Source organism: Dermacentor silvarum, chromosome 4, assembly GCF_013339745.2.
Source record: "Dermacentor silvarum isolate Dsil-2018 chromosome 4, BIME_Dsil_1.4, whole genome shotgun sequence".
Taxonomy (NCBI): Eukaryota; Metazoa; Arthropoda; class Arachnida; order Ixodida; family Ixodidae; genus Dermacentor; species Dermacentor silvarum.
In genome coordinates this window covers 222,779,568-222,851,656 of record NC_051157.2, presented here as the reverse complement: position 1 = coordinate 222,851,656, position 72,089 = coordinate 222,779,568, and the positions used below count along the sequence as shown (strand labels likewise).

The following is a 72,089-nucleotide window of genomic DNA, read 5'->3' as shown; positions in this document are numbered from 1 at the left end:
AGTGCCTTTTCATTATCTATTAAAGCCATATATAGAGGTTGATTATACTCCGTAGATTTCTCGATTACCTGATTGATGACATGGATATGATCCATTGCAGAATATCCCGTCCTGAAGCCAGCCTGTTGTCTTGGTTGACTAAAGTGAAATGTTACCCTGATTCTATTGGAAATTATCTTAGTAAATATTTTATACAATAACGAAAGCAAGCTAGTGAGTCTATAATTGTTCAATTGTTTAACGTCTCCCTTCTTATGGAATAATATATTCTGGCGTTCTTCCAGCTCTCTGGTATACTTGAAGTCGTGAGGCATTGTGTATAAAGGGCCGCCAGCTTTTCAAGCAAGATATCTACTCCATTTTTGATTAAATCGTCCATCTTCTCCAGCAGCTTTTCCTGTGGTCATGTCTTACAAGGCCCTTCTAACTGCATCGACAGTTATAGAAGGAGCCCCTGTATCCCCTTCATCACTACTTCGAATGCAAGTAACTTGGGTGCTCTGCGTAGAGTTCATGGTTCTTCGGTCATTCTTCCACTGTTTTTACTATGTCATCCAAGTTGGTGATGATATCAAAGACGACAGTCTTTATTGGGCTACCTAAAAGCGAAAAACTGTATGTCTGTCTGTCAACCACCCCGCCAAAACCAAGCATGAGTAGCGGAGGTGCAGAGACAGAAAGAGGGACAGACAGGGCGCGACAATAATAAATAAATAAATGAACTTTCTTGGCGAGGCGGGCTTCGAACCCGGGTACCCACGGTCCCAAGGCGAGCGTCATAACTACTTGACTATACACCCACGTCCTCTGCTACAGATGTCTTCCAGATAAGAGAAAATCTGGGTAGCATTTCTAGTCCATAAGGGCATAGCGGGCAACATTGATTAATTCTACAGCCCTAATTAGAGGGTAGGAATAGTGGTAATAAAGCTGATTAGGCGGTACAGAATGAAGGTAGTACAAGCCTATGCCTCAACGTCCAGTCCCGATAATGAAGAAATATAACAGTCTTATGAAGATGTTGAATTAGCGATGATAAAGGTGCAAACTCATTATAGTGTAGTCAAGAGCGACTTCAGTACAAAAGTGGGGAAAAAGCAGGCTGGCGAGCAAGTAATTGGCAACTAGGGCAATAATTTTGGGAACACTAGAGGAGACATGTTGATAGAATTCGCAGAAAGGAATAGGCTCCGAATAATGAATACCTTCTTCAGGAAACGTAGCAACAGGAAGTGGACCTGGAAAAGCCCTAATGGAGAAACAAGGAACGAAATAGGTTTCATACTCTCTGCTGACCCCACCATAGTGCACCATAGTGCAGGAAGGGTAAAGTGCAGTGACCATAAGTTAGTGACGTCTAGGATTTCTCTCAATTTGAAGAGAGAAAGAATAAAATTAGTCAAGAAGAAACAGGCCAACCTAGACACAATAAGGGTAAAAGCAGACCAATTCAGGCTGGTGCACGCAAACAAATATGGAGCTTTAGAACAGGAAAACGAAGACAGCATAAACGTAATGAATCAAACCGCAACTAGGCTGATCTCAGAAGGAACAGTTGAAGTGGGAGATAAGGCACCAAGGGCAACCAATAGGTAAGCTCTCCCAAGTAATAAAGGATCTAATAAACAAACGACAAAACATGAAAGTGTCAAACTCGAGAGATCAGATAGAATTTGCTGTACTGTCAAAACTGATGAACATGAAGAAAGTAAGGGATATTCGAAATTATAACGTGGAAACGATTGAGGAAGCAGTAAAATATGGACGCAGCATAAAATCAGTGAGAAGCAAACTTGGCATAGCATAAGGCAAGATGTATGCAGCGAAAGGTAAGCAGCGTAATATCAGCATTTTCGATTACATTGTAAAAGCAGCGGAAGAATGTTATACTGAGCTGTACTCTACGCAGAGCAGCCGAGCTGCTTTCATTCGAAGTAGTGGTGAACAGGATACAGAGGCTCCTTCAATAACTAGCGATGAAGTTATAAAGGCCTTGCAAGCAAGACAAGACCAGGGGTGTTACGTATCCGGGGTGGCGGAAGACTCTCGTCTTCCCACGTCATTTGCAGCGAAGAAGCAGATATGTGGCCAATTTTTACGCTACTTATCTTTCAGTTAATACATCTTGCCTTGTCCTATTCCAAGTTTTCTTCTGACTGATTTCCTGCTGCGTCCATATTTTAAGGCTTCCTCAATCTTTCCCACATTATAATTTCGAATATCCCTTTCTTCTTCTTGATCAGTTTTGACAGTTGAGCGAACTCCACCTGATCTCTTGAGTTTGACAATTTCGCGCTTTGTAGTTTTTTTATTGGGTCCTTTGTTACGGTGAATTCCTCGCTGGCGTAACTCCTCGCCCGTACTCCTCCTCTTTCCTTTTCCGCCCCCTGTACCCTCCACCGCCGAGGCGCGGGGTATCTGAGGCCAACACGCGCGGCTCTCATTGGCGTCCCAAAACGACGGTGGTAGAATAGGAGAGGCGGCCAATCGGCGCGGCTCAGCCAATGCCCCACGCATGACGCGACGGCTCTCGAGTTACCGCCGCTTTGGGTAAGGTGGCAGCCGGGGTAGTCTGGGCTCATTTCACTGCTGCGCCGTAGTTGAAAATACGTATAGCCGGCGGGTGTCACGAGCATTCAAGTTGTATTTTTACGTCTCTGACTTTTGAGAAAGTGTTTGGCATCGTAGTGCCGTACACCAGAGAGGTCTTCAATAACACTCAATAGTTATCGTTGCTTAGAATGGAGTTTTCGCGCAGATTTACGCTTGCAACGGGACTTCAGACGCATCGTTTAATCCTTGTTTAATTGATTGCTTTATTTCTTTATGTCGCTGGATACAGATTGGTTCTGAGAACTATACGGTGACTAACGCGTCATTGCCAAATGAACCACGTTTGAAACGAATATATTTTGGATATGTTCACGATCAAGTACACCTGTTTCTTCTTCCTCATTACAATAATAATCCTTAATTGGCATGTACGACTATGCAGAAACAGTATCTACTGTTCCCCCTCCCCCCAAAAAATATATATATATATATATCGTTACTAGTATTAATAATGAAAAACGTTAGGGTCGAGAAATCGTCAGTTGCAAAGCACGTTATTGAAAGATTAAATCACTGGGAGGACTGGCTTGGTATAAAAAGCAACGTTCATCGACGCTTTCTCCAACACCGTTATACGCATTGTACAAGCTTCAGTGTGCGCGATATGTTTGCAGTGTGCATCCCAATGTGAAGTCCACTGCGCCGCGTTTGCAGCGGTCACCGTGGCTTCACTTACTGCGTGTTTCACGCCGTTTCTGTTCGTTGCTACTCAGAGTGGTTGGCCGTGAGCACGAAGGCGCGGCGGCGCCACTGTGTCAAAACAGAACGACGTCTACTGCTGTTGTTTGCAGTCTCCAACATTTTGTAGGCACATGCACGTTCGCACTTGCCATGTGACGCTACTACCGTAGGCCCCTGAATGGAGCTGAACAGTAATTAAACAATTGGTGACAGCGGAACAGTAAAATTTTGTTACAGCCAGGCAATCATAGATCCACTACGTCCATATAAGCTCAAAGAAAATCACAATGACGTGAAAACCAAATATTTTTTACGCTGTACACTCGCCGGTAAGAATTTTCACGCTTCCAGAGAATACACGCGCGTCCCTTGTGATCGGCGCGTAGTGTCAGTCTTGTCGAGATTACACAATTTTTCAGCTCCATAGAGCCTGGCACCCTTCTTTTTTTTAGGGCAAGCCGGCAGACAGCCTCTACAGGCAAATAAAAACATAAACATAGTTTTACAGCCACAAAAGTTGCGATAAACACCGACCTTTTACAGCACAGTGCAAGCTTGCGATGCGCGTCTTTGAGCCCATACAACCCCTTGGCGACTGCTGTAGAAACTCGAGAGGCGCTGCGAGGCTCGTTTCGCCACTTCTCCCGGCGCCTCGGCGGTGGAGGGTACAGGAGAAGGAAAAGAGAGTACGGGCGAGGAGAAATAGCTTACGCCAGCGAGGAATTTACCCTTTTTGGGAGAGCTTACCTACTGGTTGCCCTGGTGCCTTACCTCAATTGCTGCTTCTGAGATAAGCCGAGTTGGTGTTTCATTATTTAGTAATAATAATAGCTTTATACATGAAATAATACCTGTATTAATTACCTCTGTTGACACGTAATACACGTTTATCTTTCACCGGTGGCCGCTTTCCACCGGCTAACAAATGTTAAACGTTATCGCTAGGCGCAGGACGCGCCTGTATCGGAAGTTTCTAGAAGGTTATCGATGCTTCTTTCCGTTGCCTATTTCACTGACGCTTATGTTATCTGATTGTATGACCGACGCGAATTGCCTAGAACTTTCTGGAAGACCCGCGGGCATTAGGGATTAATCTGGAACCTTCGATGACTCAGGTATAAAAGCCGACGCGTTTCGGCGCAGGGGGGATTTTCGACGATCGCCGACTGTGTTCGCCGCTATTGTTGTGCTTTGAGTGTAGCTTGCATTTGTGGGCACAGGTTCGCGCAATAAACCAGTTTTGTCATACACAGTTTTACGACTGTTTACTTCAGCGTCACTACTACGTGACATCTGGTGGAGGTGCTTCTGTGTTCATGCACCGAACTCCCCCGCAAAGCCGCGACCCAAGCCCAAAACCGGAGGACGAGACCAACGTCGCCAAAGACCAGCGAGCTAGCCGTAGGCAGCAAGGACTTTTGCCAGAATACGGACTACTTCCCGAGAAGACCACAGCGATCAAGGCCAAGTCAACGACCCCAATGGCAGCCCCAGCGTCCCCCATCCTGCTGCAGCAACTTCGGGAGCCACCGACCTTCCGTGGATCATCAGCTGAAGACCCTGAAACGTGGCTGGAGACGTACGAGAGGACCGCGACATTCAACAAATGGAGCGACGATGACAAGCTGCGCCATGTCTATTTTTCGTTGGATGACGCTGCTCGGACATGGTTTGAGAACAGAGACTTGGGACCTATTTCGCGAGAACTTCGTGAGGACCTTCACGAGTGTCGTCCGAAAAGAAAGGGCTGAAGTTCTCCTGGAAACCAGAGTTCAATTACCGAACGAGAGCATCGCGATCTTCACGGAGGAGATGACTCGCCTCTTCCGCCACGCCGACCCCGACATGTCTGAAGAAAAGAAAGTTAGGTTCTTGATGCCGGGCCTCAAAGAGCATCTATTCACCGGATTGATGCGCAACCCGCCCAAGACTGTGGCAGAATTTGTTTCGGAGGCGACAACGATCGAGAAGACGCTTGAAATGCGAGCCAGACAATACAACCGCCGTGCGCTGAATAACTACACCGAAGCTCAAGCTCTAGGCGCCGACGACCTGCACGAGACAATCAGAGCGGTTGTACGGGAAGAGCTACAGAAATTATTCCCAAGATCGCAGCATCAGGTGGCTTCAATCGCTGACATAGTTAAAGAAGAGGTTCAGCGATCACTGGAAGTGCCAGAAGTTCCGGCATCGCCTCAACCACAGCCGCAAGCGATGACCTACGCCGCCGTCGTCCGTCGTCAAGGCCCCCCTCCACGCTCTCGCCAGGGCCCCGTAACCTCACAGTTCCGTCGTCCACCGCCGCCGCCGCCACCACGCCCGCCCATCGCCCAGCGCAGCTACCAGAGGAAGACGGACATTTGGCGTGCCCCCGACCACCGCCCGATCTGCTATCACTGCGGGGAAGCCCGCCATGTCTACCGCGGATGCCCATACCGCGAGATGGGCCTACGAGGGTTCGCCGTCAATACGCCACGTCCACAGCTTGGCGAGCGACCACGCGACATCGCCGACTACCTCGCCGGAGCCCAGTGGCAACCACGACGACCCTCATGCTCGCCGTCACCAGGACGTTACCTGTCACCACAGCGCCGACCATACACTGGCCCAGCCCGGGGCCGGTCCGTGAGCCCCTATCCGGGAAACTAAAAGCAGCAACCGATGGAGGTGCGGTTGCTGTACGACGCAATACCGAACATCCTCCGCCGCCTACGACGACGATTCGCGCATCATCACAACGAGGTACCAGCACACCGCCTAGCAAGAGCCTTGACGACAACACTTCGCCGCCGAAAGAAGACCTACCGACGCGACGTAGCAGCAGCGAAGCAAGCCGACGTAGCCGTGATCCGACGCCACGACTTAACCGCAACGCCAGACGATGGTCTACCGACTTAGACATGCTAATCGATGGTCCTAGCGTCACCGCTCTCGTCGACACTGGAGCTGACTATTCCGTCTTCAGTGGCCCGTTCGCCGCCAAGTTGAAGAAGGTGAGGACGGCCTGGCAAGGACCCGATATCCGGATAGCGGGAGGCCACCTAATAACGCCGGCTGGAATCTGCACAGCGCGAGTAACGGTTAACAATCGCACTTACCGGGCGAGCTTCGTAATCATGCAGCACTGCTCCAGGGACGTCATCCTAGGCATGGACTTTTTAAACCAACATGGTGGAGTCATCGATTTAAGGTCCAAGTCAACGCACAACGCTTTCAACGCACAACGCGATACCAACATCAGTTACCATGCCTTGAATGTGCTAGAAGAACAAGTCACCGTTCCGCCTCGCTCCAGCGTAATGGTTTCCGTCGGTACCGAAGTGCCTGCAGACATGGAAGGCGTCATCGAGGGCGATCATCACTTACTGCTTGATCGGGAAATTTGCGTCGCTAGAGGCATAGCTGAGCTACGTGAAGGGAAAGTAAGAGTGATGCTTACGAACTTCAGCCACGAATACAAGCACATTAACAAAGGCACCACGGTCGCCTACATCGACGAAATAGTACAAGCCAGCAGTGCTTTCGCCTTCACGGATTCTAGTGCACCTGCAACGACGACTGTAGTATCTGAACCAACTTTCGACGTCAATCAGAACCTTGCCTGGCATAAGAAAGAACAGCTAAAAGATCTGCTCCTGCAATACAAGGACTGCTTCTCGTCGTCGTCAAAAGCTCGACAAACCCCTGTCGCCTAGCACCACATCATAACCGACGAATACGTCCGCCCACTCCGTCAGAGCCCGTACCGAGTTCCGGCGCGCGAACGCGAGGCCATAAGGCAACAAGACGACGAAATGCTACGCGACGACATCATGCAGCCGTTCAAGAGTACGTGGGCATCCCCTGTGGTGTTAGTGAAGAAGAAGGATGGAACCCTACGTTTCTGCGTCGATTATCGTCGCCTCAACAAAATGACGAAGAAGGACGTATACCCTTTCCCACGGATTGACGACGCATTGGATCGACTCTACAACGCAAAGTATTTTTCGTCGATGGACCTCAAAACCGGCTACTGGCAAATCGAAGTCGACGAGAGGGACCGGGAGAAGACTGCCTTTATAACACCAGACGGACTGTTCGAGTTCAAAGTCATGCCGTTTGGTCTTTGCTCAGCACCTGCGACTTTCCAGCGTGTCATGGATACAGTACTGGCAGGCTTGAAGCGGCAGACTTGCCTCGTCTATTTGGACGACGTCGTTGTGTTTGCCTCAAGCTTCGAAGAACACCTGCGGCGCCTTGAAACAGTTCTTCAAGCAATCAAAACTTCCGGACTCACGTTGAAGCCAGAAAAGTGCCGCTTCGCGTAAGAGGAGTTCTTGTTTTAGGGCCACGTCATCAACAAGTCTGGAGTGCGCCCTGACCCTCAGAAAACTGCAGCCATCTCCAACTTTCCTCCACCCGCCGACAAGAAGGCAGTGCGTAGATTTCTTGGACTGTGCGCCTATTACAGGCGCTTCGTCGAGAACTTTTCACGGATCGCCGAGCCACTGACGTATCTCACAAAGGCCGACGTCGAGTTCAAGTGGGAGACGCCGCAAGTCCAAGCATTTGAAGAACTGAAGCGGCGCCTGCAATCGCCGCCAATACTTGCGCATTTCGACGAAAACGCCGATACCGAAGTCCACACCGACGCCAGCAGCGTAGGACTCGGCGCCGTGCTTGTGCAGAGGACTGACGGACTAGAAATGGTTGTAAGTTACGCTAGCCGGTCGCTATCGAAGGCGGAAGCAAATTATTCAACAACAGAAAAGGAGTGCCTCGCCATCATCTGGGCTACATCCAAGTTTCGCCCCTACCTCTATGGCAGGCCCTTTAAAGCATAGATGCGAGTCGGCCTAGTTGGAACAGATTCATTTTCTCAAAATTTTTGCGCGCAAATAAACAGGGACGAAGAAAAGGAGACACAAGGACGAGCGCTCGTCCTTGTGTCTCCTTTTCTTCGTCCCTGTTTATTTGCGCGCAAAAATTTTGAGGCCCTTTAAAGTTGTCAGCGACCACCACGCCTTGTGTTGGCTAACCAACTTGAAGGATCCTTCAGGTCACCTCGCACGATGGAGTCTGAGACTTCAAGCATTCGACATCACCGTCGTTTACAAGTCTGGGCGAAAGCGCTCTGACGCCGACTGCTTGTCTCGTGCCCCCGTCGAACCGCCGCCACGGGACGACCAGGATGACGACACTTTCTTGGGACCCATCAGTGCCGATGAATTCGCCGAACAACAGCGAGCCGACCCGGAACTAAGGAGTCTTGTAGACTACCTGGAAGGCAAGACCGTCATTGTGCCGAAGGTGTTCAGGCGAGGATTGGCGTCGTTTTTCTTGCAAAACGACATTCTCCTAAAGCAGTTCTTGCCTCTCCGAGCCTACCTTCTCGTGGTACCCTCAGCATTGCGTCCAGAGGTTCTGCAAGCTCACCATGACGACCCAACAGCTGGACACCTCGGTTTTTCCCGCACGCTCGCGAGGGTACAAGAAAAATACTACTGGCCTCGCCTCTCTGCCGACGTCGCCCATTACGTAAGGACATGCCGAGACTGTCAGCGACACAAAACACCGCAGACCAGGCCAGCCGGACTTCTACAGCCGATCGAGCCACCTCGCCGACCGTTCCAGCAGATCGGGATGGACTGACTGGGGCCTTTTCCGACGTCTACGTCCGGGAATAAATCGATCGTCGTAGCTAAGGACTACCTCACCCACTACGCCGAAACAAAAGCCTTGCCCAAAGGCAGTGCTGCCGAGGTAGCCCGATTCTTCATTGAGAACATCCTCCTGCGTCACGGTGCCCCAGAAGTCCTCATCACCGACAGAGGTACGGCCTTCACGGCTGAACTAACTCAAGCCATCCTGCACTACAGCCAGACAAGCCATCGCCGGACCACCGCCTACCACCCGCAGACGAATGGCCTCACCGAGCGCCTAAATAAGACCATCGCTGACATGCTGGCAATCTACGTCGACGTCGAACACAAGATGTGGGATGTCATCCTTCCGTAGGTGACCTTCGCATACAACACGGCCATGCAAGAAACGACGCGCATGGTGCCGTTCAACCTGGTCTACGGAAGGAAACCGGCAACTACGCTTGACGCCATGCTACCGGATGTCTCCTACGAAGAAAATCTCGACGTTGCCACCTATTTGCAGCGCGCCGAAGGTCGACAGCTCGCCCGCCTGCGCATCAAGAACCAGCAGAGAACCGACAGCCGACACTACAATCTTCGACGACGCTACGTCGAGTACCAGCCCGGAGACCATGTTTGGGTCTGGACTCCGATACGCTGACGAGGACTTAGCGAGAAACTCTTACGTTGCTATTTCAGACCAACGTATTGGCGCACTGGACTATGAGGTGGTGCCGGACGGTATTTCGCAATCACAGCGGCGCCGCGCACGGCCTGAAGCCATCCACGTGGTGCCTCTTAAGCCTTTCTACGCCCGCTGACGAACATAGGTCCTTTGTTGCTTTTTTTTGTCCCTTTTTGTACGCGTGGTTTTGTTTTCGCTTTCGTGTTTGTAGCATCGGGACGATGCTTTTTAAGGGGAGGGTATTGACACGTAATACATGTTTATCTTTCACCGGTGGCCGCTTTCCACCGGCTAACAAATGTTAAACGTTATCGCTCGGCGCAGGACGCGCCTGTATCGGAAGTTTCTAGAACGTTATCGATGCTTCTTTCCATTGCCTGTTTTCACCGACGCTTCTGTTATCTGATTGCATGACTGACGCGAATTGTCTAGAACTTTCTGGAAGACACGCGGGCATCAGGAATTAATCTAGAACCTTCGATGACTCAGGTATAAAAGCCGACGCGTTTCGCCGCTGATCAGATTTTCGACGATCGCCGATTGTGTTCGCCGCTATCGTTATGCTTTGGGTGTAGCTTGCTTTTGTGGGCACAGGTTCGCCTAATAAAGAATTAGTTTCGTCATACACAGTTTTACGACTGTTTACTTCAGCGTCACTACTACGTGACACTACGTTATCTTCATCTTCCTGTTCTAAAGCTGCTTATTTGTTTGCGAGTACCAGCCTAAATTAGCCTGCTTTTACCGTCACTGCGTCTAGGTTGGCGTGTTTCTTCTTGACTAAATTTGCTCTTTCTCTCTTAAAATTGAGAGAAATCCTAGCCCTCACTAACTGCACTTTACCCTACCTAACACATCTACATCCTACACTATTCTGGGATTGGCAGAGAGTATGAAATCTATTTCATTTCTTGTTTCTCTTTTTGGACTTTTCCAGGTCCACTTTCTGTTCTAACGCTTCCTGAAGGTATTCATTATTTGGAGCCTATTGGCTTTCCGCCAATTCTACCATCCCTCCTCGGGTGTTTCTAGAATCGATGCCGTAGTTGCCAATTGCTTGCTCACCAGCCTGCTTTTTCGCCCCTTTTGCATTGAAGTCGCCCATGACAACACTATACTGAGTTTGCACTTTTCTCATCGGTAATTCAACATCTTCATCAATCTGTTCTATTTCTTCATCATTATGACAGGAGGTTGGGCTTGTACTAGGTAGTACAAGCCTACGCTTTCTATACCATCTAGCATTCTATACCTTCTATTCAGCTTGATTACGACGACTGCTGCCGTCTCATTATTGGTGTATAATTCATCTATATTTCCAGCTATGTCTTTATAGATTATAAATCTTACCCCGTAATCAATCTTATCTGGAAGATCTCTATAGCAGAGGACGTGGCCATTTGTCAGCAATGTATAAACCCCAGCTGTTCTTCTTACCTTACTAAGGCCAATAATATCCCAGACAATGCCTTATAGTTACTCAAACAGCCCTGCTAAACTAGCCTCACTCGAGAGGGTGTGCGTGTTGCACGTTGCCAGGTTCCGTTTCCAGTTTATGTAACCGCAAATTTCAGTTTGCCCACCTCCCACCACCAAATGTCAAATTGACCCATCAGAAATTAAAGTTGTCCCGCCCCTAAATTTCATTTCGGGACAACCGCACCCCTAAAGTTCATCTTGACCCAACCCTAAATTTAAGTTCTCTTACATGCAAATTCCAAGTTGGCATACCCCAGATGCCCGTCTTTCCACCCCCAAATTTCAAGTTGGGCCACCTCCAGACTTAAGTTGGGACACCACATTTAAGTTGGCCCACTCCTAAATTTCAGTAGAAGGACCCTCCGATTTGATTCTTTCCTCCCCCAAATTTCGAGTTGGCGAACCCCCAAATTTGTTTGCTCATGTCCGAATTTAAAGTTGTCCAACCCCCAAAGTTAGGTTGGCCCACCTCCAAATTTCAAGTTGGGAAAACATCACATTTATGTTGGCCCACCCCTAAATTTCAGTTGGACCATCCTCCAGCTTAATGTTGGACCAATTGCAAATTTAAAGTTGGCCCACCCGAAATGGTAAAATTTGGTGGTGGGCGAACTTAAGTTCGCCCACCACCAAATTTTAGTTGGCCCACCTCCAAACTTTAAGTGACCGACCCCAACATTTCAGTTGGCAGACTCCTACTGTAAGCTTTTCTGTAGATCCCTGTGTAACTCTAAGGGTTTTTTTATTTTTAATTGTTCCTCATCGGTTATAAAGCTACCAACCGCCTACATTTACACTACATACCGATGAAATGGCTTAGCTTTGGAAATTGCGGAATATTCTGTAGATAGAAGGCATTATATTTTTCACGAGACATGGCTAGAGTAATCGCCAAAGAACGCTTTGCATTAAAATACGCGTGAAAGCGTAAATGAAGAGACTGCAACAGATTGAATTGGCTGCAGGTTGCGCGAAGACCATGATGTTGAAACGTCGGTATACTTCTTCTGTCGTGTCAAATACCGTCGATACAGCATTTCACCATAGATGCATAGTCTTTCAATTGCTCCCTACACGTGACTTAATCGCAATACATATTACCATAAAAACACACCATGCAACAAGTGCGGTATTTTCGTATATTGCGAGCAGTTCTCTCAACGCAACAAACAAGAAAATTGCGATGACATTCGAAGGTAATATCTTCTCGCTAGGAACACCCCTTAGCATTTAAAACTCGCAGTGCGTGTGACTAACCGAAAGGCACGTCAAAGTATGTAACCGAAGACAACGTTAAAAAAACGCCACTTCATTAGCAGAGCAGAATGTCAAGCAACACCTTAAAGAGCCGAACTAGAACTACAAGTAGTATATTTTCTTGGGGGAGTTTGTTGATAACTGTGAAGGGAGAATAATATTGCAAAAAAAATGCGAGACGAGTACACAGGACTGGCGCCAGTCCTGTGTACTCGTCCTGTCTTTTAACGCGAGAGCGTTAAGGGCCCCGTGTCTCAGAAAATACCACGTGAGTATCCGCGGCCAAGAAAATCATCCTGAACCACCCCGACCACATAGGCCCTCAGCGTGACGCAGAGGCGCTGGTGAACTAATTCAATTTCTCAACGTAAAATGTGTCCGAAAAATCGCAAAGTACGACTTAAACACAACCTACAGCTATGATAGCGTCAGACTGTAATTTGAATATACGAGAAAACAATTTTGTTACACAAAACTTAAGCACAAACCCCTTTTCAAGCATTTCTACCATTAATACAGCGGTGCACCCCGGTCGGTGTTCCTTAAAAAAATTTGTAGCCGCTAGCGAAGCTTGTCGTATGTTTCTTCGATGTTCCTCCGAACGAATTGCATTGACGTCGTGCTCGAACCACAACCGGTCACACGCACTGCAGCTGGCTCCGAGGGTCTGGTTGAGAAACTCGCGTTGAAATAGCTGGCCGTCGCACCGGGGAAGTCGGCGCTAGCATTGCCGAGGCGTGCACCATCGTTGTCGGGTTGGATAGAAAACGCTGCCATTTGGCCTCAACATCGCGCTCCTTAACTCGGGGTCCGCGGCTCCTCGCTGACGTTTCGCCTGCGCTTCGGACGCCCTCGCGCTAGAATGGGCACGTCGACGACGAGCCCTTCCCCAAGCGCGTTCATTTTGAATAGATTTCCATAAAACTGCTTGAAAATTGCATTGGTCTGTTAGGTATGACAATAATGGCTCATACCCCCATGGACACCGAGGCGTCCCATCACCGCAACGCGCTAGGAACGCCGCCACCCGTAGACGCCGTCGCGTTCCATCCCCCGCAAGTTCGGACCAACAACAAACTGCAACAAGACGGCAAGTTGGGCCAGTTGGTTGGGATTCATCTTAAGTATCGTAACAGCGCAAACAATACAGGGACAAAAGGAAGGAAAAACGACAACACGGCGCTGACTCTCAACTGATATTTTATTGAAGGATCGTCTAATATATATACAAAAAAAATGTCACAGTTTCGCCCTAAGGGCGAAGCAATGAATGCGATAGCAACACAGCAATGTCATACGAAGTAAGGTGAGCGGCTTTGGTAGGAACAACACGCAGAACTGTTGTCGACGCCATCGGCGTTTTGCCCGCGTTCGCTCAAAATGCGTGCGGCGTTGGTGACTGTTGCCGGAGCCTCTGATATAAATAGGCACTGGTAAGTGGTTCTTGAGGGAAAGGGAAAGGTTGGCGCTATCTTCTGCAGCCCTTGAGGGAGCACGGCTCAGCGCCAAAAATAGGCACTGCGTGCCGCAGCTAAACGTCGCCTCCCTTCCCTCCCCCTCCCCCACGGCCTCTCGCTCGTTGGAAGAAGGCGCGTTTGCTCTACATACATGGTGATTGTGAAGGAGAACAGAGACGCCTACTTCTGCAGCCCTTAAGCGAGCACGGCGCAGAACGCGCGTTTGTTCTCCGCCGTGCGTTCACTCCCCGTGAAAGACGCGCCCCCCGCGCCCTTTCACTCGCACATACAGCGTTCGGCGCGCGGCGACGATTTCTTCTCCAAATGACGTCATACGGAACCTCACGGCGACGGCGACAGCGACGGCGACGGCGACGCCGACGGCAGAAATCTGCTTTTGAGTGTCCATATAATTGCTATCGCAATAAAAAATTCAAAGAACCATGACTTGCGCAAGACACAGTGATACATCAAGGCCGTGGCGACAAACTAGGCATAATCAAAAGTTGCAGAAGTAATGAAATTCCTTGTCATGAAGAGCGATCGATGGTTCACTGATGCATCCCGTGCCCCTAATCTTTATATTGTATGCCTCAGCGATTTCTCTTGTCAACTGGTTAGTGTGTTTAAAGATGATAGAAGTCTTGTCAAAAAGGGGGCGACACCCACATGAGTTACAATGTACCGGAAGATGACGTGGTTCCACCCCTTGAAGAGACAGCTCATGCTCCCTAAGTCGTACCTTTACACAGCGTTTTGTTTGGCCCACATACTCATTACCACAAGATAACGGTATTGCATACACAACGTGTTTAACACATATGATGTAGCTGTTCACATGTTTAACAGTGCATTTCCCTTTTGCCTGCTTATCTTTGAGCATATTGTCAATAATCGGACATATGCGCCCTATCTTATGTTTCGCGGAAAACCAAACATCAATACCGTACCTAGAACCTACGTTCTTTAGCCCATGCGCCATTTTGTGCACATAAGAAACTACCGCGTTTTTTCTTTTTTCATCTGACTTAGTTTTTCTGCCTTTGTTACTTATGTTTTTGACGCCAAGAAGCATACTTTCACACACAGAAGAAATATAGGTACAAAAAAAAGTTGTCGCAGTTTCACCTGAAAGGCGAAGCATCAATTGTGATAGCAAACTTGTAGAGAGCTATACGGAGTAATGATATTAGCTTTATCAGCTGTATAAACTTGGACATGCAGCAGCATCGGCAACACGGAGAACTGTTGTCGACGCCATCGGCGTTTTGCCCGCGTTCGCTCAAAATGCGTGCGGCGTTGGTGACTGTTGCCGGAGCCTCTGATGTAAATGGGCACTTGGTGCCGCAGCTAAACGTCGCCTCCCTTCCCTCCCCCTTCCCTCCCCCTCCCCTACGGCCTCTCGCGCGTCGGAAGAAGGCGCGTTTGCTCTACATATATGGTGATTGTAAAGGAGAAAAGAGACGCCTACTTCTGCAGCCCTTAAGCGAGCACGGCGCAGAACGCGCGTTTATTCTCCGCCGTACGTTCACTCCCCGTGAAAGACGCGCCCCTCGTGCCCTTTTACTCGCACATACAGCGTTCGGCGCGTGGCGACGATTTCTTCTCCAAATGACGTCATACGGAACCTCACGGCGACGGCGACGCCGACGGCAGAAATCTACTTTTGAGTGTCCATATAATTGCTATCGCAATAAAAGAAAAAAACGCGGTAGTTCCTTATGTGCACAAAATGGCACAAGGGCTAAAGAACGTAGGTTCTAGGTACGGTATTGATGTTTGGTTTTCCGCGAAACATAAGATAGGGCGCATATGTCCGATTATTGACAATATGCTCAAAGATAAGCAGGCAAAAGGGAAATGCACTGTTAAACATGTGAGCAGCTACATCATATGTGTTAAACACGTTGTGTATGCAATACCGTTATCTTGTGGTAATGAGTATGTGGGCCAAACAAAATGCTGTGGAAACGTATGACTTAGGGAGCATGAGCTCTCTCTTCAAGGGGTTGAACCACGTCATCTTCCAGTACATTGTAACTCATGTGGGTGTCGCCCCCTTTTTTACAAGACTTCTATCATCTTTAAACACACTAACCAGTTGACAAGAGAAATCGCTGAGGCATACAATATAAAGATTAGGGGCACGGGATGCATCAGTGAACCATCGATCGCTCTTCATGACAAGGAATTTCATTACTTCTGCAACTTTTGATTATGCCTAGTTTGTCGTCACGGCCTTGATGTATCACTGTGTCTTGCGCAAGTCATGGTTCTTTGAAATTTTTTGTATATATATTAGACGATCCTTCAATAAAATATCAGTTGAGAGTCAGCGCCGTGTTGTTTTTCCTCCCCTGTATTGTTTGCGCTGTTACGATACTCAACAATAAACGTCCGCGAATGCACCGTTTCTCTGTTCTACCATCTTCACCGAGTGGATGGGGCGGGAATTTTTGAAGCGCAGCTTGTATTGACTCAAAAGTGTCGGCGGCGGCGGTTGTGGTGGTGGTGGTGTCACACTAAAACCCTATCGAAAACCTGTCGAAAACTCGCTTTTCGTTCACTTGGTACATACCAAAATTATCACGGAAGGGTACGAATGTATGGCTACCATGACTGATTGGTCATGACATCAATAACATCACATGTTCGTCGGCTACTTCAAGATTAACGAGAATAAAATCAAGTGTGGTGCCTATATGCGTATACTATATATATATATATATATATATATATATATATATATATATATATATTGTCACGTAGTAGTGACGCTGAAGAAAACAGTCGTAAAACTGTGTACAACGAAACTGGTTGTTTATTTGGCGAACTTGTGCCCACAAAAGCAAGGTACACTCAAAGCACAACGATAGCGGCGAACACAATCGGCGATCGTCGAAACTCTGATCAGCGGCGAAACGCGTCGGCTTTTATACCTGAGTCATCGAAGGTTCTAGATTAATCCCTGATGCCCGCGTGTCTTCCAGAAAGTTCTAGACAATTCGCGTCAGTCATGCAATCAGATAACATAAGCGTCGGTGAAAACCGGCAATGGAAAGAAGCATCGATAACGTTCTAGAAACTTCCGATACAGGCGCGTCCTGCGCCAAGCGATAAAGTTTAAAATTTGTTAGCCGGTGGAAAGCGGCCACCGGTGAAAGATAAACATCTATACGTGTCAATACCCTCCCCTTAAAAAACATCGTCCCGATGCTACAAACAAATGTGAAAGCGAAAACAAAACCACGCGTAATAAAGAAAAAAAAAATAAACAAAGTACCTAAGTTCGTCAGCGGGCGTAGAAAGGCTTAAGAGGCACCACGTGGATGGCTTCAGGCCGTGCGCGGCGCCGCTGTGATTGCGAAATACCGTCCGGCACCACCTCATAGTCCAGTGCGCCAATACGTTGGTCTGAAATAGCAACGTAAGAGTTTCTCGCTAAGTCCTCGTCAGCGTATCGGAGTCCAGACCCAAACATGGTCTCCGGGCTGGTACTCGACGTAGCGTCGTCGAAGATTGTAGTGTCGGCTGTCGGTTCTCTGCTGGTTCTTGATGCGCAGGCGGGCGAGCTGTCGACCTTCGGCGCGCTGCAAATAGGTGGCAACGTCGAGATTTTCTTCGTCGGAGACATCCGGTAGCATGGCGTCAAGCGTATACAGTTGCCGGTTTCCTTCCGTAGACCAGGTTGAAAGGCACCATGCGCGTCGTTTCTTGCATGGCCGTGTTGTATGCGAAGGTCACCTACGGAAGGATGACATCCCACATCTTGTGTTCGACGTCGACGTAGATTGCCAGCATGTCAGCGATGGTCTTATTTAGGCGCTCGGTGAGGCCATTCGTCTGCGGGTGGTAGGCGGTGGTCCGGCGATGGCTTGTCTGGCTGTATCGCAGGATGGCTTGAGTTAGTTCTGCCGTAAAGGCCGTGCCTCTGTCGGTGATGAGGACTTCTGTAGCACCGTGACGCAGGAGAATGTTCTCAACGAAGAATCGGGCTACCTCGGCGGCACTGCCTTTGGGCAAGGCTTTTGTTTCGGCGTAGCGGGTGAGGTAGTCCGTAGCTACGACGATCCATTTATTCCCGGACGTCGACGTCGGGAAAGGCCCAAGTAAGTCCATACCGATATGCTGGAATGGTCGGCGAGGTGGTTCGATCGGCTGTAGAAATCCGGCTGGCCTTGTCGGTGGTGTTTTGCGTCGCTGACAGTCTCGGCATGTCCTTACGTAATGGGCGACGTCGGCAGAGAGGCGAGGCCAGTAGTATTTTTCTTTTATCCTCGCGAGCGTGCGGGAAAAACCGAGATGTCCAGCCGTTGGGTCGTCATGGAGAGCTTGCAGAACCTCTGGACGCAACGCTGAGGGTACCACGAGGAGGTAGTTGGCTCGGAGAGGTGAAAAGTTCTTCTTCAGGAGAATGTCGTTTTGCAAGAAAAACGACGCCAATCCTCGCCTGAACACCTTCGGCACAGTGACGGTCTTGCCTTCTAGGTAGTCTACAAGGCTCCTTAGTTCCGGGTCGGCTCGCTGTTGTTCAGCGAATTCGTCGGCACTGATGGGTCCCAAGAAAGTGTCGTCATCCTTGTCGTCCTGTGGCGGCGGTTCGACGGGGGCGCGAGACAAGCAGTCGGCGTCAGAGTGCTTTCGGCCGGACTTGTAGACGACGGTGATGTCGAATGCTTGAAGTCTCAGACTCCATCGTGCGAGGCGACCTGAAGGATCCTTCAAGTTAGCTAGCCAACACAAGGCGTGGTGGTCGCTTACAACTTTGAAGGGCCTGCCATAGAGGTAGGGGCGAAACTTTGATGTAGCCCAGATGATGGCGAGGCACTCCTTTTCTGTTGTGGAATAATTTGATTCCGCCTTCGATAGCGACCGGCTAGCGTAACTTACAACCCTTTCTAGTCTGTCAGTCCTCTGCACAAGCACGGCGCCGAGTCCTACGCTGCTGGCGTCGGTGTGGACTTGGTATCGGCGTTTTCGTCGAAATGCGCAAGAATGGGCGGCGATTGCAGGCGTCGCTTCAGTTCTTCAAATGCTTCGATTTGCGGCGTCTCCCACGTGAACTCGACGTCGGCCTTCGTGAGGTATGTCAGTGGCTCGGCGATCCGTGAAAAATCCTTGACGAAGCGCCTGTAATAGGCGCACAGGCCAAGAAATCTACGCACTGCCTTTTTGTCGGCGGGTGGAGGAAAGTCAGTGATGGCCGCCGTTTTCTGTGGGTCAGGGCACACTCCAGACTTGTTGATGACATGGCCCAAAAACAAGAGCTCCTCGTATGCGAAGCGGCACTTTTCTGGCTTCAACGTGAGTCCGGAGGTCTTGATAGCTTGAAGAACTGTTTCAAGGCACCGGAGGTGTTCCTCGAAGCTTGAGGCAAACACAACGACGTCGTCCAAATAGACGAGGCAAGTCTGGCACTTCAAGCCTGCCAGTACTGTATCCATGACCCGTTGGAAGTCGCAGGTGCCGAACAAAGACCAAACGGCATGACCTTGAACTTGAACAGTCCGTCTGGTGTTATAAAGGCAGTCTTCTCCCGGTCTCTCTCGTCGACTTCGATTTGCCAGTAGCCGGTTTTGAGGTCCATCGACGAAAAATACTTTGCGTTGTAGAGTCGATCCAAGGCGTCGTCAATCCGTGGGAGAGGGTATACGTCCTTTTTCGTGATTTTGTTGAGGCGACGATAATCGACGCAGAAACGTAGGGTTCCATCCTTCTTCTTCACTAACACCACGGGGGACGCCCACGGACTCTTGGACAGCTGGACGATGTCGTCGCGTAGCATTTCGTCGACTTGTTGCCTTATGGCCTTGCGTTCGCGCGCCGAAACTCGGTACGGGCTCTGACGAAGTGGGCGGACATATTCGTCGGTTATGATGCGGTGTTTGGCGACCGGGGTTTGTCGAACTTTTGACGACGACGAGAAGCAGTCCTTGTATTGCAGGAGCAGAGCTTTTAGCTGTTCTTTCTTATGCCAAGGAAGGTTCTGATTGACGTCGAAAGTTGGCTCAAGTACTACAGTCTTCGTTGCAGGTGCACTAGAATCCGTGAAGGCAAAAGCACTGCCGGCTTGTACTATTTCGTCGATGTAGGCGACCGTTGTGCCTTTGTTAATGTGCTTGTATTCGTCGCTGAAGTTCGTGAGCATCACTCTTGCTTTCCCTTCACGTAGCTTAGCTATGCCTCTAGCGACGCAAATTTCACGATCGAGCAGTAAGTGATGATCGCCCTCTATATCTCTGCTGCCCATATATATCTGCCGCCCATATATATCTGCCGCCCTCCATATCTGCTGGCACTTCGGCACCGACGGAAATCATTACACTGGAGCGAGGCGCAACGGTGACTTGTTCTTCTAGCACATTCAAGGCATGGTAACTGATGTCTGTATCCGGTGGTATCACGTTGTGCGTTGAAAGCGTTATTGACTTGGACCTTAAATCGATGACTGCACCATGTTGGTTTAGAAAGTCCATGCCTAGGATGATGTCCCTGGAGCAGTGCTGCATGATTACGAAGCTCGCCGGGTAAGTGCGATTGTTAACCGTGACTCACGCTGTGCAGATTCCAGCCGGCGTTATTAGGTGGCCTCCCGCTGTCCGGATATCACGTCCTTGCCAGGCCGTCCTCACCTTCTTCAACTTGGCGGCGAACGGGCCACTGAAGACGGAATAGTCAGCTCCAGTGTCGACGAGAGCGGTGACGCTAGGACCATCGATTACCACGTCTAAGTCGGTAGACTGTCGTCTGGCGTTGCGGTTAAGTCGTGGCGTCGGATCACGGCTACGTCGGCTTGCTTCGCTGCTGCTACGTCGCGTCGGTAGGTCTTCTTTCGGCGGCGAAGTGTTGTCGTCAAGGCTCTTGCTAGGCGGTGTGCTGGTACCTCGTTGTGATGATGCGTGAGTTGTCGTCGTCGGTGGCGGCGGAGGATCTTCGGTATTGCGTCGTACAGCAACCGCACCTCCATCGGTTGCTGCCTTTAGTTTCCCGGATAGGGGCTCACGGACCGGCCCCGCGCTGGGCCAGTGTATGGTCGGCGCTGCGGCGACAGGTAACGTCCTGGTGACGGCGAGCGTGAGGGTCGTCGTGGTTGCCACTGGGCTCCGGCGAGGTAGTCAGCGATGTCGCGTGGTCGCTCGCCAAGCTGTGGACGTGGCGCGTTGACGGCGAACCCTCGTAGGCCCATCTCGCGGTATGGGCATCGGCGGTAGACATGGCCGACTTCCCCGCAGTGATAGCAGAGCGGGCGGTGGTCGGGGGCGCGCCAAATGTCCGTCTTCCGCTGGTAGCTGCGCTGGGCGACGGGCGGGCGTGCTGGCGGCGGCGGCAGTGGACGACGGAACTGCGGCGTTACGGGGCCCTGGCGCGAGCGCGGAGGGGGGCCTTGACGACGGGCGACGGCGGCGTAGGTCATCGCTTGCGGCTGTAGTTGAGGCGATGCCGGAACTTCTGGCACTTCCAGTGATCGCTGAACCTCTTCTTTAACTATGTCGGCGATTGAAGTCACCTGAGGCTGCAACCTTGGGAATAATTTCTGTAGTTCTTCCCGTACAACAGCTCTGATCGTCTCGTGCAGGTCGTCGGCGCCTAGAGCTTGAGCTTCGGCGTAGTTTGTCAGCGCACGGCGGTTGTATTGTCTGGCTCTCATTTCAAGCGTCTTCTCGATCGTTGTCGCCTCCGAAACAAATTCTGCCACAGTCTTGGGCGGGTTGCGCATCAATCCAGTGAATAGATGCTCTTTGACGCCCCGCTTCAAGAACCTAACTTTCTTTTCTTCAGACATGTCGGGGTCGGCGTGGCGGAAGAGGCGAGTCATCTCCTCCGTGAAGATCGCGATGCTCTCGTTCGGCAATTGAACTCTGGTTTCCAGGAGAACTTCAGCCCTTTCTTTTCGTACGACACTCGTGAAGGTCCTCACGAAGTTCTCGCGAAATAGGTCCCAAGTCACCAGGGTGGTCTCCCTGTTCTCAAACCATGTCCGAGCAGCGTCATCCAACGAAAAATAGACATGGCGCAGCTTGTCATCATCGCTCCATTTGTTGAATGTCGCGGTCCTCTCGTACGTCTCCAGCCATGTTTCAGGGTCTTCAGCTGATGATCCACGGAAGGTCGGTGGCTCCCGAGGTTGCTGCAGCAGGATGGGGGACGCTGGGGCTGCCATTGAGGTCGTTGACTTGGCCTTGATCGCTGTGGTCTTCTCGGGAAGAAGTCCGTATTCTGGCAAAAGACCTTGCTGCCTACGGCTAGCTCGCTGGTCCTTGGCGACGTTGGTCTCGTCCTCCGGTTTCGGGCTTGGGTCGCGGCTTTGCGGGGGCGTCCGCTGCATGGACACAAAAGCACCTCCACCAGATGTCACGTAGTAGTGACGCTGAAGAAAACAGTCGTAAAACTGTGTACAACGAAACTGGTTGTTTATTGGGCGAACTTGTGCCCACAAAAGCAAGGTACAGTGAAAGCACAACGATAGCGGCGAACACAGTCGGCGATCGTCGAAAATCTGATCAGCGGCGAAACGCGTCGGCTTTTATACCTGAGTCATCGAAGGTTCTGGATTAATCCCTGATGCCCGCGTGTCTTCCAGAAAGTTCTAGACAATTCGCGTCAGTCATGCAATCAGATAACATAAGCGTCGGTGAAAACAGGCAATGGAAAGAAGCATCCATAACGTTCTAGAAACTTCCGATACAGGCGCGTCCTGCGCCGAGCGATAACGTTTAACATTTGTTAGCCGGTGGAAAGCGGCCACCGGTGAAAGATAAACATCTATACGTGTCAATATATATATATATATATATATATATATATATATACCCGCATTAGATATGCGGGTATGAGCCAGAGACACGAAAGAAAGGAAGGAAGGCAGGAAAAGAAGAAATAAAGAAAGAGAGAAGGAAAGAAAGAAATCACGTGTGGCGCATACTCAGCCACGGACAAGAAAGAAAGAAAGAGAGAAGGAAAGAATAAAATCACGTGTGGCGCATACTCAGCCAGGGACAAAAAAGAACGAAACAATAAAGAAAGAGAGAAGGAAAGAAAGAAATCACGTGTGGAGCATACTCAGCCAGGGACAAGAAAGAAACAAAGAAAGAGAGAGAGAAGGAAAGAAAGGAAGCCCAGCTACTCCCAGAGTAGAGCAGGTGCGGGGAAAGCTGCGGTGGCGCCGGATCACGCGCGATTGATCAGTGTCGTTTGGTGTGTCGCGGGGAGGGAAAGGGAAGGAAAGGGGGTTGGCATGAGCTTCCCTCGCCTCAGATCAGTTTCGGCAACCGGATGTTGATGCCAAGCCTGAGCGAAAGCCGCCGGCCCCGAGTTTAGGGCAAACGAAGCGGAATGCCTGCGACAGCGTTGTCTTTCCACAAGCTTCGCTTCTCCCCATTTTCTCGACAGGACAAGCGCTTTGAATTTTCTGTTATTTTAAAGACTCACGGAAGCGGCTCTCATTTCTAGAGATCTTCCTACGCCCAAGTAGGCAGATCTACTGGCAGGCGGAGTTGGGAACTGTCTGCTCCTTAATATATATATATATATATATATATATATATATATATATATATATATATATATATACAGGGTGTCCGAGCTATCACTCCACACGATTAACAAAAAGTGGAACGTGAAAAACGACCGATACAGCTTTTTGTTGCTCACTACGTGGTACACAAATGTGTTCTTCCGAGTGTGAAAGAAGCCCGCGAATATACGCAGAATTGCCGCGCGACTGGCCGTTCGAAGCACTTTGCGTGTATTCGCGGGCTTCTTTCACGCTCAGAAAAACACATTTATGTAGCACCTATTGAGCAACAGAAAGCTGTATCGGCAATTTTTCATTGTGCTCTACAATTTTCTAATTGACACTTTGATAATTAGGACTGTACTTCTCGAGTCTAATTACCTAATTAAATCTCAGTAACGAAAAAATAGCTGGCGGCTACTCCACTGCACTGGAAACAACACGCACAAGGTTTGCTTCGTGTAGCGGCGTTCCTCTTTTTTTTTAAATCGTGCTGCGTAATAGCTGGGAGAGCCTGTTTATATATATATATATATTGTTGCAGGCAGAAAGTAGGCCCACGAGTGTAGAATAATGTGTATTTACAAGCGAAGTATATGGCGTTCAGGCAACGGCCAGAGTCTTCGTCTTCCTCTATTTAGTGTCCCCTTCTTCTTTCCCTTCACCGTAACATCCTCCTCCCGGTGGGGTTAGCTCCATCAATCCCGGTGCAGGTTATAGAGCGTCGCTTAATGGGGGGACATACGGCTTGAGCCTGGTGACGTGAACAACATCACTGGTGACGTTGGGAGGAACTGAAGGCTGACCGACTGGGGCGATCTCGTATGTCACGTCGGACAGTTGTCGTAAGATCTGGTATGGACCAGATTAAAGGAAAAGTAGTTTTTCCGACAAGCCGACACGACGTGAAGGCGTCCAGAGAAGGAAAAGGGAACCAGTTGAAAAATGGTGGTCTCGGTGCCGAAGGTCGTAGCGTCGCTTTTGAGAAGCTTGCGAGACTGTGAGGCGATGACGGGCGACCTCTCGGGCCTGGGCGGCTAAGGCAATAGTATCGCGAGCGTAACTAGTGCTGAATGATTGTACTGCGGAAGGTAGCAACGTGCCGAAGGGCAAGGTGGGGTCGCGGCCATACACAACGTAAAATGGGGAGAATCCGACAGTATCCTGACGCGACGAGTTGTATGCGAAAGTGATGTATGGTAAAGCGACGTCCCAGTCGCGGTGATCGTCGGAAACGTACATGGCCAGCATTTCAGTTAGTGTGCGGTTGAGTCGCTCGGTGAGGCCGTTCGTTGGAGGGTGGTATGCGGTAGCAAGCTGGTGTTCTGTAGAACGAGCGGAGCAGATCATCGACGACCTTCGAGAGAAAATAGCGGCCGCGATCCATGAGTAACTGGCGAGGGGCGCCGTGGTGCAGGATGATGTCGTATAGTAAGAAGTCTGCGACATCTGTAGCGCAGCTGGTTGGTATCGCTCGTGTAATGGCATGTCCCATGGCATAATCTGTTGCTACAGCAATCCATTTGTTTCCTTTCATGGAAATTGGAAAGGGGCCAAGGAGGTCGAGGCACACACGGAAGAAGGGCCCTGTAGGGATATCAATTGGTTGAAGCAAACCAGCAAAAGGCATGGCAGGCGTCTTCGGGTGCTGACACAGGTCGCAAGAAGTGACATAACGGCGCACAGAGCGATAAATGCCGGCCCCTTCTTTCCCTTCACCGCAACAATATATATATATATATATATATATATATTGCCACACCTTGCAACATGTGGGACATAATTAGAAAGCCGAAGACGCGCGCTAATCCACGCGCCATGCGCCGGCACCTGCTTTGACGGGCGCCAGCGAAGAGGCAGACGAAGTTACTCCGATCCACGCGCGGGTGCCTGAGCTTTTGCGTTTGTTCAGCTGGCGGTCAGGGACTCGACGCTCAACGCCTCAACGCTTCAGGTCGTCTGTTCTCCTAGAACGTGACATTTCTGGTGGAGGTGCGGGGTAGCCCTCGACCTATGCAACAGACCCCTCCTAGCAGCAAGAACATCAGCACCATACCGGAGCTTACACCAGTGCACCGTGCCAGCCGGAGAATTCGGGGACTGGCCCCTGAGATTGTGCCGTCAACCAGGAGCACAATGGCTGTGGTGGAAGGTACGGCGACAGTACCAACTCATTTAACGTTGCAGAGCCCGCGAGTGCCACGTTCCTTCCACGGCGACCTTTATGAAGACGTGGAAGACTGACTGGACGACTTTGAACGAGTAGCAGATTGCAACGAGTCGGACGACCGAGCGAAATTAAAGAATGCGTATTTCAGCCTCGAGGACGGTGCTCGCACCTGGTTCCAGAACCGCGAAGGGGCCCTGACATCATGGCGTGAGTTACGTCGGCGGCTCTTGGACACGTACTCGAGCCCCGATCGCCGAGAGCGAGCAGAACGGGCCCTCCAACCGCGTGCTCAGAAGCCCAATGAAAGTGTTCTGATGTACGTTGAAGACATGACACGTCTCTTCAGGCGAGCCGACCCTAGCATGCCCGAAGACAAGAAGCTCCATCATTTGATGCGGGGTGTCAAAGAACAGCTCTTCGGTGGGCTTGTTCGTAACCCGCCGAGGACGGTTACCGAGTTCCTCGCAGAAGCCGTTGCTATGGAAAAGGCGCTGCAGCAGAGGTCGAACCAGTATGACCGGCAAGTGAATGTGGCTTCGACAACCATCGGTCTGGGAGCTTTCGCGACTGACATTGAAGTGCTCCGCGAGCTAATACGATCGGTAGTCCGCGACGAGCTGCAACAGCTGCACCGGGCGCAGCAGCCTACGGTCAACTGCATCGCTGACATCGTGCGTGACGAAGTGCAGCATGCACTCGGGGTACCTCAACCTCGCCCCGAAAGAACACCCCAGGCGAGTGAATTTCGGCGCACGACATACGCTGACGCGTTGAGGCGCAGTCTCCCCGGATCGGCAACATCCCCACTCGCGGCGACCGATTTCCAGCGTGAGACGTATGGAGACACACTGAGCCGCTCCATCCCTGCATCAGCTCCGCCATGTCACGTTGCCCTCCACTCGGCACAGGCGGTGCCTTACTTTCCCGACAACCGCCCTGTCACACGTAAATCGGACATTTGGCGCATGCCCGACCGACGACCGCTTTGTTATCATTGTGGTGAGGCGGGTCACGTATACCGCGAGTGCCACTACCGCCAACTTGGACTGCAGGGTTACGCTGCCAATTCACCTCGACCCCGGTTCGGACAGAGGCCGCCCGAAATTGAAGCGTTCATCGCCCAGCAGCGCGCGCCTCAGTCACCAAGACGCCAGTCGCGATCGCCATCACCGCGGCGATCCTATCCAAGTCGCGAAGGTACGTCGAGGGTGACGCAGGAACGGTCTCCGAGCCCTCGCCTGGAAAACTGACGTCAGCGACCTTCCGAGGCGAGGCCGCTGACGCGCGACGTGCTGAAGACCTCCCAGCGACGCGACCTCGACCCGACGGAGATTCGACGACGCCTGTACCCAGAGATTTGAACCTCCAAGCGACGCGACCACGACCTGACAGAGATTTAACGACGCGTGTACCTCAGCCTGCAGACAAGTTCGCGATGAACATACCTGTGCTCGTCGACGGGAGAAATGTCAGTGCGCTAGTCGACACCGGCGCCGATTACTCAATTATTAGCGGAACATTGGCGAGCCTTCTCAAGAAAGTTATTATGCCTTGGACTGGGACACAAGTTCGTACAGCTGGCGGACACGTTATCGCACTGCTTGGCGTGAGCACCGTTAGGATACGAATCCGAAATTGCACGTTTCTCGCTAGCAGCATTGTCCTGCGTGAATGTTCCCGTGATTTAATTCTTGGAATGGATTTTCTCCGGGAATATGGTGCCATCATCGACCTCAGGAAGCGTTACATCACTTTCTCTGCGAGGAACGCTACGGCACAAGATGATGCCTGCCGCCATAGAGCCGGACTTCGCGTTTCCGACGACAGCGTAACTATACCGCCTCGTTCCAGCGTTATGGTTCAGGTGATATCCGAAGGGGCGCGCAACGGTCAAGTCCTAGCAGAAGGCAACATGTCCCTTTTGCTGAACCTCGGAATTTGCGTGGCACGAGGCATCATTGACCTTCGAGATGGCCGGGCTGAAATATTGCTCACAAATTTTACCAATGAGCATCGACACCTTTTTCGCGGCACTGCCATCGCCTACGCTGAAGCCTTGGAGGACGTGATTGAGTGCTTCGCTTCTGAGGAAACCGACGCCGATGAATCCTCGCTCGCAGGCATTGACATCAATAACGAGCTGATGCAGGAGAAAAAGAAGGCACTGCGACAACTATTATCGGAATTCAAGGCATGCTTTGCGTCTTCCTCTAAAGTTAGTCAAACGCCAATCGCGCAACACAGAATAATCACCGACGATGCGCGTCCTATCCACCAGCAACCGTATCGTGTCTCGCAAAAAGAACGCGAGGCAATCAAAGCACAAGCACAAGTAAAGGAAATGATTGACGATGGCGTCATCCAGCCTTCAAGCAGTCCGTGGTCTTCACCGGTCGTACTCGTCAAGAAGAAGGATGGCACGCTTCGCTTTTGTGTTGATTACCGAAAGCTCAACAACGTCACAAAAAAAGACGTTTACCCGTTGCCGCGCATCGATGATTCTCTGGACCGGCTACGGCGAGCGAAGTACTTTTCATCTCTTGACTTAAAAAGCGGCTATTGGCAGATTGAGGTCGACGAGCGGGACCGTGAAAAAACTGCCTTTGTCACTCCGGACGGTCTTTACGAGTTCCGGGTGCTTCCGTTCGGTCTTTGCTCTGCTCCAGCAACTTTCCAACGGATGATGGACACTGTGCTGGCCGACCTGAAGTGGCAAAGCTGCCTCGTGTATCTAGATGATGTCGTCGTTTTTTCAGCCAGTTTTTCTGAGCATCTTATCCGACTCCGTCAGGTACTCGAGGCAATCCGATCGGCTAACCTTACACTAAAGCCTCAGAAATGTCACTTCGGCTACCAAGAGCTGAAGTTTCTCGGTCATGTCGTCAGCGCGAACGGCGTCCGTCCTGATCCCGACAAAACTGCTGCTGTGGCCGCTTTTCCAACCCCTACCGATAAGAAAAGTGTCCGGCGCTTCCTGGGTCTGTGTGCGTACTATCGGCGCTTTATCAGTAATTTTTCGAGGATTGCTGAACCGCTTACCCGTCTCACAAGAAACGATATGCCGTTCACTTGGAGCGCTCACCAAGAAGCCGCTTTCACCGAGCTCCGACACCGCTTAGCTTCACCGCCCGTTCTTGGACACTTTGACGAACAGGCGGAGACAGAAATTCATACCGACGCCAGTAACATTGGCTTGGGTGCGGTACTCGTACAACGGCAGGAGGGCGTTGAACGAGTTATCGCTTTCGCAAGTCGCACTCTATCGCGCCCGGAGTCCAACTTCACCACTACGGAGAAAGAGTGCCTTGCGGTCATATGGGCTCTTGCAAAGTTTCGGCCTTACCTTTACGGCCGCCCATTCAAGGTCGTGACAGATCACCACTCGTTGTGCTGGCTCGCAAACTTGAGGGATCCTTCTGGACGACTGGCACGGTGGAGCCTACGCCTGCAGGAATACGATGTGACCATCGCATACAAGTCCGGGCGCACGCACGAAGACGCCGACACGTTGTCGCGCGCGCCTGTCGAATCTCCTGATAACGACATTGAGGACGACAGCGCTTTCCTTGAAGCTGTAAGTGTGACAGATTTGTCCCAACTGCAGCGCGTAGATGAGGAATTGCGCCCTATTATCGAACATCTAGAAGGCCGCAACGCCACTCTGCCCCGTCAATTAGCTCGCGGACTGTCGTCCTTTTGTTTACGACAGGGCGTACTGTACAAGAAGAACTCCGATGCCAGCCACAAAACTTACCTTTTGGTCGTGCCAGCAGAGCTTCGTGCCGAAATTCTGTTCGCCTGCCACGATGAACCTCCGTCTGGCCACCTAGGCTACACCAGAACCCTTGCTAGAGTGCGCAAATCGTACTATTGGCCGAAACTCGCCACTTGCGTTAAACGGTATGTCCAAGCCTGTCGTGAGTGCCAGCGCCGGAAGTCGCCAGCTGTGAAGCCTGCGGGATTACTGAAACCCATTGACCCACCTCGAAGAAATAAACACTGATTCTAATAGTAATCTTGTGGCCGGATTCTTCTCCTTGGCTATTATAGTGGCGTTATCCCAACTGATGCAGTGACCGTGATTATCGGCGTGCTCTGCCAGTGCGTTCGACGCTTTCTTGTTGTTGCAGACGTCCCTCCGATGTTCCTTTAATCTTCTGGTGAAGTTGCCAGTTTCGCCGATGTAACTGCAGCTGCAGTCTGCGCATGGTATCTTGTAGACAACACCAGGGTAGCTCTTGCTGTCTAATCGATCTTTCACGTTAACAAGCTGATTTCTCAGTTTGTTGGAGGGCATGTGCGCAACGCGAAGGTCATACCTTGAAAAGATACGGCTTAGAGCTTCGCTGACGCCAGGAACATATGGAACGCCGGCGCGTCTTCGGAACGACTTGCCCTGGGATGGCCTGGGATGGAGGACACGATCTTCATTAGTCTTAATAAATTTCTTTGGGTACCCGTTCGTCATTAATTCGCGATGGATTGTCTGAAGTTCTTTCCTGATTTCGTCGTCACTTGAACAGATGCGTGTTGCCCGCGTCACCAGAGAAGAAACAACGGATTGCTTGTGACAAGCTGGGTGGCACGAATTAAAATTTCGGAGGGACGTCTGCAACAACAAGAAAGCGTCGAACGCACTGGCAGAGCACGCCGATAATCACGGTCACTGCATCAGTTGGGATAACGCCACTATAATAGCCAAGGAGAAGAATCCGGCCACAAGATTACTATTAGAATCAGTGTTTATTCAGACCACGGAGGACACTATCAACAGGACAGATGGCAATCTCCCTGCCAGCTACACCCGCTCATTACGTCACATTTTAGTATAAAAAGCGACTTACGGCTCTTGCCTGCTTAGTGTGAACAAGGAACCCGTACGGGTCCCGAAACGTCTCTGTGTATTACTTTGACTTGGTCAGTGACCGCATCTTCTTCCTCATCATGTTACCTGACCAGACGAACTTTCGTCGAATTCTTGACTACATATCATACAGAAATAACTACGGACAAGACGTCGTAACGAAGATTCGCCAGTTTGTGTCGCTTACGTCGAGAATAGCCGCCTTCAAGTGCCATTTGTCCTTCAACCGGACCTGCAAAATGGAAGGCCTTGTTCCAAAAAGTCTACGCTTGAAGACACCGGTAGCGTCAGCGTGGGGCCACAAGATAATCCGACAAGCCGAGAAGAAATTAGTGTCAGCACGCGCTCAAGAATGCCGACAGAAAATCAAGAAATTGGAAACCGAGACTTTTTTCGCAAGGCGTCAGCTCGAACACGTCATTGCTACGGACTTCCCCGACGTACAGCTTCACGCCAATTTCATGGCGACGCTAAGGGAACGCAATTGCAGGCAGTCGCAAGAAACCAAATTGGACGCACTCAGGCCGCAGCAGCCCGCCCAAACTAAAGCTGCCGTTCTCAACTTGTCCTCGTACAAGCTTACTGCTTCTGAAGCTGCCGTTCTACGCAAGGGATTAAACTTCAATTCTGGTGCCTCACCTAACCCGACGAGAATGGTCTGCGCCGTGGAGCGAGCCGTCGCACAGCTTCCTTCCGAAGTAAGAGACGAAGCTCGTACCCGCGCTATCGGTGTTCTGTCCAAGTGGCGGACACGCGACCCTCAAGCCCGGCCTTCACCGGCTGAGAAAGACGTCGTCAAGGGCCTCCGAAACAACCTCTCCATTGCCATACTTCCTGCGGACAAGGGAAATGCCGTCGTAATACTCAACAGAAGTGAGTACGATCAGAAGATGACGGATTTGCTTTTGGACGGGGATACTTACGTAACCATACAAAAAGATCCCACGGCAAGCCTTCAAACGAAACTGCAGAAGCTACTCTCCAATATTTTTAAGTTCGTGCCGCCGCAGCACAAGCACCTTTACTATCGCCTCCTGTGTACCAATGGGTCTGCACCTGCAATTTACGGCCTGCCCAAAGTACACAAGCCAGGCGTTCCGCTACGGCCCATCGTCGACTTCACAAGGTCGCCACTGCACCGACTTTCGGGTTACCTACACCAAGTGTTGGGCCCACTCGCCGGAAAAACAGCAACGCACATTGCCAATTCGTCAGCTTTCGTGGAAAAAGTGCGCGACATTTCCCTGGATGAAGAAGACGTGATGGTATCCTTCGACGTCAGAGCGCTCTTCACTTCCGTGCCTGTCGACTTGGCCGTAGCGGCGTGCACGAAGGTCCTGCTGGCGGACGAAACGCTCGCAGAGCGCACACCTTTGGAGGTACAGGACGTCTGCGAGCTGCTAGAATTTTGCCTAAGCAACACGTATTTCACCTACCGCAAGCAGTGTTATAAGCAGATCCACGGAACCGCCATGGGGGCCTCCATCTCCGTTACTACGGCCAATTTGGTCATGGAGCTAGTTGAACAGAAGGCCCTTGCCGACTTCGCTCCCGCGCCCAAGATATTCGTCCGCTACGTGGACGACTGCTTCTGCATCCTAAATAAGAATGATGCCCCACGGCTCCTGCGTGTTCTCAACTCGATAGAGGCAGCAATACAGTTTACCGCAGAATACGAGTGCGACAGCAGCCTTCCCTTCCTCGACGTCCAGGTGGGCCGAACCGGAAATAAGCTCTCGTTTGCTGTGCACAGGAAAGCGACGCATACCGGACACTACCTAAATTTTAATTCGTGCCACCCAGCTTGTCACAAGCAATCCGTTGTTTCTTCTCTGGTGACGCGGGCAACACGCATCTGTTCAAGTGACGACGAAATCAGGAAAGAACTTCAGACAATCCATCGCGAATTAATGACGAACGGGTACCCAAAGAAATTTATTAAGACTAATGAAGATCGTGTCCTCCATCCCAGGCCATCCCAGGGCAAGTCGTTCCGAAGACGCGCCGGCGTTCCATATGTTCCTGGCGTCAGCGAAGCTCTAAGCCGTATCTTTTCAAGGTATGACCTTCGCGTTGCGCACATGCCCTCCAACAAACTGAGAAATCAGCTTGTTAACGTGAAAGATCGATTAGACAGCAAGACTACCTGGTGTGTCTACAAGATACCAGCGCAGACGGCAGCTGGTTACATCGGCGAAACTGGCAATACAAGTTAAAGGAACTCGATGGACGTCGCAACAACAAGAAACGTCGAACGCACTGGCAGAGCACGCCGATAATCACTCATATTGATAACCCCTCATAGCCAAGAGAAGAATCCGGGCCACAAGCTACATAGAACCAGTGTTATTAGCCAGAGGCGACAAATCGTACAATGGCAACTCGCCACTGCACCCCTATCACATTTAGTAAAAAGCGCACTTACGTGTTGCCTGCTTAGGTGACAAGGAACCCTAGGTCCGAACCTCGGGTATTACTTTGACTTGTCATGACCCATCTTCTCGACACCTTTTGACCAAGTCGGCATGGATCTCTTGGGCCCGTTTCCTCAGTCATCTTCGGGAAACAAGTTTATAATCATCGCCACAGATTATTTGACGCGCTATGCTGAAGCAAACGCTCTGCCTCGAGGCACTGCTTCCGAGGTTGCGCAATTTTTTGTGAACAACATTGTGCTGCGTCATGGCGCCCCATCGTGCGTCATTACCGACCGAGGAAAGGCATTTACGGCACGGCTCATTGAAGACGTCTTCCTATTAAGTTACACGACGCATCGAAAGACGACTGCCTATCACCCGCAGACAAATGGACTGACCGAAAGGCTCAACAAAACTATGACTGACATGCTCTCTATGTACGTAGACGTTCAGCACAAAACGTGGGATGAAGTACTTCCCTACGTAACGTTTGCGTACAACACCGCGACGCAAGAGACCACCCGCTTCACGCCATTCTACCTTGTTTACGGTCGTGAAGTTCAGACCATGCTTGAAGCAATGCTTCCATGCGACACCTTTGATGGTCTTGACCAAGACGCCGAGCTCTTCGTGCAGCGAGCCGAGGAAGCACGCCAACTGGCTCGCACGAACATCAAGAAACAGCAGTGCATCGACACAGGCCACTACAACCTCCGCCATCGCCAAGTTGAGTACCAACCAGGAGATCGGGTTCTGGTCTGGACTCCTGTCCGCTGCAAAGGCCTATCCGAGAAACTTCTCAGCCGGTACTTCGGACCTTATAAAGTGCTGCGGCGAGTGAGTGACGTCAACTACGAGGTTCTTCCTGACGGCAGCCAACCTACACGACGTCGAAAGACACTACCCGAGATTGTGCACGTTGTGCGGCTGAAACCTTACCGCACTCCATAACCACCATAGTTTGTGGACCATGCCATTCCTTTTGTTTTATTTATTTTTGTCGTGGACAATCATTGCCTCAGTGACATTGCCCTGCGTTTTATGACTGCGCGTCAGCCAGCGTTCGTGTGTGCATGTGTCTTCCACGCGTGTACTTCTACGTTCTTCCTGTAGTGTGTGTGCTTCTTTTAGCATCGAGTCGATGCTCTTCCGAGGAGGGAGAATAATGCCACACCTTGCAACATGTGGGACATAATTAGAAAGCCGAAGACGCGCGCTAATCCACGCGCCATGCGCCGGCACCTGCTTTGACGGGCGCCAGCGAAGAGGCAGACGAAGTTACTCCGATCCACGCGCGGGTGCCTGAGCTTTTGCGTTTGTTCAGCTGGCGGTCAGGGACTCGACGCTCAACGCCTCAACGCTTCAGGTCGTCTGTTCTCCTAGAACGTGACAATATATATATATATATATATATATATATATATATATATATATATTGTAGTGAAGAAGAGGGACGATGCAGTGGGGCATCCTTACCAGCGCTGTCTAGTGGCTCAGTCTCTCCAGCGCCTCGCTCGGACTACGCCGCTCGCGCTCGCGGTTCCCTGCACTGATCGAACCGTCAGCTCTAACGCTTGCGTGCAATAAACGCCTTTACAAGTGGTGGAGGTGCGGGGTAGACCAGAGCGCACGACGGAGGGTGTAGGAGGCGTTTGCTGGGTCGTCGGCTGAGATGCGTCCTCAGACATGGTTGAAGAGAGGGTACGGGATCGAAGCTCCAGGATGCGTTCGAGCGTAGCACTCTCCACCACTTGTGTTTGGTCGTCCTGCTGAATCCCGCAGAATCCCGCGTGCGAGAACGAGCCCAACAGCCAGGAGAGTCCTTCACTAGCTATATCGAAGATATCCTGGACTTGTGTAAGCGCGTGGACGCGACAATGTCAGAATCAGACAGAATCAGAAACGTCATGAAGGGAATCGAGCACGCCGCTTTCAACATGCTGCTCGCCAAGAACACACAATCCGTCACAGAGATTGTTATGTTATGCCAAAGTTACGAGGAGCTACGCAGGCAGCGCTCATTGACTCCTCGGTCTACCTCAAGCGACGAACACATCGCTGGTCTGGCTACCACCTTCGACCAGACCGCACTGCTTGCAGAAATGAAGGCATTCATTTGGGAGGAAGCAGCGCACCAACTCTCCTTGGTAACCTTCGCTCAGCCGCCGCATGTGCCACAGCCCGCTTCGACTATCGTGCATCCACTCCGCCGCGCCATCGAGCAAGAAATCGCCGACGTATTGCCCGACCAACGCCACCATGTTACTGCACCTGTGCCACTGAGCTACACCGAGGTCGTGGCTCCACCCCAACAGTCCCTGGCACCAGCACCGCTCAGCTACGCTGAAGTCGTCGCGAGGCCCCACCCACTCTCTGCACCTGTGCCCCTCACTTATGCCGACGTCGTGGCTAGGCCACCAGTGCAGCCCGCTATACAGTCATATCACCAGCCGCTCCATACAGGGCGTGCTCCGACGTGGGCAGGAGCAGCCACAGCGAACCGGTGGCGTACGTCTGACAACCTGCCTATATGCTTTGCCTGTGGCTATGCCGGTCACGTGGCTCATTTCTGTAATCGTGTGCAGCCGCCCAGCGTCGTATCATCCATGCCAAACCGTTCGCTCCGTCCATCTAACTAACCTTCCGGTGTGTCACCGACATACCGCCCGCCGCCGAACACCTGCCGTTCCCCATCTCGCTATCGCCGATGCGACCTCGTGCCGCCCCTCAGGATGAGGAAAACTAACAGTCGCAGTCCAAGAGGCAAGGGCTGCGGCAACGTCGAAGTGCACAAGTCCTCATTGCAGCCCATCCAATGTGATAGATGTGTTTGTCGACGGTGTCCACGCGTCTGCACTCGTGGACACAGGAGCAGCCGTATGTGTTATGGACGCTACACTTTGCCGCTTACTTCGGAAAGTCACGACGCCCCTGTCCGGACTATCCCTTCGCACTGCCAGTGCACATCACATTCGACCCTTGGCGTCTTGCACTGCTCGTGTAGAAATTCAGGACGTTGTATACGCCATAGAATTCATCATTTCCTCCTGCTCTCACGATGTCATCCTCGGCTGCGATTTTCTCTCGCGCCACAATGCCGTTATCGTTGCGCACGGGCCGAAATAGAACTATCGCCGCTGCTAGATTTGACGCCCACTGACGCTCTGTCGCTTTCCAGGAAACTGATCGTCGAAGCCGACACTCAGGTTGCTCCCAACACCTCAATGATCGTGTCCATGCACTGCAGTGGCCTCTCGAACCCCATTGCATTCTATCACCGTCTGGCCGTTTCCTCGCACGGAAGGGCCTGTTGCTACCGTTTGCGACCGTGGACATCATCAAGGGCACTAGCACAATTTTCGTTTGTAACCCGTGCCCATACTCTGTCATGCTGCTCCGAGGAGAATGTGTTCGTACCGTGGAAGCCATCGACGACGTGCAAGTTATCGACGTGCCCGACTACCCGAATTGCGCCACCTACCGTACGCTCAGTGCTGTTTCTACATCTGACGCATTGCCCAGAGATGTATTTGGTTCTCCCATCACTGGAACCCTTACAGCGGCCCAGCGTTCCCAGCTGCTGTCCCTCTTGGAAGAATTTCGTTCGTCTTTCGACGTGGGGCAAGTTTCCTTGGGTCGGACTTCAACTGTAACGCACCACATAGACACTGGCTCTCACCCACCATTGCGACAACGCCCGTATCGCATTTCTGCCAGCGAACGTCGTGTGATTAACGAGCAAGTCGACAACATGCTCCGGCGCGAAGTAATTCGACCCTCGAAAAATCCATGGGCTTCTCCTGTCGTACTTGTTGCAAAGAAGGACGGCTCCGTAAGGTTTTGCGTCGATTATCGCCGGCTCAACAAGATCACTCGCAAGGACGTCTATCCCCTGCCACGCATAGACAACGCAATTGACTGCCTGCAAGGAGCCGAGTTCTTTTCATCTCTCGATTTGCGCTCCGGGTATTGGCAAGTGCCTATGGAAGAAGTCGATCAACCGAAAACAGCCTTTATCACGCCCGACGGCTTGTACGAGTTTGACGTCATGCCTTTTGGACTGTAATGCGCCCGCGACATTCGAGCACATGATGGGCACAGTTCTGCGAGGCTTAAAGTGGCACACATGTTTGTAATATCTTGACGACACTGTAGTTTTCGCGCCCGACTTCCCCACGCACCTCGAACGCCTCCGGCGTGTTTTGACGTGTTTATCGAACGCCCGCCTACAATTAAACATAAAGAAGTGCCCATTTGCTGCACGGCAACTCACGATACTTGGCTATGTCGTATCCAAGGACGGAATTCTCCCTGACCCCGACAAACTTCGCGCCGTTGCCGAATTCCCCAAGCCAAGGTCCATCAAAGAATTGCGCAGTTTCATCGGTCTACGCTCATACTTCAGACGCTTCATTCGGAATTTCGCCGCCATCATATCACCCCTGACGAAGCTCCTAGGGAGCCACGGGCTCCTCACCTCGTGGTCATCAGAGTGCGACGAGGCGTCCACAAGTCTTCGTCGTTTGCTGACTTCCCCCCCCCCCCCCAATTTTGCGCCACTACGACCCCACGGCCCCTACAGAGGTCCACACAGATGCCAGCGGTGTTGGCCTTGGCGCTGTCCTCGCGCAACGCACGCAACGGTTCCCTGAGTATGTCGTCGCTTATGCCAGCCGAACGCTCACGAAAGCCGAGAACGGTTACACCATGACAGAAAAAGAATGTCTGGCGATCACCTGGGCTCTTACTAAGTTCCGGCAATATTTGTATGGCCGCCCATTTGATGTCATTACGGACCACCACGCACTATCTTGGCTGGCGTCATTGAAAGATCCGTCCGGTCGTCTTGCACGTTGGGCACTTCGCCTGCAAGACTACCACATCCGCGTACTCTACCGCAGCGGACGACAGCACTAGGATGCCGATGCCCTCTCGCGCTCTCCCTTGGCTGACAACAATATATCTCAGTTGCCTGTGTCTTCCATCGACCTTCGCACCATCGCTTCCGAGCAGCGCAAGGACCCCTGGATGGCGTCGCTTATAGGCTGGCTCTCTGATCCATCGACCAGGTCAACGACCCGCGCGTTGCGCCGTCAAGCTCACCATTTCGCCATTCGCGACGACCTGCTTCACCGGTGCAATTACAGCTCCGACGGCCGCCAGTGGTTGTTAGTAGTGCCTCGCAGCCTGCGTTCCGAAATATGCGCAGCTTTCCACGCCGATCCCCAGTGTGCCCACTCTGGCGTTTTCAATACTTACCAGCGCCTTCAACAGCGGTATTACTGGCGGGGCATGTACAGCTACGTTCAAAAGTTCGTAAGCTCTTGTCCCGATTGCCAGTGCCGGAAATCTTCACCCCGCCTCTCTCCAGCTGGGCTGAAACCTTTACCTTGCCCCACCCGGCCCTTTGGGCGCGTCGGTATAGATTTGTACGGGCCCCTTCCAATGACATCGGCTGGAAACCACTTGGCCATTGTGGCGATTGACCACCTTACGCGATACGCTGAAACTGCGGCGCTTCCGGCAACTACAGCGCGCGACGTTGCCTCCTTCCTGCTTCGTCGATTCATCCTACGTCATGGGCCACCCCAGGAGCTGCTCAGTGACCGCGGACGTGTCTTCCTCTCCGAAGTAGTTGAAGCTATTCTCAAAGAGTGCCACGTTGTTCATCGCACAACAGCGGCGTACCATCCTCAAACCAATGAATTGACGGAACGGTCCAACCGTACGCTCGGCGACATGCTCTCAATGTAAGTTTCCTCCGACCATACAAACTGGGACGCCATTCTGCCCTTCGTCACCTACGCGTACAATACCGCTACGCAGAGCACTACTAGATTTTCACCATATTCGCCATATTTCTTATTGTATGGCAGGTACCAATCGCACACCATCGACACAATGCTACCATACCGGCCCGACGCATCTCAATGTGCGCCCATTTCCGATACGGTGAGATATGCCGAAGAGTGCCGCGACCTCACCCGGGCTTTCACCTCTAATGACCAAGAGCGCCAGAAGAACACTCGCGGTGACACTACCTCTGTGCCCGCCTTTCTTCCTGGAGCACTTGTGTGGCTCTTAGTTCCTTCCGCAGCACCTGGTCTGTCTTCCAAGTTAATGCCTAAGTATGAAGGTCCCTACCGCATCGTCGTGCGTGCATCACCCATCAACTATGTGATTGAGCCCGTTCATAGCCTCCTATATCTTTTGCGTTGAAGGCGTTGGCAAGTCAAGTCATAAATAGGAGGCTATGGCCCGTTCAACCATCTTCCGACATGCGCCGTCGCGGACGCGACATTGTCAACGTCGAGCGCCTCAAGCCGTTTTATGATCCCCTAATAGTGACGAACTGTTAGGTCGCCGGACGGCTCCCTTTTTTGTCACCGGGGTAATTGTAGTGATTCAGTGGGGCATTTTTACCAGAGCTGTCTAGTGGGTGAGTCTCTCCAGCGCATCGCTCGGACTACGCCGCTCGCACTCGCGGTTCCCTGAACTGATCGAACGGTCAGTCCTAACGCTTGCGTGTAATCAACGCCTTTACAATATATATATATATATATATATATATATATATATATATATATTGTAATGACGAAGATAGCACAAGCGTCACTGTGGTCGCATGGCTCCAGAAGTGAGGAAGAAAGAGAAGGATCGGTGTCGCTGGTTTTCCTTACGCTGGCGTATGGCTGGAACTGCTCGGGTACTCTTTGCGCTGAACCTAACGTGACTGGGCTTAAATGCCAATAAGCCCCACATAATTTGGTGGAGGTGCTGGGTATCCTAACAACTCGCCCTGGAACTCCGGAGTCACACTCTACCTGCCGCTGCCCTCACGACCATACCAGACGATGCCGGTAAGCGGCCAACTTCGTAGCCAACTGGGCCAGTCACCTGCGGTGCCGTCGTCAACGAGACCCAGCTGTATTCAGCGGCACCGCTGATACTGACGTCGACGACTGGCTTTCGTCGTACGAACGGGTGAGCAACGACAACAAATGGTGCGATTGGACTAAACGCACAGACGTTATTTTTAGAGGCGAAGCTCCTTAGGGTGTGGGTCTGTCCCTCCTCTGTAGTATGTAGTAGTAATAGGTAGCCACGTCTACTTTTATGAAAAAAAGAAATTCCGAAAGTTGAGTCCGTAGCGCGGAATCGAACCAGGGACCCCTCGCTTCCGAACGCGCGGCGCTAACCACTACGCCACGAAGCTTTTCTTTTTCTTTATTGCATTGGTACAACAGTCAACCACGTAGTGACAAATTCATAATTTTAGAACTGTTTCATGTGTAACAAGCCTTCCATACGGGGCACCCAATCGGGTACACACTTTTTCACTTTTTCCATTTCGACAAATGAAATGAGAGACTCGCGAAAGTAGTCTATTGCAGGGCGAGCATCAACGTCTGCATGGCGAACAGCCATGCGTGACGTCCAAATACTATGCAGAGCCATTAACATAGTTATATCATATGGAAAACCATCCTCGTTATCAACCATTAGGTACCTTATTCCCTGTGCATCCAAAGGGAAATCCTTCTTTAAGGTCCTTTGCAGGACATCCCAGAAGAACACGCCATCCCAGCATTCCAGGAACACGTGTTCAATCGTTTCAGGTTTCCGGCACAAGAAACAGTGATCACCCCACGGAACGAAGAATCCCTTATCAGAAAGCCAAGTCTTAACTGGCAAAACGCCTGCATGTAATTTAAAGAAGAAGATTTTCACCCCAGGACGCACAGGCATGCTTTTTACACGTTTCAGCACCTTGCGCCACTTTCCGCCCGAGAAATGAGTCCGGTACAATGGAATTGGGAGAACAATATCACATAAATCATTATACAATTTCTTTCGAGACACTGCGCTTAAATATTCAATCGAGAAACGGGCCTCCAGGAAGCGACACGACTCAACAACCTCTTTAAGGTAACCCTGTAGTCGACCTTCCATTTTACTGGAAGAGATGACAAAGTTGGTCAAAGCACTGACCAGTCGTACTTGGCAAACTGTGCGCAGGAAAGGATCCTGAACATCTCGAAGGTACAAAAAACGATTTACAAGCTGTCTCAGAAATAAATGCGATAAGCTTAAGCCACCATCACGAACACGCCGAAAAAGGTTCGTCCGACTTGTTCGTTCCCATGTCGATCCCCATATAAACACGGCAAAAACTCGATGAAGTCTCTGCACATTCACTCGAGAACAGTAGAGCACTTGTAACACATACCACAATTTACTAATGAAAAACAAATTGCAAACCGTTGCACGTGCAAAGATTGATAAATCTCTGCCCTTCAATTTCGCGGCTTTTTCTCGGATTTCTTCTGTCTGTCTCCTCCAATAGGGATCACTGTCGGTGTAATTTTCTAAGGGTACGCCTAAATACTTCACCGGGGTTGTTACCCACTGCACATTTAGGAAAAACTGTGGCGTGAGATCCCAATCGGCATGCCAAAAACCAATACATTTTCCCCAATTGACTGCACTGCCGCTTACCCGACAAAAACGTTTTACAATGGTAATAACCTCCGCTATACTTTCGAGATTTGAACAAAAAACACCTATATCGTCTGCATAGGCCAGAACGCGTACTTGAGATGCATGTAGCCTGAAGCCACTAATTGTACTGCGGTTTATAATACTTAGGCAAAAGCTTTCAATAAACATGCAAAAAAGGAGAGGGGAAATAGGACAACTTTGGCGAACTGAGCGACGCACTTGGATGAGATTTCCAACTTCTTTGTTAACAATGAGCCTAGTGCTACAACCACTGTACGCCATACGAACAGCTTCAGTTATTACTGTGCCAACATTTGCATGTTCTAAGACAGTTATAAGTGAGTCATGTGGCACGCGGACAAAGGCCTTCTCAAAATAAATCTGGAGCATCGCAACTGCACCCTTCATGACGTCACAACACTCTAATACACACCTCACTTTGTGAATGTTGGTAAAGATGCTTCTGCCCTTTATTCCACATGTTTGATGCGGGCCCACTATTTCTTTTATTACGCTTTGCAACCTTCTAGCCACTATTTTCATAAAAATTTTGTAATCAACATTTGTCAGACTGATAGGACGATAGGCTGATACCTGCCGAAGTTTGATAGAATCGTTCGTTTTCGGAATAAAAATGGTATGGGAAGTGAGAAATGAAGGAGGCAGAGATTTAAACTCAAGGGCCTCATTGAATAAGCTCCCCAATATGGGAGATATTTCTCGCGTGAAGGTCTTATACAAAGCCGCACTGAGCCCGTCAGGGCCAGGGGACTTCCCGGGATTTAGGTCTTCGATTGCTTTCTCTACCTCTCCTACCGATATTAAAAGCTGCAATCTATTGTTTCGTCATCTAATTGTGGAATGAACGCCAAAAATTTACTTTTGAAGTGGTCCATATCTACAGTACCTGAAGAAAACAGAGCACTGTAATACTCGTAAAAGGCTTTCTCAATCTCGTCTTTAGCACTTGTCAAGGCACCATGGTATGTTATTTCTGCAATTATATTACCTTGCGCGTAACTTTTTTCCGTCCCTAGGGCGCGCTTTGTAGGCCTTTCGGCCATTACCGTTTTCTCTGCTCTCGCTCTTATAATTGCACCCCGAAATCTTTCCATGTCTAACAACTCCAATTTTTCTTTCACCGCACGTATATCTCCCTTAAAGGTTCCGCGCGTTAGACACTCTTCTTTGACAAGAGTTTGCAAGTTTGAACTTGACAGTCTCTCGTGAATACGTTCTTCATGTTTAAGTATGCTGCTTCGTTCTACAGCTTTCATTTTAATTTTTTGCTTAAATATTTCCCATTTCGGCTCAGCTTCGGAATTACTGTCACGGTACAGTTCTTGTATACCCTCATGTACTAAAGTTTTGAAAACATCGTCATCAAGTAGTTTATTATTAATTTTCCATGAGTCCCAGTTAAATTTTCCCTTTCTTTCTTTTTTGCTGCAAATGCTAAACATCACGAGGCAATGGTCAGTGAAGGAGAGGGGTGTTACGCAATAATCCTTACACAGAGGCACAATATCCAGCGACACATATGCTCGATCTAAGCGTGCGTGACTAGAACCTTGAAAATGCGTGAATTGGACATTATGCCCACTGGTAATACATTCTCCCACATCTTCCAGAGCGAAATCGTTGATGATATCCATTAACTTTATCGTGCTAGTCTCACGGTGCGGCGTAGTACTCGTTTTCTCTCATGCTGAGCATACACAATTAAAATCGCCGAGAAGGATCAGTATACGATCAGTGTTACAATACTCACTAATGCGGCCGAAATAATCTAGACGCTGTGCAACGTCAGTTGGAGCATACAAACAAAACACGCGCCATTCATTGCCAGCAAAAACAAAGTCACAAACTACAAAGCGGCCCGATGGACAGCTTATAACAGACTGTATAACAATACCTAAGCAACTACGCACCAATAATACACACCCTCCTGACGTCCCCACCGCATGACTGACGCACACACTATAATGCGCCGAGAACGGGCGTAACATGCCGTCGGTCTGGTCCTCGCCTTGAACTTTAGTTTCCTGCACTGCGATTATGTCCAATTCTTGTTCCATCGCCATACGATACAACTGATTTTGCCTTCTTTTAGTCGCTAATCCTCGTACATTAATTGTTCCTACGCGCAGGGACCCATCCAACGACACAATTTTCCTGCCGGACGAGACCGCCGGCAAGACGCCCTCATTTCCCATCTGGACGCTTTGTGCAGTCGCCATAGTGGCGTCTAATACTTAGGGGAAAACTCGGAGCGCCTGCAAGGCGCTCCGAGTTTTCCCCTAAGTATTAAGAGTTCACCTCCTTGCCGCCCCTTGTCAGGGACGACGCGCGCGTCCGAACGGCGCTGCGAGGTTTCTTCTTCACCCCATTCGCTTCCAGCGAAGCTTCGACCTGTCTCAGACGCTGCTCCTGCGACACCGTACTCACGTCGTCATGGCGACGCTTTGCCGGGGTTGTCTCCGCGTACATATCTCCCAGAGCACTTTCGTCGACCGCTGGCTTTATGCTTGCTGCCTGCTGCGTTTGAGAGACGCTGGTCGCGTCCGAGGACTCTCCCTTGGGGCCCTCATCCTGGAACACCGGACCAACGCCAACCGCGTTCGTTGTAGCAGTCTCTTGGTGCTCACCGACGCTGGACACCGTCATGGCCGGCGTCTGCAGCCCCGAGACGCGGACTTCCTTGTCAGCTCCCTGATCGGTTCCGCTCTTGTCGGCTGTCGCAGGTGCCGCAGCTTGCTCTGCCTCTTCCTCGTCCATGACAAGCTCGCTTTGGTCTACAACCGTAGATCTGCCCACGGCTTTGGCGTAGCTGCGACTACATGCCTCCTGTCCATGGCCAAACGCATGACATTCGGCGCACTTCGGTACCCTGCAATCACGCCGTATATGACCCGTGTGCTTGCAATGAAGGCAAAGAGGGGCTCGTCCTGGCGCCACAATGAGCACTGTACCGCTGCCCAGGCGCATCTGGTGCGGTATGTTGTCCAGTGCGATACCCTCTTTCAAAAACAATCGCACAAACTTTGTCAGAGAGTCAGCACATTCGAAGCCCTCCGCTTTCCACCTGTCATTGGTCACTTCCTTCAATTCGCCGTATTCACTGAATGCCCTCTGAATGTTATCGCTCGTGACATCCAAAGCCACCCAATGCAACTTCAGACGCACCTCTTGCCTGTTAGGGTCGATGACGATGCAAAGACGATCCTTGACGACCAACCTTCCTGCGTCATCAAGGACGTTGCTGTAATAGGCGCCTACCAGATGTCCCACGTCTGGCTCGTTAACCTGCGGACGGATGAAGCGAAAAAGAAGCTTATAGAACTTGCCACCGCCTTGGGCAGCGCGTTCGAAACGCGTTGAAGGCGGTGGCAAGTCAAGTTCAAGTCGAGGAGCGTTTATGAATACGGGGGTTATGCTCTCTCATCAGTCATGTGATGGCGTCGGCAAACGCGGTGCACGTTCCGGCATGTGTAAACGGCTGCGTAAGACGCTGTGGCCTCTCCCCCTTACTAGAGAGGACTGCACGTTTCTAACGCGTTTGTGCTAGCGTCCCCTTAAACGGGAGATGATGCAATTATAATGAAGGGCGCTGTTATAAAATAGGAATGACGTCACATATGGCGCGTGTCATTGGTGGAAGTAAATCGTTCGATTTAGTGCGGCGAGACTGGGCGAATTACACGGAAGATTCACGGTTTACCGATGATTGCCTCCGGAGCTTCGCCCACTCATCATCATTCACCCCGTGGATATGCGGTGATTTTTTATCTCGCGGATGTAGCCCACCTCTGGTTCCGCAACCATGAAGCAACTATTGCGACATGGAATGATTTTAAGACTGCATTCGTGGAGGTATTTGGCCGTCCTGCCCTGCGAAAGCTTCGCGCCGAATATCGCCTCTTCGCCAACGAGCGCCACGGCCAAGCGAGACTTTAACTAGTTACATCGAGGACGTCATCGATCTCTGCAACCGCGTAAGCCGAACGATGACTGAGGATGATAAGATTAAACACATTCTCAAGGGCATTGACGACGACGCTTTTCAAATGCTCATCGCCAAGAATCCTATCACCGTTGCAGCCGTAGTCACATACTGTCAAAGCTTCAACAAATTACGCCGGCAACGAGCGCTCGCCCGCAAAACTGTTCCTCACGTGGCCTCCCTTTCCAGTTTGGTGACTGCTCACGGACAGGCTGATGACGGGTCTCTGCTGCCTCAAATCAAAGCCTTCATTAGTGAAGAGGTGGCCCGCCAGCTCTCGCTGCTCGCTCTCACCCAGGACCCTGTCCAACCTTTTTCCTCGGCCGTGCAGTAGGCCATCCGTGAGCAGGTTGCAGAGGCCCTTCCACCAGTCCACCAGCTAGTTCAGATTGCTGCACCGATGACGTACGCTGAAGTCGTGTCGCGTCCTCGACCAACGACACTCCTGTCCCTCAGATGCCCCCTCAGTTCTTCCGGCCGCAAGATCCATGGCGCACGCGGGACAATCGGCCGATATGCTTCTCCTGCGGCATCGCGGGACATGTGCCGCGCTTCTGTCGCCGTCGCCTGCCGCGTCCGTACGTCGTCATTGAGTCACATGTACCTGCAGCCCACCAGAATGCTGATTCGAACCCGTCGCCGAACATCTGAACTGGTCGTCAGAACTTCAGCAGCCGTCGTTTGCCATCACCGCGTCGCCGTTCGATATCCCCGATGCGTCGTCGCCCGCCTTCCAACAAGGGAAACTAAATGTGGCAGCTTCGGAGGCAAGAGCGGCACGCTAGTCGAAATGCCCAAGACCTCCGCTATCACCGCAAAACATTATAGAAATACAGGTTGAAGGAGCCGCTACATTCGCACTCGTCGACACGGGCGCTGCAGTTTCCGTCATACGTGAGACTCTTTACCGTAAAACCAGGAACTTCACCACATCACTTTCTGGCCTTGTACTTCGTACTGCCACCACGGAGCCCATCGAACCTTCAGCTGCATCCACCGCTTCACCGTTGTAGCATGACGATTTATTCGACGACAATGACGTCTCACACAATTGAGGTAGTCCACGAACGCTGATCGCGTGCACAGCGACAAATGCAAAAGCACTTCTTCTTCCTCTTCTTCACTACAATGGCCCCCGGGAGAGAAGACGAGCCATCCTGGCGACTTACGGCGTAGGTAGGATCAGGGGGTCATAGTATGGCTTAAGTCGGCTGACATGAACCGTGTCACGCCCGCGATGTCTAAGGTCGTGTGATGGCGTCACAGGCTCGACAACGTAGTTGACAGAGGAGGTAGGGTCGATGACGCGGTAAGGGTGATCATAGCGTGCAAGAAGTTTGGCTGAAAGGCCAGGGCTGTGAGGTGGGATCCACAACCAAACAAGGGAACCAGGCGGAAAATGTGGTGTATGCACGTTAGTGTCATGCCGCAACTTTTGGCGGCCTTGAGCGGCGGTCGTAAGGGTACGAGCGAGCTGCCTACAGTCGTCTGCTCATTTGGCGGCTTCAGACACTGGCGTACAGTCAGAAGCGTCGGGTCGGTATGGGAGCAGCGTGTCCATTGTACACGAGGGCTCGCGGCCATATAGCAGAAAGAATGGTGAAAAGCCAGTGGTGGCTTGTGTTGCCGTATTATAGGGAAAACAAGGGGAATGCAGGAGATGGCGATTCAAGGCGATGAATAACACGAGAACAAGGTGAGAGCAGGAGCCAACGTTTCGACAAGTGGACTTGTCGAAACGTTGGCTCCTGCTCTCACTTTGTTCTCGTGTTACTCATTGCCGTATTATAGGCATACGTTACGAACGGCAAAACAGTGTCCCAGTTACTATGATCCGAGGCAACGTACGCAGTCAACATGTCACCGAGTGTGCGGTTGAACCTCTCTGTCAAGCCGTTCGTTTGTGAATGGTAGGCGGTAGACTTTCGGTGAACGATGCTGCATGTAGCGAGAACGGCTTGTATTACTTCGGACAGGAACACACGCCCCGGTCGCTGAGCAGTTCGCGTGGTGCTCCGTGTCGAAGAACGAAGTTCCGCAAGATGAAGAAGGCAACTTCGCACGCAGAGGCCGCCTGGAGTACGGCAGTGTCGGCGTAGCGCGTCAAGTGGTCGACACCTACAATTATCCGTCGGTTACCCGAGGAACTGCAGGGAAGTAGCCCGTATAGGTTGTGGGGATGTGGGAGATCCCGCGGTCAGCAGGGCGCCGTCGTTGCTGTGCCTCCGGCTCCGGGCTCATTCGCTAGTGCGAGGAGACCCCTCCGAATACATGTCCCCCGACCCCGCGCTGTTTTCCCGGGCGCCGCGGCCGTGTCCTGGGGCGTCGTGCTACGCGGCCCTCCGATTGGGTCGTGGGGGCGTGACGTAGGGAAGGAGCCCTGACTGGCAGCGTTGTCGCGGCGCGCGGGAGTGGAGCAACGGGAAGGACAAGCGCCGGTCACGAGAGGCAAGCGGCAAGGTACGTGAGCGACCATCTATTTGTGTCCCCAACGCCACGGCCTTGGGACATTCACGTGCTTTGTCCGCTTGCGTGAGTGTGGCTTGCTGAGCGGCTCTGTGTTCCGCCCTTGCGGTAGTCGCAGGCGCTCGGTGCGTCACATTCTGCGTGTCCGAACCGTCGCTGACCAGAGTCGGTGGCGGAAAAGCGCTAGGCAGTGTCTTGCGAACGCATCTCCGCACGCATGTGCGAACCATTGTTCGACGCGGCGCGGAACCTGCCTTCCCCCGCCATCGGGGACCGCGGGTGCTGAGTGTGCTCCGTGCTTTAGAGTGCAATTTTGTATTTACTGGTGAAGTGTTTTTAAGCAATAAATGCGTTAATTGTCCTGGAAGTCTCGCATTCCTGGGAGGGGGGCTTTATACGTACGGCAAGAGCCGGCCAGGCCTCTAAGCTCGGTGCTCGAACCCGCGGTGGGTCTATCGCCGCACGCCGTCGCGCCTCGTCGTGAAGCCCGCTTTTGGGGCAATTTACCGACGCTGCGCGAAGAGACGTAGAGCGAGCCCACAATTTTCCCTCTCCCCTTAAACGTCCCTACCGGCTGAGAAGTAAGCCGGTGGCATGTATTACCAAGGAAAGGTCCCCCGTATTAGCAAGCATGAGACATTGCAAGGACGGCTAACCTTCAGCCTCCGTTCCAGCCCTTAAACACACAAGTCCAAGGAATAAAAGCACTACACACCTGGCAGATACACTGATAGCATATACTAACACCTATAGAAAAAATAAAATAGGAAAAATCGCGTACAACCAAATAACTCACAAAGGATACAAAAAAAACTGTCTCCCAAAAGACCGCGACAATAAAAGGAATGTTTGCTACACGAACACAGACGCACACAGACAAAACCACAAAGAACAAAAGAAAATTCCACCTAGAAAATAAAAGAACGACAAAGAGTCCCGGAGCCTTCCCGCTCAGTCCCGAGCTGTCAGCCCACGACAACCGCGGGCACCTGGCCGGCGGCTACCACGTCCGATTTTGCTTCAGCCTGCGGAATAATCCGTTGCTCCCCGAGGGCTGCGTCGTCATCCTCTGCAGCCCTCTGAAGGACGAGCGCTGCGAAGCCGGGTTCCTCCCGCATCCTCTGCCGGCACAGCTGGACCAGCTCGTCATCTGTCAACGCCGTCGCCGCGCCAGACGGCACCGCGCCATCGCCCGCCGCACTCTTCCTCCTCTCCACCGGGTGCATCCTGCCGGTGTAGTGGCTCTGGTGAATGACCAGAGTCCCGCACTTCCCGCAGGTAGCAGCATCGGCGGGGAGGGGCAGGTGGGCGCCGCCCGCCGCCGCGTCCGTTAGGGTGAGCGTGTGCCCTTTAAAGGGATAGGGCATGGGCTGCCGGCTCCTCTCCACTCTGCGCTGTGTGGACCACGCCTTCGCCGACACATACCATAGGGGTGCCGATACACCTTCCTGACACGTCCAGGTGGCCACACTCCGTGCTTGTTTACTGGTCTCCGTAGGTGTGGCAGGCGGGGCAGTCGTCGGAGCACGGAGTATCCTTGCAGCTAGAGCGCCTGGCCCTGCACCCCAACGTCGACGTCGGTTGCGGCGGTGGCTCGGACGAACGACAGGAGTAGACGGCTTGGCCATGTTGAGTGCAAGTGGGCGGTGACTCAACGTACCGACGAAGGCAACTGTCGCGTGTGGGAACGGCGGCGAGAAGACGCTTCCGAGAGACCGGAAGCAACAGCGCCAGCAAGAGCTGTAAAGACTGTGACTGGAATCGTTTTCGAGAAGGGCCGAGAAGGGGTGGGAGGCTGAGGATGGAGGGTCGCAAGGCTAGTTGGGCTCGGTGTTCCTCCCCTTTTGCACCCGCACACACACTGCACCCGCGGCACATTCGCTTCGGGCTTGCAACGGATCCCGGAGCCGGGAAACCAATGTCTGAGGCCTCCCCCTCGTGTGACGCTCCCGAGGTCGCACGCCCACGCTTTCCCCACACTTACGCGGCGAGTCTCAAAGAAGAGGCTGCAAAAGAATGAGCGCCCCAAGCGTCCCTCTACAGCTACGCACAATGACGATGTGGAGTAAGCAGCGGGGGCACATTGAAAACAACACTATGTCCACGAGGGAGACTAAACCCATTATACAAACAAGAAAACAAAATACAGGCACTGAACAAAAGGCAAAAGGAAAGCACATGCGTATCTTGGCGACTATACAGGGCGGGCTGGAACGCGGGAATTCCCGAAAGAAAAAGGCACTCGCTCGCTAAGGCAAAAAGCCGGAATAAAGCATTTCTTTTACCAGAAAGGTCTGGAAATGCGAGGGCGACTTCACAATGGTGGTCGTCGCCTGAGGGGGTACCGATGAGGCGGCCGAAAGCGGTCGGAAACACCGGGCGTGCTCTGTTTCCCGGACTCGAGATCGCTGGGCTCCGGTGCCGGCTCGTCTGGCCTGCAATGGTAGGCTTTCAAGTCGGCAATGTGAACGCGGCCTCTGGCTCTCCCCGTCTGAGGATCGGTCAGCTGATACACCAGCGGGGAGAGTCGTTTCTCCACTCGGTAAGGCCCCAGCCATTTAGGAGCCAACGCTGCGGAAAACCCTTTGCTGGCGTCACTAAGTGCGTGGTTGCGTTTGAGCACTAAGTCACCATCCTGAAAGCAGACGTCACGGTGGCTTTTGTCATACTGAGCCTTCTGCTGGGCTCGAGCGGCTCCCAAGCTGTCCTTCGCTCTAGAGAAAGCGCGGGCAAGCCGGGCGCGAAGCTGCGCTGCGTACGAGGAAAGGTCCCCTGGCGCATTCTCAACCCCTGCTTGGCGCTGCGTAACAATGGTTAGCGGATTCGCCAGTTCACGGCCATAAGTGAGAAAAGCGGGGGAGAAACCTGTGGAAAGATTTTCTGCCGTCCGAATGGCGAACGCGAGTTCGTTCAGGTGGTCTGCCCAATCCCTCTGGCTCTTGGCAAAGGCCGTGAGCATTGAGTTCACAGTGCGATTAAAATGTTCCGTGAGGTTGGACTGGGGGTGGTAGGGCGACGTGAGGCGATGCTCGATCTGAAGGGATGTGCACGTCTCGCGAAACACCCGGGAAGTGAAGTAAGACGCATTGTCTGTAATCAAACGCTCTGGAAATCCAAAGCGCGTGAAAACTTCCATCAGTTTATCCAACACTGCCCGGGCCGTCACCTTGCGGAGCGGAAAAAGTTCCACCCACTTTGTAAAGTGATCGACCACTACCAAAAGGTGCTGAAAGCCTTGCTTACTCTTTGGAAAAGGTCCCATTAAGTCGCAGGCAGCAAACTGCCAAGGTCTCTGACTGTCAATTGGCTTCATCAGACCCGGCGGACGGCCACCGCGAGATTTCACCGTCTGACAGACGTGGCAAGTCCGGCAATAACGGAAAACGTCCCGTTTCATACCGGGCCAGGTGACAGTGCGGCTGAGTCTTTTAAAGACCTTTGAGCCACACAGGTGTCCAGCCAGCGGTTCATCGTGAGCGTAACGCAAAAGTGCGCGTCTCAGATTTTTCGGTATCACCACCTTAAACGGATCAACAGATTCATCCTCGGTAGCGATGTATCTCAGCACGAGCCCATCGTGGTCCAGCAGGTAGGAATCTTCGGGACTACCAGCAATACAATCTGGCTCGGGCCCTTCTGCGCTCGTTGCAACACCAGCAACGTTACGGCGCTCCGTTTCTTCTACTCTACCAGTAATTTCTCGGCAAAATGAATCCTCCTGCTGAGCCCGTACAAGCTCTTCTCGGCTGAATATAATCGCGGTTCCTCCAGAGGGAGAGCCGGTTTCAGTACTGTCATTGGGAGATACTGCAAAGGATTCGTTCTCCGGTATCGCTGTGCGCGGCTGCCCTTCGCCGGCTAAGCCCTTCTGCACACGCGCGCGGACAACATGCGAGGTGACGACCTGTTCATTAAAGGCACAGGTGGGGATGGCTAAATCAGCACTAGCGCCAGGCAATCCATCCACAACGTTCCCCTTTGACGCGTTTACCACTATTGCCCCCACTGAGGGGGAACACTCGTTACCGCCTGGCTGCACAACGTCGAAACCCTCTTTCACTGCAGTCTCCTGTGTAAAGAGGGGCCCGAAAACGGCCTCCCTTTCTTCTTCGGCCGCCCCACCAGGAGCGTCGGCGGCTTCCGTCTCTCGCCGCTCGCCTCCGGCACTAGCCGGGTGGGGAAGCGGCGCACGCGAAAGCGCGTCTGCGACAACGTTCGTGCTCCCCTTTCGGTACTGCACCGAAAAGTCGTAGTGCTGTATGAGAAGTGCCCAGCGCGCCAGCCGACCCGCAGGTTCGCGAAGCCTCATGAGCCAGCTGAGCGCGTTGTGATCCGTCTGCACGACGAATTTCGTGCCGTCTAAATAGACGTCGAACTTCGTCAGAGCAAACACAATCGCTAAGCATTCCTTTTCCGTCACAGAGTAGTTTTTCTCTGCAGGGAGCAGCGCCCGGCTGGCAAAGGCCAGAGGGTGCAGAACACCATCGAACTCCTGAAGAAGGACAGCCCCCAATCCCAGGTCACTCGTGTCAGTCTGGACGACGAATTCCCCGGTCAGGTCAGGCAATCTGAGACGCGCTGTCTCTGCAATGGCTCGGGACAAGCCACGGAACGCCTGCTCTTGCTCTGGTTCCCAAGACCACTCAACCGACTTCCCCAACAACTTTGTTAGCGGTGCTTGGAGTCTCGCACAGGATGGAATAAATGACCGATAGAAATTGGCCATTCCCAGAAATCGGCGGAGGCCGCGTACGTCTTGGGGAACGGGAAAATCCAGGAGAGCCTGGAGCTTCTCGGAATTCGGCTCAATGGAGCCTCCCCCCAGGGTGAACCCAAGCAACTGCACTCGAGTCTGCGCCACTTGTGCCTTAGCCGGATTTAGCGTTATGCCCGCAGCCCTGAGTCTCCCAAGTATGTCCCCAACGTGACGAATGTGCTCCTGAAACGTTTGTGAGTAGATCACAATGTCGTCGAGGTAGCACATGGCATGGGAACATTTGGCATCGCCCAGAACCCGATCCATTAGCCTCTGAAAGGTAGCTGGGGCATTACACAGACCAAAGGGCATCCGCTCAAATTGGAAAAGCCCACGATGGCATGTAAACGCGGTCTTTGCCTGGTCCTCGGGTTCCATCTCTACTTGTAAATAGCCTTTTGCGGCGTCCAGAGTCGTGAAATACTTCGCTGAACCTAGGCTGCCCACAATTGACTCGATGGTTGGCAGCGGGTAGGCATCTTTACGGGTAAGTGCGTTCAGCCGACGGTAATCAACGCAAAGGCGGAAACTACCGTCTTTTTTCGGAACCAGGACGACAGGAGATGCCCAGGGGCTATCGGAACGCTTCACGACACCGGTCGCTAGCATCTCGTTAAGCACACCATCTATAGCCTTTCTCTTGGACAGGCTAACCGGCCTGGGGTTGCACTTCAAAGGACGCGCATCTCCAGTCTCGATCTTATGGCGCACAAGGTCCGTGCAACCTGGGTCCTCCGTGAACAGCTCGTCATAGCTGAACAGCACTTCAGACATGTGTGATTTCTGTCTGAGGTCCAACCCTACCGCACAGGCGATTAAAGGGTGGAACTCGATACCGTGCGCAGATACGCCTACTTGAGCGGCAGTACACACAACAGTCTGCGCCAGAGAGGGCTGAGCCCCTTTTTCTAGCGCATCGTGCGGGCAAGGCACCCGTTCCGCACAAACACAAGCAGGATCCGGAGGGTCAGCGAAAGGCCTCAGAGGGGAAAACGGTCCCACCCTGTAGCCTCCATTCGCTATGTCCACCACGATATGGGTCCTACGAAGAACGTCGCGGCCCAGAATCACGGGCACGCTCAAACCGGGCAAATGAATGAAGCGAAAGCGCCCCGTTCGCCCATCCCAACGAACAGCCAGCCTTGCTGCCCCGCCCGCAGGGACGGAGCCGCTGGCTAGGTTAAATGTTGCTCGACATTCTCTCAAGCGAACAAAGCGCTGCTGCAAGAGGGTCAAAACGTCGTCGCCAAACAAAGAGGCACTGGCCCCTGTGTCGAGAAGCGCGGCAAATTCACGACCGGCAATAGTGACAGTGATGAACGGCGCGAATGCATCCGCGGGTAAGCCCGCACCACACACGGAGGGGGCGACAATCACTTCGGTCGAACGTGTCTTCACGCCCGACCCCCATCCCCGTTTTCCTGCCGGAGGGGACGTCTGGGGCAGTAACGAGCAATGTGGCCCAGCTCACTGCACTCGAAACACCGGACTCCGCCGCGTGCGTTCCTGCGGTTGGAAGCGCTTTGTTCGGGTCGCCCTCCTCCTGCCGCTGCGCTGCCCTCAGGGCGCTCAGGAACCGCGTCTTCGACTTGGCGCGCACTGCTCCGCAATGTTGTGCGTATTTCGGGGGCCGGGTTGGGCCTGTGCACCGCACTGGCCGCGTGCCGCGCGTAAGCGTGAGGATCCAAGGCACGTTCGCTGATCCCCCAACCTTGCCGATTTTCGACATCTACCGCAAACGTGGATTGCGCGGGTGGTGGCCGTTGGCGCGAATGAAAGAAAGCTCCCGCCCACGCACAGCGCGGCTCCAGTGCTTCGCTCGCGGGTGGTGGAGGGCGGTAGGCACGCATAGCCAGCATGTCACCTTGTATGCGCTTGGCCTTGGTGGCCATGTCCTCGAGATCACGGAACCGACTGCCGCGCAGGTAGGCCGCAAAAGTCGGGTGAGCCTGCCTTATGACCCTCTCAACTCTGTCGTCGTTAGAGGCTGTCGGCTCCGCCATCCGAAACAGCTCCTCCATCGCTCGCACATACTCAAGAAGAGATTCGTCTGGGGCCTGTGTCCGCAACTCGAGCTCGCGCCGCATCCTACGATGGTAGTCAACGGGTAAGAATTCCTGGCGGAGAGCAGCCTTGAAATCGTCGAGCGTCACTGCACGGTTGCCGGAAAGGCGGTACCACTGCGCTGCTCGCTCCGTAAGGGCAACGGGCACAACACGAGCTAGCATTTCGCGGTCATCCAGCCCTATAGCGGCCTGATAGTGCGCCAAATCATCGAGGAAGTCGGTGACGCTCACCGCATCCGCGTAGCCACGATACGTGAGCACTGCCAGCTTGACCACCGGCCGCGAGTGCCTTGGTGCCTCTAAGGAAGTCTGGAGGGCACTAGAAAGCGACTGAATTAAACGCGTGGCTTCGCTAAGCAGCGCCCCCGCATCTGGGGTTCCTGGCCCATTAGGAGCGCCTGCCGGTGCGCTTTGAGCGTGTTGGGGCACCCGCAGCCCTTCCCTCAGTTCGGCCAGCGGTACTGCGTTCAACTGGACGCGACCCGAGGCTACCTCACTACCTCGCACACCAGCACTCACGGCAGGCGGCAAGTCTATACTCCCTCCGCGCTCGCCGTCGGCGGTGGAAGCCACAGCCGCGTAGTTCCTTAATAAAGGTGGGGTTCGCGGCAGTCTTCCCTCTTCCATGGCGGTAAGCTCATCGTTGCTTACCGCTGCATTGAGTGATCCACACCCGTCGCGGAGCGGCGTGGACATATTGCGCGTATCTAGGAGGTCTGCGCCAACTAAGTCTGTGCTCCGTGCTTCGTGCTCTGGGAGTGGAGCTGTGCCTCGCTCGACACCAGCACCGGCTGAGTAATCAAACAGAGCCACATTCGCGAGAGTCGTCAATAATGACGACTCCTTGAAGCTAGAAAACATGGCACGGCAAGCCGATCACACGGGTCCTCGGCTCGATACGCACAGCAGCAATGCAAAGGCAGTTACGGCCCCACGTTGGGCGCCAAATTGTGGGCTCGCTCTACGTCTCTTCGTGCAGCGTCGGTAAATTGCCCCAAAAGCGGGCTTCACGACGAGGCGCGACGGCGTGCGGCGATAGACCCACCGCGGGTTCGAGCACCGAGCTTAGAGGCCTGGCCGGCTCTTGCCGTACGTATAAAGCCCCCCTCCCAGGAATGCGAGACTTCCAGGACAATTAACGCATTTATTGCTTAAAAACACTTCACCAGTAAATACAAAATTGCACTCTAAAGCACGGAGCACACTCAGCACCCGCGGTCCCCGATGGCGGGGGAAGGCAGGTTCCGCGCCGCGTCGAACAATGGTTCGCACATGCGTGCCGAGATGCGTTCGCAAGACACTGCCTAGCGCTTTTCCGCCACCGACTCTGGTCAGCGACGGTTCGGACACGCAGAATGTGACGCACCGAGCGCCTGCGACTACCGCAAGGGCGGAACACAGAGCCGCTCAGCAAGCCACACTCACGCAAGCGGACAAAGCACGTGAATGTACCAAGGCCGTGGCGTTGGGGACACAAATAGATGGTCGCTCACGTACCTTGCCGCTTGCCTCTCGTGACCGGCGCTTGTCCTTCCCGTTGCTCCACTCCCGCGCGCCGCGACAACGCTGCCAGTCAGGGCTCCTTCCCTACGTCACGCCCCCACGACCCAATCGGAGGGCCGCGTAGCACGACGCCCCAGGACACGGCCGCGGCGCCCGGGAAAACAGCGCGGGGTCGAGGGACATGTATTCGGAGGGGTCTCCTCGCACTAGCGAATGAGCCCGGAGCCGGAGGCACAGCAACGACGGCGCCCTGCTGACCGCGGGATCTCCCACATCCCCACATCGTCTATGCCGGCGAGATCTAATGGCCGCGCCGGGCAGGGAAGCCGCTGTAACTCGCCAGGAGGGCGCTGTTGAATTTTACGCCGTTGGCACGCCGTGCAAGCGCGCACGTACTGGCGCACGAAGTGATACATGCTGTGCCAGTAGAAACGCTGCCTCAGCCGAGTATACGTTTTCAGAACGCCGGCGTGACCATTATGAGGAGCAGAATGCAAATAAGCGCAAATGTCAGTACGCATGTGTCGTGGTATCACAAGCAGCCATTTGCGACCATCAGGCAAATAGTTTCTGCAGTAAAGGACGTTGTCGCGGACAGCAAAGTGAGCGCCTTGGCGACGAAGTGTTCGAGAAGAGGGTGTGACGGATGGATCGTGGAGGAAATTCAGCATAGTTGAAAGCAGGGGATCTTTACGCTGCTCGTCCGGCATACCAGCGACGTTGATGGTCGACATGGATGCGAAAGGCGTTGACACTGAAGCCACATCGGAAGGCATCGGCGATCGGGAAAGCGCATCGGCATCAGAGTGCTTTCTGCCCGATTGGTAGACAAAGCGGATGTCATATTCTTGTAAGGAAATTTCCCAGCTGCCGAGGCGACCTGACGGATCTTTCAACGAGGACAGCCAGCAAAGGGCGTGGTGGTCGGTAACAATGTCAAAAGGGCGACCGTATAGGTATGGACGAAATTTCACGAGAGCCGAAATAATGGCCAAGAACTCCTTTTCTGTCACAGAGTAGTTGGCTTCCGCCTTCTTTAATGTGCGGCTCGCATATGCGACGACGTACTCGTCGTAGCCGTCTTTCCGTTGCGCTACGACTGCACCAAGTCCGATGGCGCTGGCGTCCGTGTGTCTCCTACTGTGGCGCTGTGGGATCGTAGTGTCTAAGAATTGGCGACGAAGTAAGTAGGCGACGTAGTTGCTTGAAGGCTTCGTCACGCGAAGTTGACCACTTGGAGATGATGCTGCTAGCGGTAAGCAAATTGGTCAGTGGTGCGATGATAGTTGCAAAATTACGCAGAAAACGCCGAAAATAAGAGCAGCTAGAGCCCTATAAAGCTGCGAAGTGCCTTAATAGTAGTGGGCATCGGAAACTCTGCGACCGCGCGAGGCTTGGTTGGGTCAGGAAGCACACCGTCCTTCGAAACAACTTGTCCCAATATTGTTAACTTGCAGGCACCAAAACGGCACTTTTTGATGTTGAATTGGATGCCGGCAGAGGTGAGGCAGGTAAGTATATCACGCAAGCGAACGAGGTGCGTCGGGAAGTCGGGCGAAAACGCGACGATATCATCACACCGACATCTTTTCCACTTGTAGTTACGAAGGATGGTGTCCATCATACGCACGAAAGTAGCGGGCGCGTTGCAGAGCCCGAATGGCATTACGGTAAATTCATACAAGCCGTCGGGCGTGACTAAAGCTGTCTTCTCAGTCTTCTTCAGCCATCTGCACTTGCCAATAGCCGGAGGGAAGATCGAAAGATGAGAAATACTCAGCGCCTTGTAGGGAGTCGAGGGCGTCATCTATCCGAGGCGGCGGATATACATCTTTACGAGTTATCTTATTGAGCCGACGGTAATCCACACAGAAGCGTATTGAGCCGTCCTTCTTGCGTACTAATACTACAGGAGACATCCAAGGACTATAAAAAGGCCCAATGACGCCATGGTGCAGCATATCGTCGACTTGCTCGGTAATTATCTGTCGCTCCGCTGCCGACACGCGGTATGGTCGCTGGCGTAGTGGTCGATGGGAACCAGTGTGGACGCTGTGAGTGACGGTCGTCGTACGTCCCACGGATGGTTGGTCGCAATCTGACGACGAGCGAAAATTCTGAAGAAGCGCAAGGACTTGCTGGCGGTACGGAGGTGGCAGATTGGCGTCCAAGGCAGAATCAAGAACGTCTGACGACGACGATGGCGACGACAATAATGATGATGATGATGATGATTCGCACAACAAGGGAGAAGTGAGGGCGTCGAGATCATAACAGGCCGTGTCGTCGGAAGTATCCTGAATGTGAAGTGGGGCAAGGGGCTGAACACGACCGAGTTATTCTCCGCGCAGTAAGGTCACAGGGGATTGAAACGGGTTACACGCAAACATAGCGGATAATCCAGATACAGTGTTCAGGACAGCAAACAGGAGAGGTAGAGCCTTGCGACGTAGAAAAATAGGCAACGGTGTAAAAAGCACCGTAGTGTCTGGCGCGGCGGAGCAAGATACGGGCACAAGAACCGTCATTTCGGGTGGTATGTCCGTATCGCAGACAACGGTGAGCTTGGCGACTTTACTTGCAGAAGGGTCAGGCAGCGGGGCATCAGAAAGCGGGAAAAGCGCCACTTCGGCCAGAGCACAGTCGATGATGGCACAATGGTGAGACAAGAAGTCCCAGCCAAGAATGATCTCATGTAAACATGAAGGGAGCCCGAAAAATTCAACAGCATAAACAATGCAGGCAATGACCACCCTTGCGGCACATTGAGCAAGCGGTGCTATATGCTGCGCACTCGCGGTGCGCAGTAGCAAACCAGACAACGGCGTAGTGACCTTGTGGAGCTTACGACAAATCTCGACGACAATGACGTCTCACACAATCAAGGTAGTCCACGAACGCTGATTGCGTGCACAGCGACAGATACAAGAGCGCTTCTCCTTCCTCTTCTTCACTACACCGTACTTCTCCGTCGCCTCCTCGTGTAATTAGTGTGCGCCGAGACGGCGCTGAGCCCGCCGGGGCGCTTAGATGTTACGGGTAGAGCACTGCACGGGCCCGGGCTTACCCGAAAGCCCGGGCCGGGTAGAGTAGTTTTATTGCGATAGCAATTATATGGACACTTCAACCGGATTTCTGCCGTCGGCGTCGCCGTCGCCGTGAGGTTCCGTATAGATAAAATCTTCGCCGCGCGCCGTATGCCCCAGCGGAAGCGTGCGGGGACGCGCGCTATCACGGAGAGCGAACGCACTCTATCTCCCACGCGCAAGCAAGGAAGCGGAAAGCCAGCGCAGGAGGGAGCAGGGGGGGGGGGGGCACTTCTCTGCCAACAACCGCGCTCGTCGCTCGTCCACACAGTCTCTTATCTCTCCCACGCGCAAGCAAGGAAGCGGGAAGCCAGCGCCGGAGGGAGCGGGGGGGGGGGGGGGGCGCACTTCTACGCTGCCAACAACCGCGCTCGTCGTTCGTTCGACCGCACCGTCTCTTATCTCCACACGGCTCTGACCTTTATGCTCCCTGCATTCGCCGGTCAATTTCCGTTGAAGCGATAGACCGCACGTACATACGCTCGCTGCCAGCGTTTTGACAGTCGTTGACTGCAGTCATTCAGTGTGATCTATTCATGTTTGTTTGTGCGCGCTCACACCACGCTTGTTCATTCAGTTAGTAATAGTCGGGCCACATTTTGCAACGCACGCTACACATGCAATGCTGCCCAGATCGGCAGTGCAGCATTACAGGTGTGTCCCTTCGCACGCGCTGCCCACGGTAAGCGCTTCTCATCAACACCACCGTTTCACACGCGCCTTCTCGTGGTCATCGAGTCTCTCTTCATGTCGGTCTACTTACGCCGCAGCACGCCTGCTTACTTAATCAGCTCATGTTTACTACAATTCATATTGCTACCAAGGCCGCTCACCTTACTTCGTATGACATTGCTGTGTTGCTATCGCATTCATTGCTTCGCCCTTAGGGCGAAACTGTGACATTTTTTTTCACGGGCTCGGGCCGGGCTCGGGCACGGCGTGTGCTTTTTGACCCGTGCCCGGGCCGGGCTCGGCTTTTTTGACGCGGGCCCGGGCCGGGCTCGGGCTTTCTGCGAGTTATTCTCGGGCTTCTCAACTCTGAAAAACATCTATTTTTCGGTATCGGGCCGGGTTCGGGCCGGTTTCGAGTCGGGCTCGGGCCGGGCTCGGGCTTAAGGTAAAGGGGTGGCGGGCCGGGCCGGGCGGGTAACGTAGATTATTATTGCGATAGCAATTATATGGACACTCCAAAGCAGATTTCTGCCGTCGGCGTCGCCGTCGCCGTCGCCGTGAGGTTCCGTATGACGTCAATGGAGATGAAAACGTCGCCGCGCGCCGCCGAACGCTGTATGTGCGAGTGAAAGGGCGCGAGGGACGCGCGCTTTCACGGGGAGTGAACGCACGGCGAACAAACGCGCGTTCTGTGCCGTGCTCCCTTAAGGGCTGCAGAAGTAGGCGTCTCTTTCCTCCTTTACAATCACCATATATGTAGAGCAAACGCGCCTTCTTCTGGCCGTGGGGGGGGGGGGGGGGAGGGAGGGGACGTTTAGCTGCGGCACCAAGTACCTTTTTATATCAGAGGCTCCGGCAACAGTCACCAACGCCGCACGCATTTTGTGCGAACGTGGGCAAAACGCCGACGGCGTCGACAACAGTTCTGCGTGTTGCCGGTGCTGCTGCATGTCCAAGTTTATACAGCTGATAAAGCTACTATCATTACTCCGTATAACTCTCTACAAATTTGCTATCGCAATTGATGCTTCGCCTTTCAGGTGAAACTGCGACAACTTTTTTCCGAGCCCGGGCCGGGCCCGGGTCTCGCCATAAAAGTTTTGATCGGGCTCGGGCGTGCCGCCCAATGTGAAAATCGGCCCGTGCAGTGCTCTAGTTACGGGCCGCCTCCTTGCATTAACGATGAAGACGACAATCGCCGGTGAACGCTGCGCGTGTTCAGCCATCTTGGCCATCTCTGTCAACAGTCCTTGTATATAAATCCTGTCCCACTTTTATCCATTTGACGCCCCGTCACAATATATATGGTTAGAATATGGGGTGGGTTGTCATGTGCATTATTAGGGTAAAGTTAAAGGGAAGCGGTCACTTCCAAAAGGCTTAGTAATCAATGGGCGGGGCTAGTTGGTGGACATTCATGATTGCATGGCGCTTAGTATTGCTCTGACGGAAGAACCAAAGAACGAACATGAAAAAATCCGAATGGAATATTGATGACATGCCATTCCAAGTCAGGCAGAAGAGCACATCAAATTGCTAGATCTATCGATGTATACGAGTTGTGTTGGACGTTGTAATAGGTCGGCTACTCCTTATTAAAAAGGCATGTGCCAGAGGTCAGAAGAAAAGCTCACAACATCCAGGTTCCGACAGTTGATTATGAGGTTAGAGGTATGTTTTTCCTTGTTAGGTGATATTATATATATATATATATATATATATATATAAAGTAAGCATGTATGCAGACTTCATCTTCATTTGTACAAAATCATCATAAATCATCGGCTCTTGTTCGTTTTTGCGTCGACGCCATCTTTCCTTCTTGGAATAAAGCGTCGTCTCGACCGTGGTATTTCAAATGGTGGAGGCGCTTTAACATCCCTTCGATCTCAATCCTCTTCAAGATCTCTCCTGGAGCTACGTTAGGGACGCCGCTTACGCCAGGAGGCCGCCATGTCGCAAGACCAGCCCGCAGCGTCCACCAGCTCGGTTCAAGTGCCAGCCACCCCCACTCCCAGCCCGGCCAACAACCGGTATCGCGATCCTGAAATCTTCTCTGGCTTGCCTGGCGAGGACGTTGAAGACTGGCTCGACAACTACAATCGTGTCAGCATCTAAAACAACTGGAATGAGACATCGAGGTTAAAAAACGTACCGTTTTCCGTCTCTCACGTAGCCAAGACATGGTTCCTGAATCACGAGAGAGACTTCCGTGATTGGTCGTCTTTCAGGGAGCGGCTACGCTGGATTTTTGGCACACCCACGGTTCATTCGGAAGTTGCGAAAAAGAGGCTGTCTGAGCGCGTCCAGCTTTGTGGCGAGTCGTATACCTCTTACATTGAGGACATCCTCGCGCTTTGCCGCCGTGTTGACAGTGACATGCCAGAAACTGACCGCGTGCGACACCTTCTTAAGGTGGCGGTCCCACTCCGGCGGCACGAGCCCCCCGTTTTCAGTACTTTTGGAGCAACCGTGGCGGCTCTTCTACTTAAGATATGAAGTTGTATGAAACACAAAAAGCTTAATTCTTGTAGATTCCAACTATATATAATATAAAGAAATCGATTGGTGTGATTTAGAAATAAATGTTCAAGAACAAGCATGAGATACATGGTTTTTGCGAACTGTGTCTCAGTTGTGACCATATTTAGAAGAAACTACCGCACTTACTGCATTGCAGCTTGCTCTGTAGCTTTAGGACATATTTATCTAGTTCCTAGACGTAGCAAATTAATTTTGAATTTTTACTTTTTGGATAATTTGCTTTTGAAGATTGCCAAATATTGCAATCTTCTGTTGTAAACAGCCCGGCAACTACATGCTCAAGAAAGCTACATTTCGGATAAAGTAGAGTTCAAAGAATTTACATCTAGGACGCAAAATTTCATTCATGTAACTTTATTAGTTTTCCTAATAATGCGTCCGAAAATAAGCAATATTTAGAATTCTGGTTTTATTTTAGCCCATTTTTGCGGGAAGGTAATAAAGCTACGAAGCTGCGCTTTAAAACTAATAAAGGTACATGAATGAAATTTTGTGTCCTAAATGGAAATTCCTCGAAATGTACTTTACCCAAAATTTAGCTTCCTTGAGCATGTAGTTGCGGGGCTGTTTACAACAGAATATTGTAATATTTGGCAATTTTCAAAAGCAAATTGTCCAAAAAGTAAAAATTCAAAATTATTTTGCTACGTCTAGGAACTAGATAAATATGTCCTAAAGCTACAGAGTAAGCCGCAATGCAGTAAGTGTGGTAGTTTCTTATAAATATGGTCACAACTGAGACACAGTTCGCAAAAACCATGTATCTCGTGCTTGTTCTTAAACATTTATTTCTAAATCTCATTAATCAATTTCCTTATATTATATATAGTTGGAATCTACAAGGATTAAGTTTTTTTATGGTTTATACGACAACTTCATATCCTAAGTAGAAGAGCCGCGACGGTTACTCCAAAAGTACTGAAAACGGGGGGCTCGTGCCGCCGGAGTGGGACCACCACCTTAAGGCTATCGCATCTACTGCCTTCAACGCGCCTCGACGCCCTGCAATCAATCCGCTTGCAACCGGACGTTTCAACCGGACGTTTCAGTGGCAAACAGTATTGAGCTCCAGTCTATCATTCGAGATATAATTCATGAGGAATTGCAAGCGCATGGCTCACGCCCTTGCAGCAGCGTTCACTCCAACCTGCTTCACTTGACCTGCGCTGCATTTTAAGGAGGAATTGGCGTTCCTGCAGAACGCGCACTATGCCAACGCTTCTCCTTGCCTACAACAGGCTTCTTACGCCCAGGTTGCTGCAATGCCAGCCGCACCATCTCCAATCGCACCGCCTGCTCCTGTTCACGATCACATGGCCCCTTTAGTCGCCCGAGCTCCGAACCCGCCTTACTATTCTGCCTGGTGTTCGTCGCGGCCTATCTGCTATTACTGCGGCTTTCAAGTGGATATCTGCCGCTTTTGCCGACGCCGCCAGCAAGACGAACGTCGTGGTTACGCTGCCTTTGAACGCGATGAGCCACCTCCTCGCGTCTATCGCACTTACGACGATAATCCTCCCGCTAGTCATCTCCGGCCGACTTCCCCAACACACGTGCCTCTAGACGCCGCTCTCCATCGCCGCTCCGACGTTCTGTTTCGCCACTTCGGCTTGTGTCCCAACTCCATGTCCAGCGAACGCAAAACTAACCAGTGCAGTTTTTGGAGGGAAAAATGCATCGCCGCTAAGTGATACAAGTCCTCCTGAACGTCCGTCGAACATGTTATATGGAGCAATCATTCGGCCATCAGCCCAATTTACAGTACGCGTATTCATTGATGGTCCCCATCATCACATTAAGTTCGCGATTTTATTCCAGTGCGCTCATGAACTCATTTTGGGTTGTGACTTCATCTCGTCAGCATCCGCCTTAATCTCTTGCTGTCAACGTGTAGTCCATATGACCGAGACAGTTCATTGCAGCGGGAGTGCCGATGAGCCACGATTGCGTTTTCTCACTGCTGCCGATTCTATACTGCCTCCCGGCCACGAGAAAATCGTGACTCTTTCTACGGACATCACCAATGGCGACGTGTTCATCATTTCTTACGGCCGCTGTCTTGCGCTGTCTTGCCCGTGGGATTGTCTTAGCTTCCTGCCTGGTGCGGTTCAAAGGAAGCTCTGCATTAATCATCGCCTTAAGCACGACCACAGAGACCATCCTTCTACCTCAAGGCTCTGCAGTGACCTATTATGTGGACACCCAACCAGTCTCCCTGCTTCCTCTTGCCGCCTCGCAAGCCCTTCCTCAACAGGGCAAATCTGCTTCATCTGCCCTTGCCTCCGTGATAAGTCCGAACCTTACTGCTGCTCAGAGTGAAGCGTTGCTCAAATTACTCACGAAGCATCAGGCCTCCTTTGAGATGAATGCTTCGTCACTCGGACACACCTCCCTTGCCTCCCATCGTATCGACACCACTGGGCAGATGGCCGTACGCCGTCATCCCTACTGAGTATCTTTGGCCGAACGCAATATCAACGAGGAGAACGTTGCTGATATGCTGAAAAGAAACATCATACGTCCCTCCGCCAGTTCTTGGTCATCACCCGTTGTTTTAGTGCAGAAGAAGGATGGATCGGTACGATTCTGTGTTGACTACCGCGCGCTAAACAAGATCACCCGTAAGGATGTATATCCGATGGCCCGTATTGATGACGCCCTTGATTCCTTGCAAGGCGCGCAATACTTTTCCAGCCTTGAGCTTCGCCCCGGATGTTGGCAAATTCTAATGCACGGAGCAGACAAAGAAAAGACCGCCTTTTCTACTCCGGACGGTCTTTACGAGTTTAACGTGATGCCTTTCGGCCTGGGCAATGTTCCCGCCACATTTGCAAGAATGTTCGACACTGTTCTTCGCGGCCTCAAGTGGAAAACTTCTCTATGTTACTTCGACGACATCGTCGTATTTTTCTCGACTTTCACTGACCATCTGCAACGCTTAGATGAAGTGCTCACATGCCTTTCTATTACCGCACTTCAAATAAACACGAAGAAGTGCCGTTTCGCTAGCACAATCAAAGTCCTGGGTCATCTCGTTAGCAATGACGGCATCCAGCCCGATCCGGACAAAATTTCTGCGGTGCTCAACTTTCCACGCCCACTTCGTGCAAAAGAACTGCGCAGCTTCCTTGGACTCGCCTCATACTTTCGAGGTTTTATCCGGAACTTCGTCAGGATTGCCTCGCCCCTTCACAAGATCCTCGCTACTTCGAGTTCCTTCGATTGGAACAATCACTGTGAAGCCGCGTTCCAAGAACTCAAGCGCGCACTAACATCCCCACCTGTTCGTTGTCATTTTGATGCCCAGGCGCCCACATTACGCTAGGGGTCAGGGAATTGGTGCCGTACTGCAGCAGCACGACCACGAATTATGCGAAAAAGTTGTTGCATATGCAAGCCGCGTACTGACTTCCGTGAAAAAGAAGTACTCGATAAACGAACAAGAGTGTTTGGCTGTTGTGTGGTCCATTCAGAAATTTAGTCCATACCTCCACGCTCGATATTTCACGGTTGTGACCGACCACCATGCCCTATTTTGGTTGTCGACAATAAAAAAAAAATGTGGTTGATCCCTCTTATATAGGAATCGGTATAGAACACGAAAGTGAAACGTGTCTTCACAGAAGTAGTGTAATGTTTATTGCACATTGATATATAATGTCTATTGGTGTTTTGTGGCTAAAGCGCCCTTAGGCGTTGATGCACCCACGCTGACGCCTGGTGGCACGTCTCCTCCATCACGACTACCAACGTCGATGACCATGAGCAACCGTCGTGCATATCGAAGCTGCACTACGCTGCACACGCTAGCACAACGCGAAAGACGAAGCACGTAACTGACACACTAATACAACGCGCAAGACAAAGCACGTAACTGAATCGTCACCGAGTCAAATCAGCGCGTACAGCGCGTCGTAATTGCAGCCTCCGCGATCAACTTCAGAAACATTTTCAGAGCTAATTTCGGAGGCCACGCTCCGCTGTGCTGAGTACGGTGAACGCCACCTAGGTGGCGTTGGTAGTGCTTCTTGATGCCAGCGTCCCTTCGAATGCTGGCATCAAGGCGTCGTAGTACTGAGACCACCGAAGCGTTCACTGTCGGTGCGCGTTAGTGTCATAATGCAGTACTTCTCTTTTCTGCTCGTAGGCGGCGGCACCGCCCCGAGCAAGAGCGCGGGTACACGGAGGAGTGTTAGATATATAAGGCGCGTCTGTGTAGCTCTCTGCAAATGCGTTTGTGGCGCAATGGGTTAAACGCTCGGCGATCTATCGTCGCGGATCGAGAGGTCGTGGGTTCGATTTCCAAATTTTGCATGTTTGTGGAACTTTTTCTTCTGGTTTCTTTCTTTGTATTATGTTCGTGTACATTGTAAGAACGTCATTCCGTATTTCCGTATGACGTATTTCCGTGACGGAAATACGTCAGTGAAGTCTTGGTGGACCCCGGCATAAAACACTTTCGTGTTAAAAACTTGTCTGGACGCCTAGGCTGCTGGATACTCCGATTGCAAGCATATGAGTTTGATGTCTTATGCACGTCTGGAAGGAAGCACCAAGATGCCGATGCTCTATCACCATGCCCATTACCACCATCATGGGAGCACATCACATCACCTTGTCAAACTCGTCGTACGGAGGGCGCATCGTCTATTACACCGATTTCCTCCTCGACTCCATCAAACCGCCCTTGAGTGCTTTCCACTCACCGGCGCGCCGATTCTTATTGCCATGCTATCATCAATCGCCTTACGGGTGTTTCATCCCCTCCCAATGCCAGGCTACGGAAATAGCTAAAACTATTCAAGTTCGAAGACAACGTGCTCTACCGTTACATTTTCACCCGGAAGGCCATCGATGAGTTCCCGTTCTACCGCGCTCTCTTCGCGTTGAAGTTCTGCAGGTCTCACACGATGACCCTACGTCAGGCCACACAGGTTACCACAAAACACACGAGCGCATACGCAGCCGATTCTTTTGGCCAGTTCTTTCCACGAGCATATGCTAGATATCTTGCTTCGTACACGCTTTGCCAACACCGTAAGCTACCTACTACTGCTCCGGTCGGGATGCTACAACGACTTCCTTGTCCAGCAGAACCCTTCTCTGTCGTCGGCATTGACCTTTTCGGGCCCCTCCCAACTACTCCAGACGGTAACAGATGGATCGTCACTGCGGTTGACCACCTGACGCGGTACGCTGAAACAGCACCAATACGTTCAAGAGCTACCTCAGAAGTTGCGGCCTTCTTCTTGCAGGCTATCTACTTACGTCACGGGGCGCCTCACGTTCTTTTGAGCCACCGAGGCAGGGCGTTTATTTCAAGCACTCTTAATGAAGTTCTGCAAGCATCCAACACCGTGCACAAGACAACGTCTAGCTACCACACTTAAACCAATGGCCTAACAGTGCGATTTCATCGCACGCTGTGCGACATGCTATCCATATATGTTCAACCAGACCATCGGAACTGGGATGCGATTCTCCCGTTTGTAACATTTGCAAACAATACGTCTGTTTGACGGACCTCCGGATACTCTCCGTTTTTCTTAGCATACGGCCGCCACCAAACCTCATCACTCGCCGTTTCTTTCTTCTCTGGTGATGAAAACTGAAGAAGAAGAAGAGGTTTAGAACACAGGACGAGGGCTCGCGCCAGCCGCCATGGGACCAGTTGGTTCAATAAACCGGAACCGGCGGACGCTCAGTCACGTCGTTCCTTACATTTATGGTGCCGGGAAACCCGGGAGAAGACTGGCGTCCTGCACCGACGATCGATCGACTACGACGCAGCAGAGGCATACTTCGAGCCGCTGCTACAAGGCTCATCTCGTCCGCTACCGAAGCGCTACAAGCCGAGCATCCTTTGCCATCCGACCTACAAGTTATTTTGGATGACCTGCAGGACAAGGACTCGGCGCTAGCAGCGCTGAAAGAGACGATTGCCGACCTCATGAACGACACTGACGAGTATGAGGCGGAAGCCATCGTCGCTCTGGAGTACCACAAGATCCGCAACGCCATTAGCCGGGTCCACTTCATTCTGAATTCTGCTGCAAGAGCCGGAGACAGCACCACACAGAGCGTTCTGAGCGACACCGCCACCCAAGGCGTCTTCACTCAAGCAAGTTCCCGAGCACCGTTACACCGAGTTGCCCTACCGAAACTACAGGTACCCGTTTTCTCCGGTGAACTTCGCGAGTGGCAGGGCTTCTGGGAACATTTCGAGGCCACGATCCTTAACAACCGCGAGCTGTCCGACATCGAGAAATTTTCGTACTTGAGATCCTACTTAACCGGAACAGCGAAGCGTGCAATCGAAGGTGTGCGTCTGGCGGAAGCGAACTACGCTGTAGCAGTGAAAATGCTCCGACAGAGGTTCGGTCGTCATACCACCCTCGTTGACGACCACATCAACTGTTTGCTTGCCATCGCGCCCATTGATCGCTCTTCTCAAGTATCGCAGCTTCGGGAACTCTACGAAGAGCTGCACTTTCGTACAAGCTGCCTCGACAGCGTCGGGGTTCCAGCGTCAGAACACGCGGTCATCCGTCATCACGTCCTTATGCAATCGCTTCCCGAAGATATCGCTATTCTCTACTGTCAACGTATGAAGGAGACTGAGCCCGATGACGGGGCTACTCCGAGGTCGCGGCAAGAGGAGGTGCGAAAGGTCATGAAGTTCCTGCAGGTGCAAGTCGAGAGCAGAGAAGAGAGCCACGCCTCCCGTTCAAGGGGCCTACCGAAAAGTAACTCCGCGGGACAAGGGCGCTGCCGACCTTGTCTACGACCGCCGGTACTGTCAACATTAGCCTTGGCCGCAGGATCTGCATCGAACGAGCATCCCTGCTGTGTACTGTGCGATAACCGTGACCGCACTATAAAGGACTGCCACGCCACATTGTCAGCCCACGAGATCAGACGCAGCTGTAATGCAGTGATTTGGGCTTGTTGGTATGACATCGTGAGGCTTATAGCGCATGAAAAGACAAGGACGAAAGAAGAGGTGACACACACAGGCGCTAACTTGCAACAATATTTATTTCGAGCAAAGGACCCACACATATATACAACTGTTTCGCGTACATCATCATACATGCGCCGTTTACAAAAAATACTTTACATACCATTACGCAGATAAGCTAGTTCTTTGCGGGAAAGGGCAAGTGATGGTTGTGAAATACAGTTATCCCCGAGCCTATCAATCATTTCTGCTTCGATAATTTCGCGAGTTATTCTTCCTCGTGCTCTTCCCACGATAGAGCAGTCTCTGTATTCTGGAGCGCACGTCGAGCGGTCACCATCATCCGCCCCAGCATCAGCCCACTTGCAATGCCTGCAGTGAGCGTCGAGGAACCCACCCCGCTTTTCTGCTACATTATACCGATGTTCCCTTAAACGCTCGTTGAGGCACCTTCCGCTTTGTCCCACGTAATGTTTTCCACACTTTAAAGGAAGGTTGTAAACGATTGCTCCTGCACATTCAACAAACGGGTCCTGGTGTTTCTTTGTGCACATGCGTTTCTCAGGCAGGTCTGGTCTGGTTAGTCTGCACAGACATTGCAATTTTGTAGATGCTGAAAAGACAACCCTAACACTCGCACGTTGACCTATTTTCTTTAAACGGTGTGATAGGCCGTGGATATACGGGATGACAGCTACGTTCTTCTTATCTACACAAGGCATGCTGGAAGAATTCTTTAATAACTTTGACTTGAGCAGACTCTCAGCGACGCTAATTAGGACATGTATAGGGTAACCTGCCGACCGAAGGCGGAGTATCTGATCATTGAAGCTGTCGGTCATCTGCTCAGGGCATGACTTGCATAACGCGCTTGACAAGCATGTTTTTGCTATTCCCCTCTTAACCAACTTAGAGTGCGCGGACTGATATGGGAGCAGTGGCTTGTTCGCGCGGGGCTCGTACTTCCAGCGTACATGGTCGTTGCAAAATAAAAACTTAATGTCAAGAAAGCGAATACTTCCGTCAATCGGCAGTTCATGCGTTACTTTTAAAGGAGATAAACCCTCGCGTATAAACGAAAGTGCGTTAGTGGTTAAAAAATCAAAACAGTCAGAGCTGCAGTCAAGTAGAACTAAAAAGTCATCGACGTATCTAAAAACTTTGAGAATCTTAAAATCTGGAAGCCGACCACTCATGTTCTTGTCTAGTTCTGCTAAAAATATGTCGCTGAGGATGGGAGCTATACAGGATCCGATGCAAATTCCTTCCTTCTGTATACAAGGCTGCCCTTCCCACAGAATGAAAGTAGACCGAAGATAAAAACTAAGAAGTTCTAAGAAACTGTCATTCGACATCCCGGTTGCGTTCGTGAAGGCAACGTTTCCAAAGGTGTCAATAGAACACAGAACACTGGAGAGCAGACCTGAATGCGGTAAGGAATAAAACAGGTCTGCTATGTCTACAGAGAAGGCCTTAATATTCTTAGGTGTGGATGACCTGAAGTAATCCAGTATCACATCAGAGTTATTTACAAGAAACGGGTCCTGAATTGGCAACATTTTCAGCATTTTTTGGAGATACAATGCTATACATTTCTGCCAGGTGCCGTTTTCAGACACAATGGCTCGAAAAGGTGCGTCCATCTTGTGTGTCTTTACACTAAAGAACACATCAAGGCAATCAAGCTTGCTGGCACCTATACCCTTCAAAACACCATCTAAACGCAGGCGTTTACAAAGCTTCTTGGCTTTCGCTTTCACCTTCGACACACACAGGTTCTTACATGGGACAAAAACTTTTTTTACTGCATCTAATGCTTTTTCGTTGAAGGCCTCATGAGACAACACCGCAAAACCCCCCTCCTTATCTGAGGGTAATACACACAGCTTGTTGTCCTTCAAGAAAGAGGCTACGCGTTTTACAGATACCTTTGGAACCGCTGGCTTACTGTGGATCAAGGCATCGACACCGTCCGACACACAACGCGCAGCATCCTCTCCGGCGGCGCGCTGGGAAACCTGTCTGACGAGAGACAGGAGCTCCGGAGGGGTCCTCCGTTTTTCGACAGCGAACTTGGGCCCTAGGGAGAGCACGCGTTGCACGTCGTGAGGAACACTTTCCCGTTGAAGGAAGTGAACTTTCCCTTTTGGCGCAGGCAACTTGTCGGGGAGGAACCGACGCAAGTCCTTGAGTTGAACCTGCCACCACGATTCCGTCGTTTGGTCGATCAGCCTTGAATACTCCCGGAGGCGCCTGGTGACCGTGGATGGATTCCCGGTGGCACTTACTTGTGCAATCAGTAGCCTTCTGTGCAGACGAGCCAGGCGAAGCCAAATATTGTTGCAAGTTAGCGCCTGTGTGTGTCACCTCTTCTTTCGTCCTTGTCTTTTCATGCGCTATAAGCCTCACGATCAGACGCAGGCTTGCTGGAAAGAATTGTTTTAAATGCGGCAGAGAGGGCCATGTAGCACGAATGTGCCGCAACGCCGCGTAGCTCAAGTGCAAGATATGCTCGAAACGTCACCTTTCCGTACTTTGCGCCATATGGAACCAAGATCCCAACTACCCGTCTCCTGAGAGCAGTGATCCACTTGTCCACCATGATCTAACGAAATATTTCAAGCCGCCAGTGACAAGTGCTCCAGCTAGTAGCGATACGTCTGCACCTGTCTTGATGCAAACGGCCACACTTTGGGCGCTCGGAAAACACAATTCCGTGTTAGTTCGACTACTGCTTGACACTGGCAGCCAGAGAACATTTATTCGACG

The 72,089-nt window shown here is 51.9% G+C and overlaps 1 protein-coding gene across 1 annotated transcript; it reads left to right on the top strand.

The window, feature by feature from the left end:
• The first annotated feature begins 30,805 nt into the window (after positions 1–30,805).
• On the top strand, positions 30,806–43,522 carry LOC119449294 (uncharacterized). The gene is made up of 2 exons (XM_049666716.1): positions 30,806–32,082; positions 43,414–43,522. The coding sequence occupies exons 1-2, from the start codon at positions 30,806–30,808 to the stop codon at positions 43,520–43,522; spliced, it is 1,386 nt and encodes a 461-aa protein (XP_049522673.1).
• Positions 43,523–72,089: the final 28,567 nt, after the last annotated feature.

Bases quoted from the DNA above. Each gene is read 5' to 3' on its own strand.
- LOC119449294 (XM_049666716.1), top strand. From the start codon at position 30,806: ATGGCGACGCTAAGGGAACGCAATTGCAGGCAGTCGCAAGAAACCAAA. The intron at 32,083-43,413 runs GTTTGCTGTGCA...TCCTACGCGCAG, and splicing joins CGAACCGGAAATAAGCTCTC to GGACCCATCCAACGACACAA.